Source organism: Toxorhynchites rutilus, chromosome 3, assembly GCF_029784135.1.
Source record: "Toxorhynchites rutilus septentrionalis strain SRP chromosome 3, ASM2978413v1, whole genome shotgun sequence".
Classification (NCBI taxonomy): Eukaryota; Metazoa; Arthropoda; class Insecta; order Diptera; family Culicidae; genus Toxorhynchites; species Toxorhynchites rutilus.
The window spans coordinates 236,906,779-236,978,867 of NC_073746.1; the positions used below are offsets into that span (position 1 = coordinate 236,906,779).

A 72,089-nucleotide genomic window follows, 5' to 3' on the forward strand; every position below is an offset into this window, starting at 1 on the left:
GCCATCAATTCCAGAGATGGTTTACCTCCATTGGAGGAGTATAACTTCCTTTCTCGTTTGATCCATGACAGCGCCGTTCGCGCTCAAACGAAACCCATCCCAGGTTCCACCATTCACCGAAGGCCTCCCAATCCATGGTGGGATAGCCAATGTTCAAAGCTTTATGTAGAAAAATCGAATGCATTTAAAGCTTTTCGGAAACGAGGAACCATTGACAATTTTCAAACGTATTTAGACCTTGAAAATCAATTTAAAAACTTGATCAAAGGTAAAAAACGTGCTTATTGGCGAAATTTCGTGGGAGGTTTGTCACGAGAAACGTCAATGAAAAAATTATGGAAAGTGGCTCGAAACATGAGAAATCGCTCTTCATCGAATGAAAGCGAGGAACATTCACATCGATGGATTTTTAATTTTGCGCGAAAGGTTTGTCCCGATTTCGCTCCCGTGCAAAGAATTGTTCGAGATATACCACAAGATAGGTGCGATCTTGATTCCGAGTTTTCGATGGTAGAATTCTCTCTTGCTCTCCTTTCAAGTAACAATTCGGCTCCAGGATCGGATAGAATTAAGTTCAACTTGTTGAAAAACCTCCCCGATGTGGCCAAACATCGCTTGTTGAATTTATTCAATAAGTTTCTGGAGCATAATGTTGTTCCGGATGATTGGAGACAAGTACGAGTTATAGCTATTTAAAAACCCGGAAAACCCGCGTCCGACTTCAATTCGTACCGCCCAATAGCAATGCTGTCTTGTATACGGAAATTGTTGGAGAAAATGATCTTGTTTCGCCTTGATCGTTGGGTTGAAACGAATGCCTTACTCTCAGATACACAATATGGGTTCCGCAGGGGCAAGGGGACGAATGATTGTCTTGCGTTGCTTTCTTCAGAAATTCAAATGGCTTACGCCGAAAAAAAACAAATGGCTTCAGTATTCTTGGACATAAAGGGGGCCTTTGATTCTGTTTCAATAGAGGTTTTGTCAGACAAATTACACTCTCGGGGTCTGCCGCCTCTATTGAATAATATGTTATATAACTTGCTTTGTGAGAAACATTTGAACTTTTCTCACGGAGATTCGGCAGTAAGTCGGTTCTCTTACATGGGCCTCCCCCAGGGCTCATGTTTAAGCCCCCTTTTGTACAACTTCTATGTAAGCGACATCGACAATTGCCTTACACAAAATTGCAGCCTAAGACAACTTGCAGATGATGGAGTGGTGTCTGTCGTAGGATCAAACGAATCCGACCTGCAAGGACCCTTACAAGATACTTTGAACAATTTTTCAACCTGGGCCATTGGGCTAGGGATCGAATTCTCCACGGAGAAAACAGAGATGGTGGTTTTTTCTAGGAAGCATAGACCAGCAAAACCAAAGCTTCAACTTTTGGGTAAACCGATCACTCATGCTATGTCATTCAAGTATCTTGGGGTCTGGTTCGACTCCAAATGTACTTGGGGGGTCCATATTAGGTATCTGAGTAAAAAATGTCAACAAAGAATAAACTTTCTCCGTACAATTACCGGCACCTGGTGGGGAGCCCATCCCGAAGATCTTATAATGTTGTATCGAACAACTATTCTCTCAGTGATGGAGTATGGCAGTTTCTGTTTTCAATCAGCTGCCAAAACACACCTCATTAAACTCGAGCGAATTCAGTATCTTTGTCTCCGTATTGCGTTGGGATGTATGCCCTCAACGCATACCATGAGTCTCGAGGTTTTGGCAGGCCTACTCCCACTAAAAGATCGCTTCAATTTATTATCTCTTCGGTTCCTCATCCGGTGTAAGGTTATGAACCCATTGGTGATCGGGAATTTTGAGCAGCTGATCGAGCTAAATTTTCACTCCGGATTCATGAGTTCATATCATGAATTCATCTCCATGCAGGTTGATCCTTCTTCGTATATTCCCAACCGTGTTTGTTTTCCTGACTACATCAATTCCTCTGTGCATTTTGATCTGTCCATGAAACAGGATATCCATGGATATTCAGATTATCAACGATCGAGGATCGCTCCAACGATCTTCGATTCAAAGTATGGGGGTATCAATTGTGATAATATGTACTTTACTGATGGGTCCTCTATGAATGAGTCCACAGGATTTGGAGTGTTCAACGAAATTTTTAGCACCTCCCACAGTCTTCAGAATCCTTGCTCAGTGTATATTGCTGAATTGGCAGCGATATACTGGGCGCTGGACAGCGTCGCCTCACGACCTGTTGAACACTATTACATTGTAACGGATAGTTTTAGCTCTGTCGAAGCTATCCGTTCAGTGAGGCCGGAAAAGCACTCGCCGTACTTCCTTGAGAGAATACGAGAAATTTTGAGTGCTTTATCCAGACGCTGTTATGTCATTACCTTTGTCTGGGTCCCTTCACATTGCTCAATTCCGGGTAATGAGAGGGCTGACTCATTAGCAAAGGTAGGTGCGATTGAAGGCGACATTTACCAGCGTCAAATCGCCTTCAATGAATTTTTTTCTTTAGTCCGTAAAAATACCATCGCTAACTGGCAACGCAAATGGAACGAAGATGAATTGGGCCGGTGGTTTCACTCGATTATCCCTAAGGTTAGCCTCAAACCGTGGTTCAAAAGTCTGGACTTGAGTCGGGACTTTATTCGCACCTTCTCCCGACTCATGTCCAATCACTGTTCGTTAGATGCGCTTCTCTTTCGTTTCAATCTTTCCAGCAACAATCTCTGCGTCTGTGGTCAAGGTTATCACGACATCGAGCATGTTGTTTGGTCGTGCGAGATGTATCTTGTCGCCAGATCGAATTTAGAAAACTCCCTTCGGGCCCGAGGAAGACAGCCCAATGTGCCGGTGAGAGATGTGTTGGCTCGGTTAGACCTTGATTACATGACCCAAATATATGTTTTCCTTAAAGCTATCGATCTTCGTGTGTGATTGTACCTATGTCCTTATACCCTCCTTTTCATCCATTGCGAGCGATTGGCCCCCTTGGTATAAACAGTAAAATAAGTTGAAATGTAAATATACAATAGATTTAAGAATCGAGTGTGATCATCAACATTGTAACAATTCCCTTATATCCCATCCCTTTCCTGAAAGATGTCACCCTCTAAACTCGAGTAAACCGCGAGTAATCGGTTTTCCACCTTACTAACCATAGTGTTAGGAAAATTATTTATGTATAGTTTTAAAACATATACTTAAGAATTCGGCTCCTTTAAACTAATGTAACTGAGCCTGTAAAAATAAACGATTTATATAAAAAAAAAAAAAATAAACACAGAAATTTAAAAAATCCGAAATTTTATAATATTTGACAACGCTGGCATCTCTATGTCATGGCTTCGTTTTTGTACGATGAAGAAGAGTAAAGGTGGCCTTACACTGTTTGCCCGGAGGTCAAATATTTGATATTTTTTGACAAATAAGGTTTGATTTGATATTTGTATAAACACTATTTTGTTTGCCACTCTTCAATTTTCAACAGTGGTAAACAATTTCAAACACCGAACATGGAAAAAATCCGCTGGAATATTCAAGGTAACCTAACCATGTACCGACAGGTTCGAAGAACAAACTGAAAAAATATTTTAGACATCCAATAATTGAATATTTGCTTGTCGTGTTTTGTGTAGAATATATTTGATCAGTACACGTTGACCAAATTTTATCTGTCAAAAAGAGTCAAATATTTGGCTTCGGTCAAACAGTGTATGAGCACCCTAAGGGTACACTGTCTACACAAAACACGACAAGCAAATATTCAATTATTGGATGCCTAAAATATTTTTTCAGTTTGTTCTTCGAACCTGTCGGTACATGGTTAGGTTACCTTGAATATTCCAGCGGATTTTTTCCATGTTCGGTGTTTGATATTGTTTACTACTGTTGAAAATTGAAGAGTGGCAAACAAAATAGTGTTTGTACAAATATCAAATCAAACCTTATCTGTCAAAAAATGTCAAATATTTGCCCTCCGGGCAAACAGTGTACGGCCACCTTAAGAAGCCAGTTGTCTAATCTTGTCTTAGGGTGCTCATACACTGTTTCACCGAAGTCAAATATTTGACTCTTTTTGACAGATAAAATTTGGTCAACGTGTACTGATCAAATATATTCTACACAAAACACGACAAGCAAATATTCAATTATTGGATGCCTAAAATATTTTTTCAGTCTGTTCTTCGAACCTGTCGGTACATGGTTAGGTTACCTTGGATATTTCAGTTGATTTTTTTCCATGTTCGGTGTTTGATACTGTTTACTACTTTTTAAAATTGAAGAGTGGCAAACAAAATAGTGTTTGTACAAATATCAAATCAAACCTTATCTGTCAAAAAATATCAAATATTTGACCTCCGGGCAAACAGTGTACGGCCACCTTTAGACTATAAGCGGTTGGTTCAACGTTGGTTTGACATATGCCCTAAACATATATGTAATTTGTTCAACACAGGGTCATTTTTCAGTCCAACGTCGGTTCAATGGTATTTTGATCAGGCATAGAATCGTAATATTTTCTTTTCAATTGTAAAGAAAATAAACTTTTTTTTATTTGTTGTAATCAATAAAAATGATAAATATTTTTTTCTATACAAATAAAATTGGAACTCGAGGATGGAATCGGTCGATTTTATTCGGCAGATCAGCTGGTGTGTTTGCAATGCACAGCATATGAGTAGTGATCCCCGATTTTTGAAATTAATCGTTCATGAATACTTTTTAGCAGTTTGTTATTCGATACGATTAATCGCCCCAAATATTCGATTAATTGATTAATCGTCATACTGAGAGGAATAATTAGTTAGACTAATAATTCTCATTTGTTAAAAAAATCATCTGGAATCAAAAAAGTGTTCATTCCGCCTGAAATTCAATTATTATCGTTTACGCTCCCCTGAACTTGTAAACGAAACTCAATTCGCATTGACGGCATTGAGTTTCGTTTGTGAGTTTAAGGGAGCGTCAAAGATAATGATTGAATTTCAGGATAAAACTGCAGCGGCCGTACGTTTTTTTCTCTGGGTTTGAATCGATTAAACGACGTAAATTATTCGTTCGCTTCGATTATTGGTTGCGCAGTATTCGTTCGATTATTAATCGGTTTTTGTGGAAGTATTCGATTAATCGATTAATCGAACGATTATCGGGGATCACTACATACGAGCAGTTGATGATGCATACTTTGCATCATGAACTCCTCGTATCAACGCTATCCCCCGACATTCAGCAGCCAGTGTTCTATTACTACTATTCATACCGGCACCACAATCAAGGGCGCTTGTATCACAGCTGCCGGGGATGTAATCGCAGGCTTTTTGAAGCTGCCTATGCTGCTGGTAAAACAGTGGATGAACCGGGTATTTGTTGTTGCTGCTGCTGCTGTAACACAGCCGTACTTCGGGTGATTTTCCGTGGTGGTACCGCATGAGCAGACAGAAATTCTGGTAGTTTTTCGTTCCAGTCCAGCTTATACACTGAGAGGAATAGTTAGTAAATACGACGAATTTTTTGGTACATGTTACCAATTCTCTAGTCATTTTCTACCCTACTAATCATTGGTACATATTACGAAAGAAAAATGGTAGGCACAAACGTCAAACAAACTACGATTTGTTGGTCCAACATTGGTGCAATATCAGTGAAAATTTTGCTTCTCATTTGTGAGAGATGATCATCAGGGATAATAAAAATGTTTTTTAATAATTATTTTTAATTGAAAAAATTCTATTTGATTACATTTAACTCCACATACTTAGAATACATTATAATAATAATATATAACTTATTCTATGAGCAGCGTACACGAGGAAAGTTCCCGTTCCTCTTCCTGCTGCATCGCTCTAGTTTGCATTATTTAGGGAGTGTCGGTAGCATGAGCACGTTTCATCCGCATTTTGTTCTCTCGTGTCTCTATGAAGAAAAGAAATACATATGTTAATAATATCAAATATGTATATATGTAATGAAACGTAACATCAACAAAATGCTTACCTCCGAATCGCTTCATCTCCAAAATAGAAATGGCGATTGCAAAGCGTGCACATCACAGATGTTAGGTATGACAAAAAAAACAAAGTTACTAATGGTATGAAGTAAAATCTACGAATCGAGTTAATAGATGCACACTATTAGTTATCAATCATTTAATGCATTGAGAAAACAATCGTTCAAGTATCTATCCTTTTCGCCTTTTTATCGCCGATACAAAAAATGACCAATGTACAGATTCGAATTTTATGCACTCGACTGTTACTTCGGACATCACTTTCCTCTGACGCTCGATACGTCCGAAGTAACAAAGCAACCAATACAACACGAAATCGCACTTCGGTAATTTTGAGTTTTTGTCATTTTCGGGTGTTGATATCGTTTTTAGTTCAATTCAACGAGTTATAAAACTAATGATCTGCTTTTAGCACGAAGTGCAAGTATTTGGATGGTTTTTTTTTTTTTTATCCAAAATATATATTTTTATTAAGGCTCATATGGCGTCGACCTGACGGGGCCGGGAGTTCAATATTTCGACAATGTTTGCCTTATAACTATGTTAGTAATATGTAACCGATTACTCGCGGTTGGCTCGAGGTTAGTATTACAAGTGTTTTCGTAATTGTGATGTTGCTGTCTTCAATGATCTGTACCTGTGCCCGACACGGGATACTTCCTATTGGGATGCAGCTGACCATTAATCAGCAACGCCCCCCTAGTCTGTACCCCATAGCTAGCGTGGTGCGTCTTCTCGAGGAATCCAGGATAGAATGGTCACTAGCCGGCGCAATCATCAGCTCGTGTAGAGTTGTCATGAGCGGTACAACCTTTGGCTTTTGTTGAATCATCAGTGGACTGCACAACCTTTGGCCCGTGTATCTGTAAAGAGTGTGTGTATGTATTGCCGCGACTAAGTAAAAGTTTATAGATCGAATAGGAGGGATACGAAACAGGGACACAACGAAGGAAAAATCATTAAACGTTGACATCGGCGTTCCTGAGGAACAGGTATAGATGAAGCAGAAGATCAGGATCACGGCTACCTAAGATATCCCGGACGGGGATATCCGATTGTCTGCCTTTTGCTCTCAGTGCTCTAGAGAGCTGAGAGCGAGCAGCATGGAACCGGATACACGACCAGACAATATGCTCGATGTCGTGGTAGCCATCGCCACAATCACAAAGATTGTTTGCTGCGAGCCCAATTCGATAGCCAACTGCCAACTAACGAGTGTGTCCTGACGAGGAATGTGAAAAAATTCGTTATAAGTAATTTGCCTTTCAAAAAGTGTGCCTTCTGAAGCGCCCACCTTAGCTAGCGAGTCCGCTTTCTCATTCCCCGGAATCGAGCAATGAGAGGGAACCCATGCTAAGGTAATCTTGAATAATTTTTCGACCAAAACACTCAATAGATGTCTTATTCTTGTTAGGAAATAAGATGAGCGTTTATCAACTTTCATTGAGCGGATTGCCTCTATTGAGCTGAGACTGTCTGAAAAAATAAAATAGTGGTCGATGGGCAATGTTTCAATGATCCCTAATGCGTAATATATCGCACCCAGTTCAGCGACATACACGGAACAAGGATCTTTGAGTTTGAAAGAGGCACTGGAATTTTCATTGAAGATGCCGAAGCCAGTGGACCCGTTTATGCATGAACCGTCAGTAAAGAACATTTTATCAAATCTAACTTTCCCATATTCTGCCGAAAATATCTCCGGAATGTAATCGGAGCGTAGATGATCTGGGATTCCATGGATCTTTTGTCGCATGGACAGATCAAAATTGACAGAGGAATTGCAAAAGTATGGGAAGCAAACTTGGTTGGAGATGCCCGGTGAAGGGTGCACTTCATGGGTAAGGTACTCATGGTATAGAGACATAAAACTTGACTGAGGAGTCAGTTGGAGTAGATTTTCGAAGTTATCAATCACCAATGGATTCATGATCTTGCAACGGATGAGAAATCTGTAGGATAATTCTGTGAACCGAAGAGTAAGCGGGGGTACTCCTGCCAAAACTTCGAGACTCATCGTATGTGTCGAATGCAAACACCCCATGGCTATACGCAAGCAACGATATAGTTCAGGGTATCTTGCAAGGAATTTTGCAGAACGGCGGGATTAGTACCCGTGATGGAAATAACTCCATCGTCTGCAAGTTGTCTCAACGTGCAATCTCTAGTTAGACAATCATCTATATCATTGACGTAAAAACTGTACAAGAGGGGGCTTAGGCAGGAGCCTTGTGGGAGACCCATAAAACTGTAACGAGAAGATTTCAAGCTGCCATGATTGAAAAACATGTGCTTTTCTGAGAGTAAATTGTACAGGAAATTATTCAGAATTGGTGAAAGTCCACGATTATGAAGTTTCTCTGAGAGAATTTCCATGGAAACTGAATCAAATGCCCCTTTGATATCGAGAAAAACGGAAGCCATTTGTTCTTTGCGAGCAAATGCGATTTGGATTTCAGAAGATAGCAGCGCGAGACAATCGTTCGTCCCTTTACCTCGGCGGAAGCCAAACTGCGTATTTGACAGCAAATTGTTCGTTTCAACCCACTTGTCCAAACGAAGTAGAATCATTTTCTCTAACAATTTACGAATACAGGATAACATTGCAATCGGCCTATACGAATTGTGATCGCAAGCCGGCTTGTTGGGTTTTCGTATGGCTATCACTCTCACTTGTCTCCAGTCATGCGGGACTATATTCAGCTCCAGAAACTTGTTGAACAAGTTCAGCAAACGATGTTTTGCCAAGTCGGGAAGATTCTTCAATAAGTTGAATTTAATCTTGTCCGACCCCGGAGCTGAATTGTTACATGAGAGAAGTGCAATTGAGAATTCTACCATCGAAAAATTCTCATAATCGCCTTGGAGCGGAATGTCGCGTACGACGTTTTGTGCAGGAACGGAATCGGGACAAACCTTTCTTGCAAATTTGAAAATCCAACGGTCAGAGTATTCCTCACTTTCATTTGTATGGTTCCGGCCACGCATTCTCCTAGCCGTATTCCAAAGAGTGCTCATAGCTGTCTCCCTTGACAAACCATTGACGAACTTCCGCCAATATCCACGCTTTTTTGCTTTAATCAGACCTTTTAGTTTGGCTTCTAGAGCTTGGTACTTTCGAAACCATTCCACTAATCCAGTTTTCCTGAATTTTTTGAAAGCGGATGATTTTTCAAGGTAGACCTTTGAGCACTCCTTGTCCCACCAAAGTGATGGTGGACGTTGTCGGAAAGTGGTAGCTGGAACACGTTTCTTTTGAGCTTGAAGTGCGCTTTCGTAAATCAAACTCGATATAAAGTTATACTCTTCGAGTGGAGGAAGTTCATGCATTGAAACAAGTGCTTCAGATATTATTTCTGCAAATTTTCTCCAGTCAATATTTTTCGTGAGGTCATACGCAATATCGACTGACTCACGAGAACCTGATTCATTGGCGATCGATAAAATTATTGGCAGGTGATCACTACCGTGGGGATCTTGGATTACCTTCCACGTGCAATCCAGGGATAATGAAGAAGAGCAAAGTGATATGTCTAGCATACTTGCCCGTGCAGGAGGGTTGGCTATCCTAGTTGCTTCCCCTGTATTTAAAACTGTCATGTTGAAGTTGTCGCACAGATCATAAATCAACGTGGCACGGCTGTCATCATAGTGTGACCCCCATGCTGTTCCATGGGAGTTGAGGTCACCTAAGATTAGCCGCGGCTCCGGCAATGCCGCGATGATATCAAAAAACTGATGGCGGCCGACCATGGTTCTTGGAGGAATATATATCGAGGCAATGCAGAAGTCTTTGCCATTGATTTATGTCTGGCAAGCGACAACTTCAATGCCTATCATCGATGGGAGAGTGACTCTATAGAAGGAGTGACATTTTTTGATCCCCAATAGGACGCCACCAAACGAGTCATTTCGATCGAGGCGAATAATGTTGAAATCGTGGAAATTCAGCTCGTCGGCTGAAGAAAGCCATGTTTCACAGAGGGAAAATACACCACAGTTAGAACTATGAACTAAAAATTTAAATTGATCTAGTTTAGGGATGATGCTTCTGCAATTCCACTGTATTACAGTGGTCAAATCCTTGACCTCTTGCACTGAATCAGGCATCGAGGGAAATGAACGCTGCTAAAAAACCACTTTCAAAAATGTTCTTTCAAAACCATTCTTTCAAAAATGTTCTCACAATCGGAAGCAAACATAATACTATGCTTTTAAGAGGGTCATTTATATTTAGAGCATTTAAAATGTTGTCCACCAGGTCAGAAAGCGCAAGCAAACCAGATTGTGGCTGTTGCCTCGACCGCGAAAATGGAACAGACCGGGTGGGTGCTGCTCCGGGAAGTGTTGAGGACCCCTGGTGCGTGGAAGAACAGCTTAAACCAGGAGGTACTTGATTCGGTCTATTCTCAGCACGTTCAATTCGAGTTTTCATTCCAACTTGGGAAGTTTCGGTCGTCTTTCTGGGGAGTGAAGGAAAAAAAGTAATTTTTCTTTTCCTGACGGCACCCTGCGATGTACCGGAACTTCCTGCATTGGGAGCGTCAGCAACAGGCTCGTCGTTCTGCAGAATGGAGTAGGGATTGTCCTGAGTCGTTGGAACGGAACTCTCAAGCATTTCTGCATAAGTCCGCTTGGAACGTTCCTTTAAGGAACGCTTGATTTTTTCCCCTCGTTGTTTGTACACCGGGCATTGAATAATATCATGAGGAGTCCCGCCGCAATGAAGACACTTGTGCTCTTTCGCGCAAGGATTCTCATCATGGCTCTCTCCACAATCTGCGCAACGTTCTTTATTGCAACAATAGGCGGCCGTGTGACCGAGTTGCATACATTTGTTGCATTTCATTACCCGGGGTACAAACAACCGAACAGGTAAACGAAGTGCACCTATTGCAACGTAGTTTGGAAGGGCGGAACCCTCAAAAGTCACACGAAAAGAGTTTGTCCGATTGAGAACCCTTTTGTCATTTTTTTGTGACACAGATTTCAGTCGATCGCATGCAAGAATCTTCACAGTTTTTAGTGAAGAGTTCTTGAAGCGACCGACACCATCGATAATCTCTTTTCGAGTCAAATAATTGGATCGTTGTTCTGTAGTTATTTTCAAATTCTCATCGTGCAATGTTATTTTTCCAATGTACAAAGCGGTCAGTCAAAACACCCAATGTAACATTTTTCGCTCGAAGGCTTCAATTTCAAACCAAAATCACATGACAATTCAGAGTTTTCAGAGTTTTTTTCAGAGTTATTATTGACTGTTAGTGTTAAAAGTAGTGATAAAGATTGATTCCTTTTGAAACAATTCGCGGAACAATATTCCGATCTTCAACTCCGTTTTTCTCGAGATGATGTGAATGGTACATAGGACTTTTTCAAAAGTTACGCGAGAGTTCCATTATTCGCAAAAGTTTTTCCGTATTATACACGATTTGGCTGGAAAAAAATAAACAAACTCATTAAAATGCGACAGTCAGACAAGACTGGCAGGCATACTTACACAATTTTCTCCCTAGAAGGTAGCGTTATAATATGGCACCACACTTGTATCAGTATTGTCGGTTACTCTTTCAGTTCCAGTTGGTACTGCATTTGGCATATTCGTATCAGATGGATCACAATATACTTGGCGTCATGTTATGGTAAATTGGCAAATCCTGGATATGCAATCGAATTACTACGCATCACTGGTAATTTCTGTGTGGACAGATACATGGATAGTTAGTAAAAAGTTATACAAAACAAGTATCGGATTTCCTTCTTGAGACTTATGACGAATTTGTCGTAAAACATAACCGAAATTATCGGATCGGGTAGCTCTCGTAAGAACTTCTTTAGCACCTTGGCTATACACTCCGGTGAGTAGCTGCTCAGATCGGTGTTGATTAGATTTTCGTTGAGTGAGTTACGCAGTTTGTTAACCTCGTCGTAGTTCGGTGACGTTGTCCGATACAGCTTGTACAGATGCAGGTTCAAGTTACACATCGCTTTCTGTTCGAGCTCGTTGCAAAGTATTATGACAATCTGCGGCGCCCGCAGCTCGGCCACGCTAAACTGCTAGCAAAGACCAAGTTCTACGGCCATTTTCGCTCCCCCACGTTCATAGAAACAAACGAAGTTTCATTATTTCAACGTTACGCAGTTGCTGTTTCGAAGGCTCTCAGTGTCGGTGTGTATATTGTGAGAGAATAATCGCCAATTAATCAGCATTTCACCGAAAATGTTACTGCTTTCTAGAAGTAAGCATACGTCTGCTCTCTGGACCTTTTTACCACATAAATAATCTAAATAAGCCACAATACAGTTGTTATCTGTTAAAAAATAAACAGTTGAATGATTTCATGAAAATTTTGGCTCAAATTATCATGCAACCGTGAGTACTTCGGACATTGTTTTGTTTCTTCCATATACATTCCATATTGAATGCACATAATTACGACACGATATTTTGCTTGCCAATACAGATATACATGGCTTACTGCTCCACCTCGATATGTATCTCAATGGTAGGGATGTGTATTGCATCTCAGGGTGAGTATATGGAAAGGTAGTCTGGACTCGAGATGGAAAATGAAAGGTGGGAAGATTTTTTAAATCTGTGACGTCACAGATTTTGTTTATGTATGTTACTTTTCTTATAATAGTCCACTACATAGGAAAAGTGTTGTTATTAAAAGTAAAAATAAACAAATGAAATGAACTACTTTTTTCCTAAATCAATGCTAGCGTTCAAAATCACAAGGGCCCGACATTTCAACAGAAACTGAAATTTCAGTGTTTTTGAAGTGTTCTAAACATAATTTCAATTCAATTTTACTTTTCGTTACGTCGACCAAAAACGTAAACGAACAAAGTCAGAGTCATACAATCTTTTGTTCCTTTGACGGATAAACATTTGAGACGAAAAACTTTCCGCTTGCGTCGTAGTTTTAGACGACTGAAATTTTTAGCACCTTAATTGTGAAAAAGTAATTACAATTGCTGATAAATGTCAAACTTCCATGAAGTTGCTCTAGAATCCAAACATAGTAGACATTAGAATACTATATCTGAAATCAAAGAAATAATTAAACATTTTAGTTCGTGATATGTTTCGTTTTTTTTCATGATGCGAAAAATATGATTTGGAAATCTGTAATTAGCTTCTGTATATCCTCTTTCAACGTTATTCGTTGACACATTCAATTTTGTACCATTTGAGAACTGGTATGTGAACTTCCTATCTTCCTGGCTACTAACACAATCAAAGTTCAACACAACCAAAACCCGTGAATCTTCCCACCTTCTATTCTTCATCTCGGTCTGGACTGACTAGTGCATCAATAGTAGTGAGCTTGTGACGTGTTAGCTTTGCAAGTATCATGGACCCGAGATGGAAAATGAAAGGTGGGAAGATTTTTAAATCTGTGACGTCACAGATTTTGTTTACATGTGTTACTTTTCTTATAAAAGTCCACAACATAAGAAAAGTGTTGTTATTAGAAGTAAGAATAAGCAGATGAAATAAACGAACTAGTTTTTTTTTCTTGAATCAATGCTAGAGTTCAAAATCATAAGGGCCCAACTTACATTTTAACAGAAACTGAAATTTCAGTATTTTTGAGATGTTCTAAACTTAATTTCAATTTAATTTTACTTCTCGTTACGTCGACCAAAAACGTTAATGAAAAAAGTCAGAGTCACAGAATTTTTTGTTCCTTTACGGATAAACATTTAACAGTGCATGCACTTGAAAACTAAATTTAATTGACTCCGTTTGACCTAGATTGAGAGGAAAAGTTTTCCGCTTGCATCTTAGTTTTAGACGAATGAAGTTTTCAGCACCCTAATTGTGAAAAAAGTGTTTACAATTGCTGACAAGAGATAAACTTCCATGAAGTTGCTCTTAAATCCGAACGTAGCAGACATCAAGGCGCCTAGAATTATATCCTAAGGTGAGGCCGTTTCGTCACTAAGTTGGTTAGGGGAGCGGTATATGAAAACAGTACGGAAGAAAGCAGAAGGGGAATTATTTGCTTGAAGCGTGAAAGAGACAGACTGATCACGAGCGAGCTTCGGCACTAGCGTATTGTATTTTGTTTACAAACACAACACAGTAGACTTCCAAGATGGCTGAAGAGTGGTTTTAGTAAGTTGGCCCACATTAGGATATACTTTTAGACGCCTTGGTAGACATTAGAATACTACTACTGATGTAAGAAGAAATCAAAAAAAAAATTAAACATTTTAGTTCGTGATATGTTTTTGCATAATGCGAAAAAAGTGTATTGGAAACATGTAATTAGTTTCTGTATATCGTATTTCAGCGTTATTCGTCGACAAATTCAATTTTGTACAATTTAAGTAACTGCCTGGTATGCCTGGTATGTGAACTTCCTATCTTCCTGGCTACTAATACAATCCAAGTTTAATACCAGGGACAGACATACAGCTGTACTTGCGTTGTACGTGTACAGCGTTGTACAGGTACCATCGTACCATGACAGACATACTTTGGTTGTACATTGTACCGTATGTCAAACTGGCAATCAGATATTTTTCCAATTTCCACCGCATATTTCAATGAAAAAGGTTTTTATTTAGTGTCTAAACTATCAAACACAACAAACAAGTTTCCAATCTGAGTTATTAACTTAAGAGAAAGTCAATGAAAAGAACGTTTATCAAGTGATTTGATTCTGCTTGTTCATGCTACCCACCACTAACCGTCTATGGCGCTGCGCACAGTACAACTGTAGCCATGTACAGCGGTAAAACAGGTCGGTACAGGTACAGCGATTGTACCGAGTTGCTTGCATGGTTCTAGCGCTGTACATGGTGACAGACATACAATTTTCGAAGTACAACGCAAGTACAGCTGTATGTCTGTCATAAGTATAACACAACCAAAACCCGTGAGTCTTCCCACCTTTCATTTTCCATCTCGTCATGGACCGGTACCCTTATGGGCACCTTACACGATCAAACTGATTGACAATAAGTGTCTTCAATATCTTGACAGCTAGGCTTTCGACATCCGATCTAACCTCAATCAATATTTTGCCACCTTACACGGTCAATATCGCCCTCAACCCGAGACAACGAAAATATCCGCGATGGCTAGTGGCGACATTCGTGTTTGGGATCCAAACTATTCTCCATCAGATTAGAAGGCTAAAAGGCAATTTTCAATTGGTAAAATTTGAATGAAAATATCTACTTGGTATTATTTAATTAGTTGAAGCGCGTAGTCCTAACTCTGACTTAACCTATTTTCTATGAATTTTCAGATATTCCTACTAAAATTTATTATTATTATATAACGTCAGTTTCAGATACAATTTTTGTATGGGATTTTCTCACCACTTGCAGAAAAAAAGTGATTTGCATTCACATAGAATACTAATTTGATTTGGAAAAGTTAATTTTCATTAATAATTTACACTTTAAAACTCGTTTTTCCTTCTCAAAAACACATCATAATACTCGCTTCACAAATACAGACTGATCCTTTCAGTTTCAGGGATGCCAGATTATTTTAGATTGCGAAAATATAAAATATATTATCTGCAAGCAAATGTTTTTATTCGATAAATAACACTATGACAGTAGAACCCTGATTATCTGTATCTGTATCTGTACCTCGATTATCTGTATCTGTATCTATTTCTGTATTGATAAAATATAGTTTCTATGTTTAAACATCATCCCGACTATTCGTGGATAATCGGGATTCTACTGTAACTTCAATTAACACGTGATTTTTTTTCACCTGTTATTTTCCCAGATCTTCTCATTCTCCAAATTTTATAGCGGAGTGTGAAGAAACACACAACTTAGACCCCGCTCGCTAGCGCAAAAAATGACATTCACTCTCTCACCATCACATTGTCAGTTTACTTTGAGGTTTCGATTTGTATCGCGAAAAGTACTGTATTTTGCTATTTTAGGTACAGTAATTTACATTCAATGCGACATTTTTCTAATTGTATGCGACACGTTTAGTAAGACATTTTTGTAAACATCGAGTTCGGGCCCAAATTATGGCCCCACATTGAAATTCGCCGCCAGACGTCGACGCTGTACCACTCTCATCTTCAATGTCCAATTACAGGTCAAATCGCCTCCAATGCGACACTGAGTGGTTCCTCGGCATGTCGCATTAAATGTAAATTACTGTATCAGTTTTCCAAACCGAAAGCTTTCATTTATGATTCCTACAATTTCAGAAGTTTATTAATTTTAATTGCAATCGCAAAAAAGACTAACAAACATTAAATGTCCGCTTGCAAATCTGGCAACTCAGTCTGGAAGTCCGTGAGGTAAAACGTCATCATCATGCATCCATATGAAATGTCACGATATTGATGCCCGAAAATCGCGAAAATCAGAAAATCCGGATTTCTGCGTTGTCGGCCATGTTCAGCTGTCATTATGCTCTCAAATGTCATCATATTGTCAATAAATTTGACCGTGTAAGGTCCGCTTTAGAAAAATCCTCGGTCGAAAACTACTAAATACATTTGGTAATGCAAAATTAGTAGAATGTACAAATTTTTTGTACATATTGTCAACAAACCCGCATCCCTACCAGAGATTAGTATATTTTACTCGATAACATTAGTAAGCTAGGATATTGTCATATCTGAAAATTGGTGAGAAAAGTGCGTATTAACCATTTTCATTGTTCCCATAAGGCAATACGGAGGTATAATAAGGATATAATTCTGATACGTGCATTTTCGGCGAGAAAATGTAGCCGATATTGGGCTTCCGAATCATTGTTCTGCTTGACATATGTGTTTATTAGTACGGTCGAAAATGACTATAGATTGGTAGTATTTACCAAAAAATTCGTTATATTTACTAATTATTTCTATCAGTGTATAATTTTTTTTTCTAAATAAGTTTATATCTATTGTATTTTAGCTTAATATATATATTTATTCATTGTAGCGTAAAGATAATCTATTTATATTCAAAACCTAATTAAAACATAGGGTAAATTGTGGTTCGGTAATTCGGAATTTAGCTTCCTGAAGCTCTCTGTAGCTATTCGATATCTCCTACCGCAGTGCTTGAATTAAGCCATCAGAACCGGCCGAGCCGGTCGCTAGGTTTTTCATTAGAGATGTTGATGATGCAGCTCCCGATTTCCTTTCACGGAATACCCTACGGAATGTCCTACATACTTCGAGTATGAGAGGGGTTTGTTTTTGAAATAAGACGGGAGAGGGATTGCTGATGTATATGTATGTACATGCAAGCTGTTAAAAGGTAGAGATTGCGTATTTGCTTTTTTCGTCTAAACTGCAGCTCAATTATAATGATACGCGAAGCCGTGTAGCCGTTGATGCTTTAAAATCTTCTCTAGTGTTCACGGTTGGAATTGGTTTTACGGTTAAAACATTACTCCTGCATCCAACACTTAATTTATAGACTCAACAGGACACTGTTGGACAGCAAACGATGTCGCATAATTACAACTGCATAACTCGTATGTATGGCATTACAAACGAGGAAAGCTTTCACCCTATTCAGAATTGATAATATTGATATTCACTATGAACATTAATATATTGCGGTAAGAATTAATGCACTATCAAAATATTTCCCAACAGAATAACGCAGATAAAGAGCTATTCATAGGATAATTCTCCACTCTTTCTAGTGGAATGTTAAGTACACTAATGTACCAAATATGAGAAGTTAGTGTGGAATGAAATACGAGCGTGAAGCATTTCTTGAACGTGGCAAACAGTTAGAGAACGTATACGTGGAGGTATGGTTGAGGTGCTACGATTTTATACGAAATTCATTGCCATTCATTTCAGACTGGTCGATACAATTTGCGACAAAATGTCTTAAGACTTATATTCAGATCTGGCGTTGATAGTGAGTGAACCAATGGAGCAGAGACAATATATCAACCGCAAGGACCACTAGACACTAATTGCAATTACTGATTATCTCTAGCCAATTATGAAGCATTTTTCCAATCCAATTTTATTGCTTATTCGATTCCTCTATTCTCATGATAAAATAATAATTATTATCATTATTTTTTGCTTAAATTCAGTCATTTCGAGTTGTAGATAATTTAAAACATTTGTCATAATCGGAAACTTCAGGAATATGATTTTATTTTTTTCGCCTCGAATGTACTTGTTTAAAATCACCAATACTAGTACTTATTGGTATTCAGAAATCTTCCAATTTAAATACAAAATTGTATTAGTGGAATTGATTTTTACATTTCAAGGGTGAATACAGCAATAAAAAGTTCTCTGGACCTTTTTACCACATAAATAATCTAAATAAGCCACAATACAGTTGTTATCTGTTAAAAAATAAACAGTTGAATGATTTCATGAAAATTTTGGCTCAAATTATCATGCAACCGTGAGTACTTCGGACATTGTTTTGTTTCTTCCATATACATTCCATATTGAATGCACATAATTACGACACGATATTTTGCTTGCCAATACAGATATACATGGCTTACTGCTCCACCTCGATATGTATCTCAATGGTAGGGATGTGTATTGCATCTCAGGGTGAGTATATGGAAAGGTAGTCTGGACTCGAGATGGAAAATGAAAGGTGGGAAGATTTTTTAAATCTGTGACGTCACAGATTTTGTTTATGTATGTTACTTTTCTTATAATAGTCCACTACATAGGAAAAGTGTTGTTATTAAAAGTAAAAATAAACAAATGAAATGAACTACTTTTTTCCTAAATCAATGCTAGCGTTCAAAATCACAAGGGCCCGACATTTCAACAGAAACTGAAATTTCAGTGTTTTTGAAGTGTTCTAAACATAATTTCAATTCAATTTTACTTTTCGTTACGTCGACCAAAAACGTAAACGAACAAAGTCAGAGTCATACAATCTTTTGTTCCTTTGACGGATAAACATTTGAGACGAAAAACTTTCCGCTTGCGTCGTAGTTTTAGACGACTGAAATTTTTAGCACCTTAATTGTGAAAAAGTAATTACAATTGCGTATAAATGTCAAACTTCCATGAAGTTGCTCTAGAATCCAAACATAGTAGACATTAGAATACTATATCTGAAATCAAAGAAATAATTAAACATTTTAGTTCGTGATATGTTTCGTTTTTTTTCATGATGCGAAAAATATGATTTGGAAATCTGTAATTAGCTTCTGTATATCCTCTTTCAACGTTATTCGTTGACACATTCAATTTTGTACCATTTGAGAACTGGTATGTGAACTTCCTATCTTCCTGGCTACTAACACAATCAAAGTTCAACACAACCAAAACCCGTGAATCTTCCCACCTTCTATTCTTCATCTCGGTCTGGACTGACTAGTGCATCAATAGTAGTGAGCTTGTGACGTGTTAGCTTTGCAAGTATCATGGACCCGAGATGGAAAATGAAAGGTGGGAAGATTTTTAAATCTGTGACGTCACAGATTTTGTTTACATGTGTTACTTTTCTTATAAAAGTCCACAACATAAGAAAAGTGTTGTTATTAGAAGTAAGAATAAGCAGATGAAATAAACGAACTAGTTTTTTTTTCTTGAATCAATGCTAGAGTTCAAAATCATAAGGGCCCAACTTACATTTTAACAGAAACTGAAATTTCAGTATTTTTGAGATGTTCTAAACTTAATTTCAATTTAATTTTACTTCTCGTTACGTCGACCAAAAACGTTAATGAAAAAAGTCAGAGTCACAGAATTTTTTGTTCCTTTACGGATAAACATTTAACAGTGCATGCACTTGAAAATTAAATTTAATTGACTCCGTTTGACCTAGATTGAGAGGAAAAGTTTTCCGCTTGCATCTTAGTTTTAGACGAATGAAGTTTTCAGCACCCTAATTGTGAAAAAAGTGTTTACAATTGCTGACAAGAGATAAACTTCCATGAAGTTGCTCTTAAATCCGAACGTAGCAGACATCAAGGCGCCTAGAATTATATCCTAAGGTGAGGCCGTTTCGTCACTAAGTTGGTTAGGGGAGCGGTATATGAAAACAGTACGGAAGAAAGCAGAAGGGGAATTATTTGCTTGAAGCGTGAAAGAGACAGACTGATCACGAGCGAGCTTCGGCACTAGCGTATTGTATTTTGTTTACAAACACAACACAGTAGACTTCCAAGATGGCTGAAGAGTGGTTTTAGTAAGTTGGCCCACATTAGGATATACTTTTAGACGCCTTGGTAGACATTAGAATACTACTACTGATGTAAGAAGAAATCAAAAAAAAAATTAAACATTTTAGTTCGTGATATGTTTTTGCATAATGCGAAAAAAGTGTATTGGAAACATGTAATTAGTTTCTGTATATCGTATTTCAGCGTTATTCGTCGACAAATTCAATTTTGTACAATTTAAGTAACTGCCTGGTATGCCTGGTATGTGAACTTCCTATCTTCCTGGCTACTAATACAATCCAAGTTTAATACCAGGGACAGACATACAGCTGTACTTGCGTTGTACGTGTACAGCGTTGTACAGGTACCATCGTACCATGACAGACATACTTTGGTTGTACATTGTACCGTATGTCAAACTGGCAATCAGATATTTTTCCAATTTCCACCGCATATTTCAATGAAAAAGGTTTTTATTTAGTGTCTAAACTATCAAACACAACAAACAAGTTTCCAATCTGAGTTATTAACTTAAGAGAAAGTCAATGAAAAGAACGTTTATCAAGTGATTTGATTCTGCTTGTTCATGCTACCCACCACTAACCGTCTATGGCGCTGCGCACAGTACAACTGTAGCCATGTACAGCGGTAAAACAGGTCGGTACAGGTACAGCGATTGTACCGAGTTGCTTGCATGGTTCTAGCGCTGTACATGGTGACAGACATACAATTTTCGAAGTACAACGCAAGTACAGCTGTATGTCTGTCATAAGTATAACACAACCAAAACCCGTGAGTCTTCCCACCTTTCATTTTCCATCTCGTCATGGACCGGTACCCTTATGGGCACCTTACACGATCAAACTGATTGACAATAAGTGTCTTCAATATCGTGACAGCTAGGCTTTCGACATCCGATCTAACCTCAATCAATATTTTGCCACCTTACACGGTCAATATCGCCCTCAACCCGAGACAACGAAAATATCCGCGATGGCTAGTGGCGACATTCGTGTTTGGGATCCAAACTATTCTCCATCAGATTAGAAGGCTAAAAGGCAATTTTCAATTGGTAAAATTTGAATGAAAATATCTACTTGGTATTATTTAATTAGTTGAAGCGCGTAGTCCTAACTCTGACTTAACCTATTTTCTATGAATTTTCAGATATTCCTACTAAAATTTATTATTATTATATAACGTCAGTTTCAGATACAATTTTTGTATGGGATTTTCTCACCACTTGCAGAAAAAAAGTGATTTGCATTCACATAGAATACTAATTTGATTTGGAAAAGTTAATTTTCATTAATAATTTACACTTTAAAACTCGTTTTTCCTTCTCAAAAACACATCATAATACTCGCTTCACAAATACAGACTGATCCTTTCAGTTTCAGGGATGCCAGATTATTTTAGATTGCGAAAATATAAAATATATTATCTGCAAGCAAATGTTTTTATTCGATAAATAACACTATGACAGTAGAACCCTGATTATCTGTATCTGTATCTGTACCTCGATTATCTGTATCTGTATCTATTTCTGTATTGATAAAATATAGTTTCTATGTTTAAACATCATCCCGACTATTCGTGGATAATCGGGATTCTACTGTAACTTCAATTAACACGTGATTTTTTTTCACCTGTTATTTTCCCAGATCTTCTCATTCTCCAAATTTTATAGCGGAGTGTGAAGAAACACACAACTTAGACCCCGCTCGCTAGCGCAAAAAATGACATTCACTCTCTCACCATCACATTGTCAGTTTACTTTGAGGTTTCGATTTGTATCGCGAAAAGTACTGTATTTTGCTATTTTAGGTACAGTAATTTACATTCAATGCGACATTTTTCTAATTGTATGCGACACGTTTAGTAAGACATTTTTGTAAACATCGAGTTCGGGCCCAAATTATGGCCCCACATTGAAATTCGCCGCCAGACGTCGACGCTGTACCACTCTCATCTTCAATGTCCAATTACAGGTCAAATCGCCTCCAATGCGACACTGAGTGGTTCCTCGGCATGTCGCATTAAATGTAAATTACTGTATCAGTTTTCCAAACCGAAAGCTTTCATTTATGATTCCTACAATTTCAGAAGTTTATTAATTTTAATTGCAATCGCAAAAAAGACTAACAAACATTAAATGTCCGCTTGCAAATCTGGCAACTCAGTCTGGAAGTCCGTGAGGTAAAACGTCATCATCATGCGTCCATATGAAATGTCACGATATTGATGCCCGAAAATCGCGAAAATCAGAAAATCCGGATTTCTGCGTTGTCGGCCATGTTCAGCTGTCATTATGCTCTCAAATGTCATCATATTGTCAATAAATTTGACCGTGTAAGGTCCGCTTTAGAAAAATCCTCGGTCGAAAACTACTAAATACATTTGGTAATGCAAAATTAGTAGAATGTACAAATTTTTTGTACATATTGTCAACAAACCCGCATCCCTACCAGAGATTAGTATATTTTACTCGATAACATTAGTAAGCTAGGATATTGTCATATCTGAAAATTGGTGAGAAAAGTGCGTATTAACCATTTTCATTGTTCCCATAAGGCAATACGGAGGTATAATAAGGATATAAGGATATAAATAAGGATAAGGATGAATTCTGATATTCTGATTCTGTAGCCGATATTGGGCTTCCGAATCATTGTTCTGCTTGACATATGTGTTTATTAGTACGGTCGAAAATGACTATAGATTGGTAGTATTTACCAAAAAATTCGTTATATTTACTAATTATTTCTCTCAGTGTATAATTTTTTTTTCTAAATAAGTTTATATCTATTGTATTTTAGCTTAATATATATATTTATTCATTGTAGCGTAAAGATAATCTATTTATATTCAAAACCTAATTAAAACATAGGGTAAATTGTGGTTCGGTAATTCGGAATTTAGCTTCCTGAAGCTCTCTGTAGCTATTCGATATCTCCTACCGCAGTGCTTGAATTAAGCCATCAGAACCGGCCGAGCCGGTCGCTAGGTTTTTCATTAGAGATGTTGATGATGCAGCTCCCGATTTCCTTTCACGGAATACCCTACGGAATGTCCTACATACTTCGAGTATGAGAGGGGTTTGTTTTTGAAATAAGACGGGAGAGGGATTGCTGATGTATATGTATGTACATGCAAGCTGTTAAAAGGTAGAGATTGCGTATTTGCTTTTTTCGTCTAAACTGCAGCTCAATTATAATGATACGCGAAGCCGTGTAGCCGTTGATGCTTTAAAATCTTCTCTAGTGTTCACGGTTGGAATTGGTTTTACGGTTAAAACATTACTCCTGCATCCAACACTTAATTTATAGACTCAACAGGACACTGTTGGACAGCAAACGATGTCGCATAATTACAACTGCATAACTCGTATGTATGGCATTACAAACGAGGAAAGCTTTCACCCTATTCAGAATTGATAATATTGATATTCACTATGAACATTAATATATTGCATTCCTCGCTAACAACTTGATGGAGCTGGATGTGCTATTCATCACTCCTCAAGCATTGTTCTCGAAGTTTTTTTTTTCTCTTCTCCCCAACGAGTTGGTTTTTTTTTTCTCGTGTGTTCTGTGGTGAATTAGTGCCCAAAGTGCCCAAAGCAGCCAGAACCGAGGAAGCAGCGCCTCTGCAGTGGTCTGGATCGGCGTCTGTAGTGGATCAATAACCATAACGGCATCGTCAACACGTGGTTGACAACAATAACAACAATCAGTTGAGTACAACAATAACTTCTGCTATTGTGTTGTCTCCGTAGCGCGTGACTTTTGTGTCTCCCTTAATAGGGTAACAGAGCGCATATCGGAACAACAAATTTATGTGATTATTTTTATTTTATTTAAGTTTTTTTTTTTTACAAGTGAGATAAAAAAATTGTAAAGATAATAATCGTTCGTTCTAAGAATGGAGGAGGGTGGGGGTCTAGACATGGACATTTCAGACTCCCCCTCGCTTGCTCAAGCAGGGTGTAGTAAGTCCCTTAAACGGACTCCTATGCCCGAAGATTCTTCTTCTGGGGACGAGTCAACTCACACTACCAAGCCCCCCTCCAAAAAAAAGATTGCAAACCTTTCCCCTGATTCCTCCAATACTTCCACCCAATCATCGACATCCCTTCCCCCCTCTGATGTTACTGTCCCCACTCAAACCTTGTCCTCGAATTCCTCTCCTATTGTTTCCGCTCCCCGTGTCAGGGTTTATCCGGACGATGCGCCTGACGCTGGTCCTTGGGTTGTTTTTTTCCGGCCCAAACCTAATGGTAAAGCCTTGAGGGTCGTACAGATTATGACAGATCTGAAAAGATACACCTCTGTTTCGGAAATTTGCAAAGTAAGACCGAACAAACTGCGAGTTGTCGTGACTAACCGAAAGGACGCGAACGATATTGTTGCTGATAAGCATTTCATCCTCGAATATCGAGTTTTTATTCCCTCCCATAACGTAGAAATTGGGGGCGTTATATCTGAAACGGGTCTGACGTGCAAAACTATAGAAAGTATGGGAGTTGGCAGGTTCAAGAGGCTTCCTTCGATGGAAGTCAAAATCTTGGAATGTCGCCAACTTGGAAAAGTTACCCAGGAAGGAGTAGAAAAGAAATTTACGCCGTACGACTCGTTTCGAGTCACTTTTGCTGGTGCCGCCCTCCCTGACTACGTTATGGTGGACAAATTGAGGCTGCCGGTGCGACTCTTCGTGCCAAAGCCCATGACTTGCAACAAATGCAAGTCAGTTGGTCATACAGCAGCTTATTGCGCCAACAAGGAGCGCTGTGCCACATGCGGAGAGCAACATGAGGGGAAATCCTGCAGTGCGACTGAGCATAAGTGTCCATATTGCGGGGGATCCCCACACGTGCTCTCAGCTTGTGAAACTTACAAGAGTCGCTGGGATAAACAAAAGCGCTCTTTGAAGGAACGCTCGAAACGCACTTTCGCGGATATCTTAAAGGGCGCTTCCCCACTGGCTCAACAACAACCATTACCAACAAACAATGTCTTTGCTTCACTGCCAGTTGACGAATTGGAAGCGGATACAGCTAACGAGGGCACACCGTTTATTTTCAAAGGGAATTCCCGGCGCAAAAATGTGTCCACTCCCAAAGTTCAACGACAAGTCCCATCGGTGGTACCCCATGTTAGCTTGCCTAAAATATCGAGTGCAGCGGACAAGCAAAATCAGGTTCCTCCAGGCTTCCGTGGGAATAGTTCACCTTCGAACGACCCAGCACTCGAGGGGACATCAAAAACCCCAACTGTCCCTTTTTTTGCGTCCAGCTCAACTTCCCAATCGGGATTTATAAAGTTGACTGACCTTGTGGATCAAATCTTCACGTGTTTTAATGTTTCCGATTCCATCAGAACCATTGTCATCTCAATGCTTCCAGTACTAAAGACAATTTTGCAACAATTGATGCAAACATGGCCCCTCCTTGCAATGATTATCTCTCTTGATGTCTAATTTGAATAGAGAGGTCGGAGATATCACTGTTTTACAATGGAATTGTCGTAGTCTTATCCCTAAATTGGATGCATTCAAATTTTTAATTCATAAGTTCAATTGTGATGTTTTTGCTCTGTCCGAAACTTGGCTTTCTTCGCGAGATGATCTCTCTTTCCACGATTTTAATATTATACGCTTGGACCGTGATGACAGATACGGAGGGGTGCTATTGGGGATCAATAAGTGCCACTCATTTTTCCGAATTGACCTTCCACCTATTGGAGGGATCGAAGCTGTTGCTTGTCATGCAAACATTAAAGGCAAAGACCTCTGTATTGTCAGCTTGTATTGGCCTCCGAGAGCTGCGGTTAGCCGCAAACAACTTGTTGACATGTGCTCACTCCTTCCTGAGCCACGATTGATCTTGGGAGACTTCAACTCTCACGGAACTGCCTGGGGGGAACAGTACGACGACAATCGTTCATTGTTGATATATGACCTTTGTAACAGCTTCAATATGACCGTTTTGAACACTGGGGAAACAACACGTGTGCCTAAACCTCCTGCTAACCCAAGTGCTCTTGACCTCTCGCTTTGCTCGAATTCACTATCGTTAGATTGCAAGTGGAATGTAATCCAGGATCCCAACGGTAGTGATCACTTGCCAATCAAAATTTCCATCACCATTGGGTCGAATTCTTCTGAATCTATAAACATGGCATATGACCTCACAAGACACATTGACTGGAAAAAATATGCGGACGCGATTACTCTAGCCATCAATTCCAGAGATGGTTTACCTCCATTGGAGGAGTATAACTTCCTTTCTCGTTTGATCCATGACAGCGCGGTTCGCGCTCAAACGAAACCCATCCCAGGTTCCACCATTCACCGAAGGCCTCCCAATCCATGGTGGGATAGCCAATGTTCAAAGCTTTATGTAGAAAAATCGAATGCATTTAAAGCTTTTCGGAAACGAGGAACCATTGACAATTTTCAAACGTATTTAGACCTTGAAAATCAATTTAAAAACTTGATCAAAGGTAAAAAACGTGCTTATTGGCGAAATTTCGTGGGAGGTTTGTCACGAGAAACGTCAATGAAAAAATTATGGAAAGTGGCTCGAAACATGAGAAATCGCTCTTCATCGAATGAAAGCGAGGAACATTCACATCGATGGATTTTTAATTTTGCGCGAAAGGTTTGTCCCGATTTCGCTCCCGTGCAAAGAATTGTTCGAGATATACCACAAGATAGGTGCGATCTTGATTCCGAGTTTTCGATGGTAGAATTCTCTCTTGCTCTCCTTTCAAGTAACAATTCGGCTCCAGGATCGGATAGAATTAAGTTCAACTTGTTAAAAAACCTCCCCGATGTGGCCAAACATCGCTTGTTGAATTTATTCAATAAGTTTCTGGAGCATAATGTTGTTCCGGATGATTGGAGACAAGTACGAGTTATAGCTATTCAAAAACCCGGAAAACCCGCGTCCGACTTCAATTCGTACCGCCCAATAGCAATGCTGTCTTGTATACGGAAATTGTTGGAGAAAATGATCTTGTTTCGCCTTGATCGTTGGGTTGAAACGAATGCCTTACTCTCAGATACACAATATGGGTTCCGCAGGGGCAAGGGGACGAATGATTGTCTTGCGTTGCTTTCTTCAGAAATTCAAATGGCTTACGCCGAAAAAAAACAAATGGCTTCAGTATTCTTGGACATAAAGGGGGCCTTTGATTCTGTTTCAATAGAGGTTTTGTCAGACAAATTACACTCTCGGGGTCTGCCGCCTCTATTGAATAATATGTTATATAACTTGCTTTGTGAGAAACATTTGAACTTTTCTCACGGAGATTCGGCAGTAAGTCGGTTCTCTTACATGGGCCTCCCCCAGGGCTCATGTTTAAGCCCCCTTTTGTACAACTTCTATGTAAGCGACATCGACAATTGCCTTACACAAAATTGCAGCCTAAGACAACTTGCAGATGATGGAGTGGTGTCTGTCGTAGGATCAAACGAATCCGACCTGCAAGGACCCTTACAAGATACTTTGAACAATTTTTCAACCTGGGCCATTGGGCTAGGGATCGAATTCTCCACGGAGAAAACAGAGATGGTGGTTTTTTCTAGGAAGCATAGACCAGCAAAACCAAAGCTTCAACTTTTGGGTAAACCGATCACTCATGCTATGTCATTCAAGTATCTTGGGGTCTGGTTCGACTCCAAATGTACTTGGGGGGTCCATATTAGGTATCTGAGTAAAAAATGTCAACAAAGAATAAACTTTCTCCGTACAATTACCGGCACCTGGTGGGGAGCCCATCCCGAAGATCTTATAATGTTGTATCGAACAACTATTCTCTCAGTGATGGAGTATGGCAGTTTCTGTTTTCAATCAGCTGCCAAAACACACCTCATTAAACTCGAGCGAATTCAGTATCTTTGTCTCCGTATTGCGTTGGGATGTATGCCCTCAACGCATACCATGAGTCTCGAGGTTTTGGCAGGCCTACTCCCACTAAAAGATCGCTTCAATTTATTATCTCTTCGGTTCCTCATCCGGTGTAAGGTTATGAACCCATTGGTGATCGGGAATTTTGAGCAGCTGATCGAGCTAAATTTTCACTCCGGATTCATGAGTTCATATCATGAATTCATCTCCATGCAGGTTGATCCTTCTTCGTATATTCCCAACCGTGTTTGTTTCCCTGACTACATCAATTCCTCTGTGCATTTTGATCTGTCCATGAAGCAAGATATCCATGGATATTCAGATTACCAACGATCGAGGATCGCTCCAACGATCGAGGATCGCTCCAACGATCTTCGATGAAAAATATAGGGGTATCAATTGTGATAATATGTACTTTACTGATGGGTCCACTATAAATGAGTCCACAGGATTTGGAGTGTTCAACGAAATTTTTAGCACCTCCCACAGTCTTCAGAATCCTTGCTCAGTGTATATTGCTGAATTGGCAGCGATATACTGGGCGCTGGACAGCGTCGCCTCACGACCTGTTGAACACTATTACATTGTAACGGATAGTCTTAGCTCTGTCGAAGCTATCCGTTCAGTGAGGCCGGAAAAGCACTCGCCGTACTTCCTTGAGAGAATACGAGAAATTTTGAGTGCTTTATCCAGACGCTGTTATGTCATTACCTTTGTCTGGGTCCCTTCACATTGCTCAATTCCGGGTAATGAGAGGGCTGACTCATTAGCAAAGGTAGGTGCGATTGAAGGCGACATTTACCAGCGTCAAATCGCCTTCAATGAATTTTTTTCTTTAGTCCGTAAAAATACCATCGCTAACTGGCAACGCAAATGGAACGAAGATGAATTGGGCCGGTGGTTTCACTCGATTATCCCTAAGGTTAGCCTCAAACCGTGGTTCAAAAGTCTGGACTTGAGTCGGGACTTTATTCGCACCTTCTCCCGACTCATGTCCAATCACTGTTCGTTAGATGCGCTTCTCTTTCGTTTCAATCTTTCCAGCAACAATCTCTGCGTCTGTGGTCAAGGTTATCACGACATCGAGCATGTTGTTTGGTCGTGCGAGATGTATCTTGTCGCCAGATCGAATTTAGAAAACTCCCTTCGGGCCCGAGGAAGACAGCCCAATGTGCCGGTGAGAGATGTGTTGGCTCGGTTAGACCTTGATTACATGACCCAAATATATGTTTTCCTTAAAGCTATCGATCTTCGTGTGTGATTGTACCTATGTCCTTATACCCTCCTTTTCATCCATTGCGAGCGATTGGCCCCCATGGTATAAACAGTAAAATAAGTTGAAATGTAAATATACAATAGATTTAAGAATCGAGTGTGATCATCAACATTGTAACAATTCCCTTATATCCCATCCCTTTCCTGAAAGATGTCACCCTCTAAACTCGAGTAAACCGCGAGTAATCGGTTTTCCACCTTACTAACCATAGTGTTAGGAAAATTATTTATGTATAGTTTTAAAACATATACTTAAGAATTCGGCTCCTTTAAACTAATGTAACTGAGCCTGTAAAAATAAACGATTTATATAAAAAAAAAAAAAAATTAATATATTGCGGTAAGAATTAATGCACTATCAAAATATTTCCCAACAGAATAACGCAGATAAAGAGCTATTCATAGGATAATTCTCCACTCTTTCTAGTGGAATGTTAAGTACACTAATGTACCAAATATGAGAAGTTAGTGTGGAATGAAATACGAGCGTGAAGCATTTCTTGAACGTGGCAAACAGTTAGAGAACGTATACGTGGAGGTATGGTTGAGGTGCTACGATTTTATACGAAATTCATTGCCATTCATTTCAGACTGGTCGATACAATTTGCGACAAAATGTCTTAAGACTTATATTCAGATCTGGCGTTGATAGTGAGTGAACCAATGGAGTAGAGACAATATATCAACCGCAAGGACCACTAGACACTAATTGCAATTACTGATTATCTCTAGCCAATTATGAAGCATTTTTCCAATCCAATTTTATTGCTTATTCGATTCCTCTATTCTCATGATAAAATAATAATTATTATCATTATTTTTTGCTTAAATTCAGTCATTTCGAGTTGTAGATAATTTAAAACATTTGTCATAATCGGAAACTTCAGGAATATGATTTTATTTTTTTCGCCTCGAATGTACTTGTTTAAAATCACCAATACTAGTACTTATTGGTATTCAGAAATCTTCCAATTTAAATACAAAATTGTATTAGTGGAATTGATTTTTACATTTCAAGGGTGAATACAGCAATAAAAAGTTCGATTGAAACGCTGCTTTGGTCCAATCAATTTTCTTCCATTGTCTATTCCTTTTATCTTTCGCATTTGGCGTGAAAATCGATGATCCAATCTGTACGAGAATGTAATTTATATATTATTCCAGCTAAAAATGTAAATTACACGAATAGATGTGATAATAATTTTATAATATAATTATATGATTTGAATACAATTTCAACCGTTTGTATAGTAGAAAAAAAAATACAATCAGAAAAATGGTGCCACGGGATAATGAAAAACTGGGTCATTATTGCATATTGGTGAACAAAACCTCTTGAAGATACGTCGCTCATACTTAGATATGTCAGACTGGCGTAGACAATAAATGAAGTAAGGATTGCAAAAGCCGTGGAATAAATGGATCACAATTTGTTGGATAACAGTTCTTAAAAATAGAAGTGGTCAATATTACAATAATTCAAGTATACTAGAAGATATAATCAATTAGAAGAGTTTTTTTTTTGTAATATTATGGATTTTTAATTATACGAGGTATAAAAAAGACTGATTTGTTTCTTGAAAACATGGAACTTACATAACGTTTTAGACATACGAATCATTTGAGTCACTCTTCTTGTCTATAGATATTTATCCTCAGAATCATCTTCGCTTCAAATCGAACAGCTCACTCCGATTTTGTATTGGAATCGTTTGCCGATTAACAGTTCTCATCGGGATGTTCATACAAATCAGCATATTTGATGTAATATAAGAGCTTACCCAGCAAACATTAAATCGCATAACAAGCGTATATATAACATCATATGCCCTAAAATTTGGTTGGCATATAACGCGCCTAACTGGCATATGCATGCAAAAGTGGAGGCCATATACATACATGGCAAATGCTTACCGAATTTGTTTGGATGAATATGCAACTTTGACCGGCTATAATAGCGATTATGTTGGAATTGAATTGCGATCTAATATGAATATATTCATGAATTGTCAAAGCACCAAATACGACTTTTGCCATACTCATATACGATTTATTACAGACATAGAAAAAAAAACAAATGGCGCAAAATATTTTCGTAAAATGTTTATTATAACCTCACGAATCGCCATTTTTATATATGAGTATTTATGTTCGTAGAAATAATAATTGATTGATTGACTTATGTTGGGAGTGGAATATAAATGTTTAAAATGACACAGATCGATGTTTGGTGGAAACTGCTCCGATGTGGGTTCGAACTCCGGTCGTCTGGATTATCATCCACCAGCTATATCGCGCGGCTATCTGAAATTTAATTCAACAGCGGTTAAAACTTTCGAGTGCATCGGCTTTTTATTGACATTTCAATAAGATGTAATATGTTCTTTATTAGGATCTAAAATGATTACTGTTTCATGATTTTCTTCAGCATGCAACACGATTTACTACAGTACTGAATCGATTTAAATTATACGCTTATACGACACATAAACTGCATCAGCGTAATATACGCACATTATGCGGATTAATTATATTTTACGACAATATACATCATAAAATTGATGTTTATTATACCGAACTGCGACTTAATTTGATAATGGTATATAAAATCGAGTTTTTACATTTTATGCGATTTCAAATATACACGATACATACTTTGATTGATATTATATGCGATTCTGATTTATTCGGATTTCTTGTAAGGGCGATTACACATTATCCGGTTTCCGCCGGACCGGTTAGAATCCTAAATGGCAAATTTCGACCGTACCAACCTCTTCACGGCGCCGTGATGCAGCCGTCCACTTCGACTGCAATGTCCGGTGACCGGAGAAGCATTATACGCGATGACAGTAGTATTGTGTCGACGTCTGGTACAGACACCGGTTTGGGAAAGTAAATCATTCTCTATGAGAATATCAGACCGTAAGACAGTTAAATTGTTCAAACTTTTAATGAAAATTTTTACTTTATATTATGTGATCACTTAAAACTCGTAATACTGATTCTTACTTAACCATTTTTGTATAATTTTCTTGATATTGTCACTAAAACTCATCATTGTAATATGAAATTATTATGAAACACAATTCTTGTTCAGGGGGTTTTCATCACTTGCAAAAGAACGTGTAACTCTATTGCATTAAGAACATATTTTATAAGAAAATGTTTAATTTCATTCTTAATTTTTATTTTTAAATATGTGTTAACTGCACCCGAAAATCAATTATCACTATCAATTCCCAAAACCGGAGCAGGAACCTCCACGCGAATTGACAGTTGTTTTCATGTCTGTTAGTATTAGTACAATTCAGGCAATTTTTCGCCCCATATATTAGTATGTGTGTGCCATTTGACGTTTGTTTGTTGATTTTGAAATCAAACAGAATTTGCAAGTGGTATGGACACTGAATTTTTTATTTCGCTTCTTTATTTAGCTGCAGTGAAAAATTTCAGTGATGAAAGTTTCTGCTCAAAGCGAAGCAATGATCACAGGCACACGAGGTCGTCATGGAGTGTTTTGCCATGGATTGTGTTCAACGGTGTGTAGTGTCTTCTGACAAATTAATCGAGCTATTAAATTAACTTCTGTTTATGTTTAGCTCACAGCAACTACGAATTCTTAAATTATCTTCCGTTTTTGTATTGTTCACAGATTCGCTACTGAACAAGTTCGATGATGTCAAACAAATCTCCAACTGGTTCTTCAAAGGGCATATTTTGAGCGACTTTATCGAGATTTTATGAGGAGGTCAGTCTTTGTTTATTTGAGCACATCAAAAATAGCTCTCCTAATATTCTTATTGGGTATTTCAGACAGTTTGACCTGATTTGGGACGCGATCGACGAAGAGGAGTAGGTGCTCGACGAATTGTGGCATATGCTGAGCCCGTTTCTGGACGAGGATCTGCGGATGCAGCAATGGGATAGCATTTGAATGAATCATTATGTTATTTTTAGGAAGGAATTATGATGTTATTTTAATCGTACAGATTTCTACTGCAATGGTGAAATAAAAAACACTCTAGAATGAATGGAAGGGCACATATTATCTCGTAGACAAATTCCAAGACAATCACAGGAAATGAACACATTACACATATAAATAAATAGTGCCGTTATTATTTTTTCGGTCTTAAAATTGTACACTTGTTTCTGAGACTGTTGAACCAATATGTGGCAACAGAACGTGTGAAAAAATCATGCTATTTGTGTATGTTTAGAAACAAAATAACTGAGCGTATGAATGACTACACCGCAACTGGACTAAATTTAGTTATTCTAAAGTGGGGCGGAAGTATTTACGATAGGTGCTGCAAGAACACCGTTATGATCCAGGATGCGCTAATGCCGTGAGGGCTGCTCTTACTTTGACCATGCTCCTGATGTGCCACACAATATGAAAATGCTCGTGGTTGCCGCAGCAGCTGTGGTTTTAAAATTTTCGGTCTGCAAACAGCTGCATGTAGCCGGAATATTTGCAGCCAGCCGGGTGCTATGATTGATGCTAGGATCGTTAGCAAAATCTCAAGCAGAACTGTCAGTGGGATACCCAATTCATAAGAAAACAAAGGGAAAATGTCAGTGGGATACCCGATATGTTGGCTCCTGTCAGTTCAATGGGGGTTCTCTAAAGACGTCACCCGGCTGTTTGCAGCAATGTGTACCTGTCAATCCACTATATAAATAAATGCATGCATGTCTATGTGAGAGATGTACAGTTTTGTGTAGTGTATTTGTATGTAAGAGATGTACGGTTTTGTGTAGCGCGAGGTCTCTTTCACATTGTTATCCGGTTTTCCGTCCACACCCAGCGGCGTTTTTTGAAACCGGTCCGGCAGAAACCGGATAATGTGTAATCGGCCTAAGACTTGGCACGTACAAAATTATACGATTTAATGTTTGCTGGGTAGCTTATCGTTATTTCGGTTCTTTTACGGTTCGGTTCTTTTACTTTCGATTTTTCTGCTGCCTTTACCGAGTCCACCGAAATTAGTTGACAGGTATCATGATCCACACTGAAATGTAGCAATCATTATAACGAAAAAATATAATTAAAAAAAATAAAAATTATAATTCTTATTGTATTCGGGAACCTCCATACAACTTGGCGTAGTTTCACCTATGCTCATGATCATAAAAGCAGGGGCTAGACATCAATTGAATATAGGCTACCCAAAATCAAAATCAATATGGCGTCATTTGTTTACCAACATATCATTTGCGAGGATTGAAATCGTTGAAATCACGGAGATAATAAAAATGAAGAAATATGCGCTGCTTTATTTCTAACTGCATGAGCGATTTTCATATTTCGGTTTCACATGGAGGTGTTCACATTCAACATGGAGTTTAAAGTTAGCCACTATTCGACTATATAACCGGACCGAGTTGTAAACAACAGTAATTGACAGAACCAAAATGTCAGTGAACCGCAGCAAGATTGGGTACACTGGCAATATGAGGGATTTGACGTTTTAGTCATACCCGTGCATAAAAGCTAACATACAGCTCAAAAACAAAATCCAGATGTCTCACTGATCGTTTACGTTTTGCGTTAGATTGCCAATTGCCAGAGCCAAATGTATAAGACTTTTTTTTTATCCCATTTATTTATTTAAGGCTCATTAGCAATCTAGCTGTAACAGAGCCGAATTTTAATCGTGTACATGTCACATGGTTATCATATCTATAATTAGCACATTACACAGTTGCCATTCGCCAGTATTCCTTCTATACCATTACATATGGTACATTCACACAGTAGCCATTTAGGCGTAAGAGTATTCTTTCTGTTCTTCCATTATCCAGTTGGACCACCGGACAGCGGAGACAGTTGCTTGATCATTGTTGAGTTATTTATAGAACAGTAGCCCGATGTGTCTGGCAGAGCAGAGCAGTTGTATGGATGAATCGATCTTATTTCGACCGTGGATCGATCTCCATCGCTGATGATTGTTGCGTGGACGTAGCTATTCTGTAACAACACAAAGATGGTCAATGAGGGTCTTGAAAGACTTTTTGATAGATAAAATTTGATCAACTGTACTTATCAAATATATTTGACATAAAACACGACATGTAAATATTCAGTTATTGAGTGCCTAAAATTTTCTTTTCGACCTGTTCATCAATTCTGTCAGTACATGGTTACGTTACAGAAAGTATTCCAATCGATTTTTTCCATGTTCGATCTTTGGAATTGTTTACCACTGTTGATAATTGAAGAGTGACATACAAAAAAGTGTTTGCACAAAATTTTATGTGCCAAAAAGGGTCAAATATTTGCCCTCCGGAAACATAATATACAGCCACCTTGAACAAGCCGAACAAACGGATCCATCTCCTATTAATAAACATCGTAAGTGAAATAAGCTCATTGTCAAACTGGTGGCTTGAACATCCCTAATGGTTTAAGGGCGAAATGACAATTCCATTTATATACATACCAACCAATGCTTTGGAAAGCCAATAAGTTACATCACGCATGTTGTTGAAAAGAAAAGTGCATCAGCAGATATTTCGCATCAGTTTCAGTTTGTTGTGGGATTTTTCAGCCGAAAAAAAGCATATTTAATGTACATCAATTTATCGATGGTGCAGACATGCATTAATCCACACTGTTGAAGTTAATGATTGGCTAGATTTACAGGCGCTTGTTAATATGTCAGAGTCGAAACAGGTTCGTGGATGAGCATTTTTTTTTATCATTTCCCGTCATCTAAACATAGCTTTTGTTCGTATTTGTAAATGCATATTCAATTGCTTCTTAAGTACGTAATTTTCGTTTTGCGTTCTTTAAAAAGAAATGCACCCCTTCTCCATTTTCCGGTCTACAGAAAAATGATGGTAGTCATTTATTTCACCTCAGCAATCCACGTGAAGCTGCTTCGTTTCTCTTTGGAATAATCATTTTTATCTTTCATTTATTTTCAGTTATATACTTGAGTTGCGTTAAATAAAGTACCGCAATCGAAGAAAATTCCGGAGAAATAACGAGATACATATCTCACGGTGCACATATACTTTTTTCGTCGTAGTACATTTAGTTTTGTTTGATGTAATCATTAGTTGTCACAAATCTCGAAAAAACAGTCAATTCCCTTCTCTTTTTTTTTTCTAAAATGTGTGTTATAGGAGAATATTCGAAAAAAAGCCGAAATACACAAGTACTTTTCTAATTCGCTTCTTTTTGCTACCAAAACTGTTATACCCATCGACGTCGTCACTGTTGTATGATAAAATATTAATTTAAAAATTCGCGTTGTCGCGAAAATCGCAATCTACTTGTTCGGGCGTTTGTTCGATTAACAAAAAACTTTTACGGCAATTACAACTCGAAATCTCCGGACAAAACGGTATCGGTATCCGGCAACGATAACGAAAAATCAAACGAAACAATTTCCATAATGGCCGCCTATCTCAACCGCACCATCTCACTGATGACCGGTACGAATGGGGTGGCATCCACATACGATACGGCGGCGCTTATCGACGCAAACACATCGCCGCGGGGACTTCATGTTGTCGGCACCGTTGGACACAACGATGTGTCTCCACTTCAGATCTTTGTGCGGGCCAAGAAAAAGATCAATGACATATTCGGAGAGATAGAAGACTATGTCGTGGAAACAACGGGATTCATCAATGGTGAGTACAACAGTTAAGCTTACGTTACTGAGGTCATCTTCGAAGGCCGTCAGCACAACCAAAATTTATAACACAAACAGCAGGTATTCTAAGGTTTCAAAATGCTTCAGCGTATAGGAAGTGATGGGAAAGTTATATTGGTATAAATAAATGGAACATCAGAACAATTATTATAACCATTTGTAGGGACGCCTGAAACTGCCTCAGGCTTGTTGAAGCGATGCAGATCAGGCCAATCCTACGGAACTGAGAATTGAAGAATTAAGTAGTGCGGGTTCAACGGAGGGAGCTCGATCGTCGATTGAACACGTATGGAACGTGTGTGGGCTGACTCTTGTTAACGAAGGGAAGAGAGCCGCTGCAACCGGCAGCTTTCGCCTCCTCTACGATCTATCACGACTGAATGGAGCAAGGATGAATACCAAGATGTCTGTGAAAGACGCGACTGATTAGTTGATAACCGACCCCAATCAGCTGGAATGCTGGTTCGAACACTACAAGTAGCTTCCAGTGAGACGCATTTACCGCGTCAATACAGAAGCGCTGTCATTGCGTCATTGCGAGAGATAGAAGCAGCAATCAAAAGTATAAAATTCAGCAAAGTTCTGGAGGTCGATCGCCTATATGCCGACATGTTTACCCCTTCCGCTACGAGCGTCGTCTATAGACGACATCAGGGTGTGCAGTATCTTCGATCACACCAGCGCGATATGCATACTTTCTTTCTTTCTTTGTTTTTAACCCTCCTGTACTCGCGTGCAAAATCATAACACGTATACTCGCGCACGGTGTCACAGACCTAAAATTGAACTTCTCTGTAATGTTGCTATTGTGTATTTGGCATTTATTTGAAGAAGAGGGTATGATTGAATGAAAAACTTCAAAAAATATGTTTTTGTCGTCTTTATTAAGTTTTAATAGTCATCTAAATCAGCCTCCAGACAGAGTAATTTTTGACACTCCAACACAAATAACGAAATTCGAATTTTTCACTCTTATTAATAAAAAGTAAGCAACTGAATATAATTCATGGAAGTATAAAGAGCTATAAAATAACATAAAAGTGTATTAATAGATTGTGGCTTCATTGGAGTAAGAATCAGAACATTGCATAACTGCATGCTCGAAACAAACATATTTTTTACATTTCATGCAGTTGTTGCGTGTTTTTCGGGTCTTTTATCGAAGAGAAGAATGTATAACGACCTTTTAGATAATTATCAGATGATAAAGATTTTGGAATATAAAGTTTGCATATTTCTAATATTCTTATATGCTGTATTCTTGGTAAATTAAGAATTAATGCTTTTTTTTAGATGGGGCGTAAAAAGATGATATAAAAGGATTTCTAGGAACTTCCTTTTCTTTTTCTTGTTTTCTTGTCGATATTGTTCATTATAAAAACAAAATCCCCGAAACTGTAACTGTTAAAAATTATTATAAGCCACCGATTAGTTTATAGTTTACTGTTTACAATTATTCCACAAGTGAAATTCTTTCACAAGTGTGTATATGTATGACCATTATATTTAGCGAATAACTATACGAAAGTCAAACATTTATATTTTGCTTTTGAACATATGAATCTAACGACGAATAGTAAAATCCGTTCAATCCTGTTACAAAAGGGACTAAAGGGACCGAAATCAAATAAGAATAGTCCGATAATGACCTTATGCATAATATTCAATAAATATTCCACGCCACTAACATTAATTTATACATTTCATTCAACAATATTCTAGAATATGAAAAAAGGCACTTGTCCAAAAAAGTTACTCCTATACTCGCGTCGGTGTGTCAGACCGAAAGTGTTAAAAAGTGGCACACGTTCCCTTTGTACCAACACATGCGATACGCCAAACGATGACGAACGACTAATAACAAAGCTAGATAGAATCGCAAAGTCGTAGTGTTGATATTTTCTGAGAAATGAACGAATTATTGATTTCTCGGTCTGACAGACCAATGCGCGAGTATAGGAGTGTTAAGAGGCTTTAAACTTTGAAGTTCATTCGCCTCTATATATGCATACTTATCCAGGTCCCAAAGAAAGAGGCAAGGCGGCGTGATGCTGTGCGTAGTTATTAAAGTCCTGTGCAAGGTAATCCTCAACCAAGTCAAGGAGAAGATAGATGCGACGCTATGACAGCTGATGGCCCTGAGACGCAAGGGAGTTCCGGATGAACTAATCAGTGCAGTACGAGGCCGGTGTTTCGTCTGACCCAAACCGGATCGCGGCTGGTGTTAGGCAAGGCTGTTTATTTTCACCATTACTGTTCTCTATCGTCATCGACGAGATCATGGTGCGCACTATCGATCGTGATCCTTCATCTGTTATTTTCGAACCAACATGATCAGCTGAAAGCTAAGAGAAGCGCTCTAAAGTAGCTGCAATAATGAAATGTATAAATGTCTGACTCAAGAGAAATTATAGACATGCCAATATTTGCATCTTCTTGACAGTCAAGCGGCACTTGAAGCCCTTGATGCTTTCAAGTGCTATTCAAAAATTGTCTGGGAATGCATTTGCCTTTTACGGCAACTAAGTCAGATAAGTTCGGTACAACTGTACTGGATTCCTGACCATTGCGGTATAGAGGGGAACGAACAAGCAGATGAACTCGCAAGACGCGGCTCAAGCTCACCCTTCGCTGATCCAGAACCATTCTGTGGAATTTCTGATTGTGTGTTTAAGAGTGAGCTGATGAAATGGGAAGACCGGGAAGTGACGGTCAACTGGATGGCTGTACAACTTAACCAGTCAAAAAAAATGATCACGCCCAGTATTAAAATAACACAACAATTGCTGAGTCTTAATAAGAAATACTTCAGCACATTTACTGGTCTTATAACAGGATACTGTCAGAGTAAATAGCATCTGAAAAACATTGGTTTAGTACAAGATGATATTTGTCGCTTTTGTAATGCCTAAAGCGAAACCTTGGAACATTTGCTCTGCAATTGCGGAGCTCTAACTAACCCACCTCTGTAGTGACGACAGTGAACCTTGCCGCAAGGTAGAAGCAACTTACAGTAAATGTACATCAAACGTTAAACATAAAATGACTGCATAAATTTGACCTTGAAATATCAACGAGAAAAAAGACACAATAAAACATTTTCAAAATAACTAAACAAAAATACTGGATTTTCTACAATTGCTGCTTGCTTGCCAGATGGTAGGGATGTCCTCGGACCATGGCTCCAGGCCAGTTTAGAGGAAGCCGTACCGTTGAGGATGCTGAGGTGTTCTTTTTCCTTTTCCTCGTGGAGGGGAAGGAACAAGGATCTTAGTGGCTGATCCATTGTGCATGCGTTATGGCGGGTTTACACTAGGGAGATCTATAGCTATAGATGGATTTAATCACCTGAAAATAGGTGTAAACGGGTGAAAATGAATATTGTACACTTATTCTAGGTATATATAACTTGAATAAATTCAGCATATGTAAACGCTTGTGAAATCTCACTGGTGAGAAATCATTAAAGTTGGATGCAGTTCTACTTCAGGTGAATAAATTCACCGAAAATATGAATATATTTATTATAGAAGTTCACGCTAGTGTAAACAGTTGATGCGATTTCTATAACTCTCATCATATTTCTTCACATGAATATATCACTAGTCTAAACCCACCCTTAGACCCTGAAAAATAGTTCGGCATATTTTAAGTAGCAAAAAAGTGATGCTACTCTCCCTGGGTCATCGCTTGAGATATCGTACGCTCCCGCTGATTCCGTAAAGATTTCGAAGATCGTCATATTTGAGGTAACCACAAAAAAAAAGTTCGATGGAATAGTGGATATGGCAGTGGTCGCAGAGTAATCGGAAAGGTCCTCCGTTGAAGCCGTGCGAGGCCGAACAATGACCGGTCCTCAGTCTGGACAGGATTCGTTGTTCTGGCATCGTTTTTACAACCTCGAACCTTGCAATGGAGCCCTTAACCTTTCTGAGGAACAGTCCTCTCTCTGTGAGCCACCTTTCAGACCAAAAGGTGCGAAAAGAGTTGGTGATCCACAATTTCATGTCGTCAAGCGGCACCTCCCGAGTGAAAAACGGTCCTTTATTCTTTTCGATGCTACTGTGTCCGGAACCCACATGAGCACAGTGTCGGGCAATAGGTACTTCCTGACGGCCTGTGCCCATGAGTGTCAGGACCTAGCCGCACCGATGGCATCAATGGCACTTGCCGAATCGGTGACGACCAGCAGTGGCTTGGAGGACACGATTGTGGTTGCCTCTAAAATGCCGGCCACTTCTGCCGAGAAGACTTGGCAGATGTCCCCCACTTTTTTACTGGAAATCAGTGTGTTATTACCGTCGATTACCGCAAATCCAACTCCTGATGGCTCATGTACCTGATTTGTGGAGACGGTATTTTTTTTTAGCTAAAATGGCTTTAAAATGTTTTGGCAGTCCGGCTGAGCTCCCCCTGGCTCGGAAGTTATTCCTGATACCGTTCTCCACGAGAATGAACCTCCAATCGTTCGTTCCAAACCAGGATTGTTTTGCCACCGGGGGAAGGTTGGAATGCTCCACCCGCTGCAGGATCGTGTTGCTAAGGGCGATCAGGTGGGTTTCGACAAAGAACTGTCAGTCCTAAATACGATGTCCAAGTCGATGATTAGGTCGAAAGGAGATCCCCAATTTCAACGCAGACAGAGGTAGCTGGTGTTGATGGCAAAAAGCCGAAAACAGTCCATAATGCCTTGTTATAAATCGGTGCCAGAGGTTTTGGGAGCTTGTCTCCAGCCATACAGTCAGCTCGAGGCCATAGGTGAGGCGGCTGCTGACGATAGCTTTGGCCACCCGTAACCGGATTTTCCTGTTGTTGCTCCGGTGCGGTTTGGAGATAATTTTCAGAAGGTTCAATCGGGTGGCACAGCTCTTCTTAACTTCCTCGAGATGGCGGCGGAAGCAAAGTTTTCGCCATTCTTTCCAGGATCTTGGATGAATAGGAGGTTAGGGAAATTGGACGGTAGCCTTTGATGTCGTTGCTGCTTTGGCCGACCTTAGGTATGGGTATTACTGGACTATGTCACCAACCCTCGGGATATTCGTATGTACTCCACAGATCGTTGAAGATGTTGAGAAGAACGAACTGTCCAAGCAGAGACAGTTGTTTCTGCAGCTTATAGCCGATACCATCAGGGCCGGTTGACCCATCTTTAGCGGAACGTAGGGTGACGGAAAGTTCCTCGATGGTGAAATTCCGACTGTTCATCGCAGCTTCCTTCATAGGGTCTCCCAGTGGTAGTCGTTTAGCCGCACCGAGGAACTTCCTCCGCTTCCTGTTCTTCCATTTGATGTCCTCGGACAACCAAAGCAGCGATTTTTTGCCCGGAGCGGCTTTCGTTATTGGGATGCAGGCTACGGCCGCCTCCATGATGATTTTGTTGAAAGTTGGTGGTCGGTTTGTTCCTAGTTAGCAGAAAGTCGGAGGTTTTTTGATAAGCGGTCCAGTCAGCTCTTTCGAAGATCCATCTGGTTTTTCGAGTCGTTAGCGTTAGCGACAGCGATGCATATTCGGCAGCAACTAAGCCCATTAAAACACGTGCTTTATCACCTTGGCTCAAGAAACACACCTCATTCGGTCTAGCTATCGAAGCTAGCTGCTCAAGCATATAGGGGCGCGTGAATTTATTTGAGAATAAAAATGGAAATATGTTACGTAACGATCACGTCCACTTCCTCCCTCCTTCTCGAGTTACGTAATTTATGCACGACGCCTTGCTTATGAGATTTAAACTCAGGATTAACAATAAACGGGTGCTTCGTATTTTCTCAGCTCTCCCAACGATCGTGGAAATTGTCGACAAGGCTGAGGCGGAACAATTCAAAAGCTACGTGCTCAAGGTGTCCGGTATCCGGGAAGTACTCGCCCGAGATCACATGAAGGTGGCTTTCTTCGGACGCACATCGAACGGCAAAAGTTCCGTCATTAACGCTATGTTGAAGGACAAAATCCTTCCGAGCGGAATCGGACACACCACCAACTGTTTCTGTCAGGTTGAGGGTGTCGATGGGGATGAAGCGTATCTGGTGAAGGAGGGATGTGACGAGAAACTGAGTGTTACGGTTTGTATTAATAATTATATTACGGGGGAAAATAATCCCATTTCAATTATTACAGTCCGTCAAACAATTGGCCAACGCATTATGTCAGGAGAAGCTATCGGAAAGCTCAATGGTTCGGATATTTTGGCCACGTAAGCATTGCAGTTTGCTGCGAGACGATGTCGTGTTTGTTGATTCACCAGGTGTAGATGTTTCACCAAATCTCGATGACTGGATCGATAACCATTGTCTCAATGCAGATGTTTTCGTGTTGGTGTTGAACGCGGAATCAACTATGACACTAGCGGTAAATGAGGTTTATTTTTGGTAGTTGAGAGTTTTCTAATTCTACGTTCTTCCAGGAAAAATCTTTCTTTCACGAGGTTTCAACCCGACTTTCGAAACCCAATATATTTGTACTGAACAATCGTTGGGATGCTTCGGCATCAGAACCAGAATTCCAGGAATCGGTGAGTGTTTTTACTAGTGACTCAACCAATATTCATTTGTAAAGATTTTTCACCAAAACTCTTTCCTACAATTTTCCTCACCTACATTTCATAGAAGGACCTGGAAAAGGTAATGAAGCGAGTTTCATAGACTTCTGCTTCTGTTGCCAGTATTTCTGTCCTCGCTGCTTTCTGCGTATGATAGCATTCACACAAGAATTCCAAGTTGCACTTTTTCTTCATTTTATATGCATAAAAAAATCCATTGTGACTATTACAGGTCGGACTCGATTTTTTTTTCACTCCGGATAATCGAATTCTCCGGATAATCGAGTCAAAAAATTTTTTTTTATTCGCTTGTATTTTTTGTTTTTTGATTATAAAAGAGGAATTTGATTTTTGATTCATCCCCTTAAAGTCAGAAAACACCTTTCTCACATGAAAAAAATAAATTTATACAGATTCTCTCAGGAGGTGATAGGCGATCATATTTGATGAAAAAAATCCTTCTACGCATATGTTCGAATTTCAACAATGACAGAGTTATAGAATTTTTTTTCTGTTTCGAACTCTGTTGCCTCAAACTGGCTCTACATTAATAAGTACGCTACGAAAGACAACTCTGTTGCCTTCATTTGAAAGATGAGATAATTTAGTATAGGATATAGTAGTGGAACATCTAAATTAGTGTATTTTAATAACATTTTGGAAGTGAAAAACTTAAAAGTTAATAATCTTGAATGTGTTATTATTTCTTTTATCCTTTAAATTGTACTAACTGGATTGTTCCTATCAATTAAATTAAAGCTCTTAAACCGCTTTACAATTTGTTCTTTGACACTCAAATCCTATCTTTCTTAATTTGGCTGCAATATCGTTGAAAGTTTACATTTCTTCTTGAAATAAGTCATATTTTAAATATAAAAAAAATATTTTTTCCCAAACTGTATATAATCCAGTCCAAAATTGTATATAATCGAATCACATATAATCGAGTCTGTATATAATCGAGTCTGACCTGTATCAAATGAAAGGGATTGACTAGTAGAATACAGTTATTTATTAAGAATGCAAATCCAAAATGGCCGCCACCACAAAGTGGCGCCAAATATATATTTTTTTTCAAAACCACATCAATATGGGTATCAAATGAAAGTGCTCGACTAGTAGAACGTAGCAAATCATGGAAAATTCAAATCCAAGATGGCCGCTGTCCCCAAATAACTGATTACTTTTTGATGATTTCATTCAGCTTGCCCTGTTTGTATGTATGTTTGAGTGTTTGTAGGATTGCCCACATTAAATCTGAAATTTGGAACATACCTTTAATTATACTGCCATTATAAAACTGCTTGAAAATTCAATTTGGCCGCCGCTAAAAATGGCTGAATGGCTTGACTTGGATAATACAACAACATAAATTCGAAAAGGTCACCGCCACTACATAGTCGACTACGTATTTGTTGCATTTCCCTCAATACAGGGAAACTTCAATATAGCGTACCCTCGTTATAACGTACACATTTTCAAAGTCCAAAGAAATTATTTTTTGAATAGTATTTTTCTGAAAGAACAATGAATTATCTGTATTTTGATACTAAAGCTTGGTTTGTACTTTTAACTAATCCCGAAGTACAACTGTTTTGTGATTCCGGATTCTAAATAAACCAAGTTTTAATCAACAGTACGAAGAGAAACGTCATGAGAAAGGTTGGCTTCGTCTTCTAGTTGAATTTATCCATTAACCTTACTCAAACAGCAACACAATAAATAACATAAACGTTTCTGAGTTCTTTATTATGTTTCGATATAACGTACAATTCGATACAACGTAAAATGTACGTTATATCGAAGTTACCCTGTATTGTTATCAAATAAAATGATTTGACTAATAGAATACAGTAAATAATTAAAATATTCTAAAGAAAGTTAGGTAAGAAATAAAAATTAGGTAAGAAATAAAAAATAACGCCATCTTGGATTTGCATTTGTCATAAAAAAAACTGTTTTTTACTAGACAAGCACTTTCATTTGATACCCATATTGATGGGGTTGTGAATAAATTATATGGCGCCCTCTTGTGGTGGCGGCCATCTTGGATTTGCATTTTTCATAAGTAACTGTATTCTACTAGTCAAGCCCTTTCATTTGATACCCATATTGATGGGGTTCTGAGAAAATATGTAATCCACCATTTTGAAGAATCAAAAATAAAATACTCCGGATAATCGAGTCTTAAATTCCGGATAATCGAATCCCGGATAATCGAGTCTCCGGATAATCGAGTCCGACCTGTACTGGTTATCCATACCTCACGAATTTTATACACCAGCATTATATTTCGTTGCTTGCAGGTGAAAGCACAACATCAAGAGCGCTGCATTGATTTCCTCGTGAAGGAATTGAAGGTTGCAACCCAGAAGGAAGCGGAGGAGCGCGTATTTTTCGTTTCGGCTCGTGAAACACTGCAGGCTCGGTTGAAGGAGGCGGAAGGTTTACCGGCGATCGCTGGTGCGATTGCCGACGGTTTCCAGAATCGCTACTTTGAGTTTCAAGATTTTGAGAGAAAGTTTGAGGAATGTATCTCAAAGAGTGCCGTCAAGACGAAATTCGAACAGCACAGTTTGCGGGGCAAAAGTATTTCCAGCGAGATGCGTTTGATGCTGGATAACATATACGACCGAGCGAACACATTGCGCAACCAAAAGCTAGAACAAAAGCAGAAGCTCACGGATCGAATTGCGACCACGGAGACACAGCTCATGCAGGTGACCCGGGAGATGAAGATGAAAATTCACAACATGGTTGAGGAAGTTGAACAAAAGGTAGCCAAAGCGCTAAACGAGGAGATCTGGCGATTGAATGTGCTCATCGACGAGTTTAACCTCCCTTTCCACACTGACCCGCTGGTGCTCAACGTTTACAAAAAGGAGATTAACGCCCACGTTGAAAATGGGTTGGGATCAAATCTAAGATCGCGCTTGAGCACAGCTCTGGCGATGAATGTCGAAACGGCGCAGCGTGAAATGACTGACAGGATGACGGCGTTGATTCCTTCCGAGAAAATGGTAACTCATACACACCATGTAGTAGCGAGGAATCAGCCTTTCGAGATGTTGTACACACTGAATTGTCAGAACTTGTGCGCTGATTTCCAAGAGGATTTGACTTTTCGATTCTCCTGGGGTATAACGGCGTTTATCGCACGCTTCAACGGGAAAATGCGCGCTGGTAACAGAAAAGCGATTACCCATACCAGACAAAATAGTAACATGAACGTAAGCACTAACATTTGGCAAACTTTACATTGATATCTGAATCTTCTGTTGTGTTTTTTTTTAGGTTTCGCAAATAGTGTCCCCGACCTCACCAATGTGTCTTATGCCAGAAAACGAACTGCTGACACAAGAGCAACTATCGGTAATATCAAAGGTGGCTGTTGCGTCGATTGGTTCCCAGGGAACGATAGGATTACTGGTTGCGGGAGTGGTAATAGGAATTGCATTTACTTCTTTTGCAACTCGTCTGATAGCTGTTACTTAAAATTATTTTTCCAGCTCCTGAAAACCATTGGCTGGAGGGTGATAGTTGGCGCCGGCATCCTGTATGGCAGTGTATATTTATACGAGCGACTTTCGTGGACAAATGCAGCTAAACAAAAGTGCTTCAAAAATCAGTATGTGCAGCACGCAACTAGGAAGCTGAAGTTAATTGTCGATCTTACTTCGGCCAACTGCAGTCATCAAGTGCAGCAGTAAGTGGCAGCTCATAAACGAGCATGAAAATCTACGTTTAATTGTAATTACAAAATGCATTTTCTTCTGCACAACAGGGAATTATCCAGCACCTTCGCCCGGCTGTGCCGGGTGGTGGACACCGCCACCACCGATATGAACAGTGAGCTGAAGGATATCGAAAATTCGCTGGCCGTGATCGAATCTAACCAGAAGCAGATTAAAGTTTTGAGTAATAAGGCAAACTTTATTCAGCGAGAGTTGGAAATTTTTGACAGTAACTACATCAAAGAAAACTAGAATTTACCCCATAAAAGATGATAATATATTGCTATAGAAGAGCCCGAACGTATATAGACCTGATCGTCTGTAGATGGAAAATTTAGTTTCTTCCTATCTGTTAAATTATACAATTTTACAACATGTGCAAAAAAAATTATTTAATCGTTACCAGTTTTGATGTGTAATTGAAATACCGATAATTTAATAATTACAAAAGATTTATTTGAATACTACATTCGATTACCCATAACAAGTAAAAAAAAACCTAGGAAATTGAATTAAAAATTGAGCTACTATATTTAACCTGTAAGAGTGTATACAATCTGGAAAAGCGAGGTAACAAAACCTTTTCCCTGTGCTGTAGATTAGCGCTGTTATTCATTGAATATGGCAACTGTTGTAAAATAAATATTATCCCAATTATCAATTAACATTTGTCTTTTGATTCAAATCAGAGTTGTTATTTCTTGGCAAAGATGTTCCTTAGTTTGATAACGGAAACCTTTCCTCGTCTCGGATATCGTTCTTACCGAAAAACAGTAACATTTTGCCGTGTGATTTTTTTATGTGCAAAATGCGTACAATGCATTTTTGATTACTATGCTCTAGAGGTTCTGTCATAAGATCTCGTTGTAACGCTCTCTGCTTTTTTGTAATCTCTGAAACTGGAATACTTGTGCCGTTATGAAGTGCACAATGCTTTGCTGATTTTGGGTTGAATTTTTACGGAACGGTTGTATAAATTTGGACCAAGGTTCTCGAAATGTCCAACAACACACATTCCATAATCAGATCAGCAGCTTAGTGTAAGAATCAGTTCCTCTTAATCCATTGGATCATTTTGATGCTGGTACCAAATTCCTTGGCCAAGTCATGAATAGAGGCAGATTGATGCTTACGGATATAATTCACGACTTTCTGGTTCAATCCGAGTTCAGTAGAACCGGGTTTATGTCCACTTCTTGGCAGATCCTCCAGGAAACTCTAATTGCCAAACTTTTCGCTTATTCGTTTCACACCCTCCGGGCAAATTTGGGTCATTTTCGCGATTTGATTGTATGTTGGACACTTCTCGGTGCTGAAGCGAGTTCTTTAATTTTGTTCAATGGCCATAGTGGGTAACAGAGGGGGAAATTCACGTGTATTTGATACTTGATTCGACATACACATTCTATGTTTGAATAACAGAACTCCAAGTTTACTCATTGTTTTCTATTTATGAGTAAACGTTCACTATTTTAACTGTTTTTTCATACTTATTATCACCAGTATACTCACTAGTGAATACCTAGTATAAAGAAAATTGTAGCGGACCGGGTTTCAAAAGACAACCCGGAACCTACGGCCAGCTCGAAGAAGGCTAAGAAGTTAGCTTTCCCACCCGACCTCTCTTAAGCGATTTGCTTAAGCGCCACCTCTTTCGAGGACCAATCGCCGCGTTCGTTGCCCAGCTAGAGGCCTGACACGCAGGCCTAATTTGTGTCCTTTTATAAGGATCGGGGGACGATTGAGCTGTACGAACTCCAGTCAGCGAAGGCTGACAGAAGACACCCACAGGAAACTCCAAGAAAATCACCAACAACCCAGAATTACTCCGAATACGACGGAAAACCACTACAGGGTTTTCTCATCACAGGCAACGTTACTCTAACAAATTACCAGACTGGCACGGCCATCTGGGAAACAAAGGCGGAACACAAACAACTCCAGACATCAACTACGAAACACGGATAACGTGAAACCTTAATAAAAATAAATTGAATGTTCACAGGATCACATGTATTATAGCGACTTTTACTCCTAGACAACACTACAAAACTTTCTGCATTTGGGTAGACTATGATTTTACATTTCTACAATTTATTTGTACATTTACTTTTGCTTAAATCTAAGGGACATCACATGTGCACATGGACAAAACTATACAATACAGGGTACCTGGGGAGTGCGGTGAGGACACAAATTTCCTCACCGACTCCTTCTGCTTCTTTGCGGTGGATTCTCCGCCGGTTGGTAGCTTCCAGCGGGTCCGTTGAAGGCGCGAGGGTACGGCGCAGCCTTTTCTCCGACGTGTTGGGTTCGCCGGGTTTCGCCAAGAAAGGAAAAATACCGTAGGAACATTGCGGGATCAATGGGCCGATTTGACGAATGGGCATGTTTCAATTTTTTTGTACTCCCTTGGCCGAGTGGTTAGTGTCATAACTAACATGCCGGGTGTTCGGGTTCGATTCCCGTTCTGGTCGTGGGAATTTTTCGTCAAAGAAATTTCCTCCGACTTGCACTGTGATCACGCGTATTCTAGAACTTGCCACTCAGAATGCATTCAAGACGTGTTATTTGGCATAGAATTCTCAACTAAGTACTAATAAAAATGACGCAAGTAATACTACGTTGAGACGGCGAAGTTCCTCTAGGAACGTTAGTGCCATTGAAGAAGAAGAAGCATGTTTCAATCATACGGATCTCTTCTCATTGCATCCCTTGAAACGATCGACGAGTCGATGATTAGGTCGAAAGCGAGATCTCCAATTTCAGTGCAGACAGAAGCAGCTGGTGCTGATGAAAGGAGGCCGGAGACAGTCCGTAGGGCCTTTTTATAGATCGATGCCAGAGTTTTTGGGAACTTATTTCCAGCCAAATACGTCAGCTCGAGGCCATAGGTGAGGCGGCTGCTGATGATAGCTTTGGCCATCGTTCTGTTGTTGCTCCGGTACTGTTTGGAAATAGTTTTCAACAGATTCAACCGGGTGTCACAGCTCTTCTTAACTTCCTCGAAATGACAGAGGAAGCTAATTTTATGGTCGACCAACACTCCAAGGATCTTTTGCGTTTTGCGGCGAGGGATGTAGTTTTTGTATAGGATCCTGCAGTTGGGACCCTGATATCTGTCACTGCATATCACCATTAGGCCTCTCTTCTGCGCTGAAAGTCTAAATCCTTTCTCGGCCGCCCACCGGCTGATGACATTGGTAAGCTGCCTGTATCCTGATGCGTGGAATCCTATGGGTGTCACCCACTGCCATCAGAAGAATGTCGTCCGCGTAGACGAAGTCGACGACTCCCCTAAGCATGACCTGGAACATGCTATTCATTGCGATTTGACGTTTGACATGCCAGCCCAGTTAGCAAACGGAAAAAAAGGTGATAACTGGGTCCTTCTCGACAGTCACCTCGATTTTGTATTTTGATCGACTTGGCAAATCCCATTCCGTTCCGTTCGAGTTGTTTTCGAATTCGAATATCTTTTTTTCGAGCTATTTTGTTTTCGAACATCCTACGAGCAAAACGATCGAAACAAGGAATGGTTTTTAAGTCCTTATTTTTGAGACTTTCAGCATTCTGGGCTGGTTTGTCTTAGCAAAAACAGGTGAAACAGTGTCGCGATGTGCGCTTACAATGAACTTATTACGAAATTGAAATTGATTTATTTCGTATGCACATACGGACAAGCAATTAACAATAATAAAATAAATAAAAAACAAATTTAACTCTTTGTGGTCGTTTGTCTGCTCTCAGCCACCATACCTTTTTTACCGTTCTGGTGGTTTGTCTGCTCTCAGCCACCACAGCAAGAAACCATGCTAATCTTATATTAGGCTGTCAAAAAAGTCCTGCGGTATTTTTTTTGAATTTTCATTTGTTCATAAAATTAGTTACAATCATCTGTTTTAAGTCAAATATGCGCCGTTTTAATCGATGACTTGTTCCCAACGAGATGCCAACTTCATAATACCCCTGTTATAGAAGCTCGCTTCCTTATTGGCAAAAAACTCGGATAGCCAATTTTCACAGGCCTCTTTTGTGGCTAACTTCTGACTACCTAGCTCGTTCGCCATGGACAAAAACAGGTGGTAGTCACTTGGTGCAAGGTCCGGACTATACGGCGGGTGCAAAAGAACCTTCTATCCGAGCTCCCGGAGCTTCTGGCGCGTCACCAAAGAAGTGTGTGGCCTGGCGTTGTCCTGATGGAAGACAATGCGTCTGGCCATAGGGAAGCAGCTCATAATAGATTATTCCTTGACAATCCCACCAAACACACAGCAGAACCTTCCTGGCCGTTAATGAGGGCTTGGCCACCGTCTGATTCAGCAGCGAGTCACATGCGTCGCCGGTCTTCCTCGGCTAATTCAGCGATTTTGTCGCAATTTTCGACGACAGGCCTTCCGGAGCGTGGCGCATCTTCGACGACCTCTACACCAGAACGAAAATGTTGAAACCATCGTTGTGCGGTGGAAATGGAAACTGTATCGGGTCCATAAACTGCACAAATTTTATTGGCAGCTTGAGATGCATTTTTGCCTTTGTCATAGTAGTACTGTAAAATATGTCGGATTTTCTCTTTATTTTGCTCCATATTTGCGACACTATAACTCACGAACGACTTAACCAAACAAAACACTGTCAAGGACTATATTATAGGGACTATATTAATACCTTTCCAACAAGCTATAGTATGACTCGATACAATGAATACAACTAGAACTACGATCTTACAACGACACCTCGCGGAAATACCGCAGGACTTTTTTGACAGCCTAATATTTTACTCAACCAAGTATTAGTTTATGCTTTTTCTTAACGAGACTTAATGTCTAGTGAACCTGTTCAAGAATCAATACGGTGCTCCTATGAGTAATAGATAACGGTACTCAGTAACAAACAAAGTAGCCACCCACACAAAACAACGCACAGTGCGTTGAATGCATAGGAATGTGGAACAGAAATCAGCAGAATTTAGCCATTGTAACAATTGTGGTGTTATGGAAAAGATTATTCATAAGTATCAGAACTACTATTTGCATAAATGTCTCATGTTATTTGAATAATCGCATGAGTGTCTCAAACGAAAAAATCTTTTTTATATCAAAACATCACATTGAAATACATTGTAAGGTTAATACATATAAACTGGAGTCGCTTTTTACCCGGGGGGGGGGGGGGGGGGGGATTTGTACTTACCGCAAAACAAAAACTGCGTAAAAGAAAACCGCGTAAACTCCAAAATTTTATGCGGGTAAATTCCAGAACCACGTAAAAAGCAACTTCAGTGTATATAGTTCATAACAAAATAAAAAAATGTTTATTTTTCATAATCTTGCAAGTATCACAGCTTTTTCATGGAATAATAATTCCGACCAGTACGACACCAATGTCCAAATTTAATACCACCGCAAAGGGTTAATCACGGAAGTTTCCACACTTTTAAACTTTTGATTTCTCATCCCTGGTCGTTTGATGAGGATGTCACTGCTCAAAAGAGCATTGTCAATATTGCGCGCACTTATCTGTAAGCGCGCTACGCTTGCCTTCGAAATAGGAGATAACATTTTTCCGAATGAGCGTAGTAAGGCCAAGTAGAACAAGACCTACAACCCTTAATTGATAAATCATGCTAAATTTTGTCCTGAAAAATTCGTGCCGATTCTAAGGAAAAAAACAAAAGCATATTTTTGAAGACTTTTCGATCATAGATGCACCGTTTCTTCTTGAATATTTCAGCATCCTCTCAGAACTTATGCTGTGTAGTAAGTTGAAGTTCTTACTAGAAATTTAACAGTTAATAATCTGAAGATGCAATTTCATGTGAGTAAGGCGGGTGGAGTTTTAAAAGTGCCCAAGAAGTGTTCTGGATAGTTGATTTTAATACGTTCAGCTGCTAGCAGTACTTTTTGGAATTCATCGAAACTAGTTGCTTGGTAGAAGCTCATGATACAGACTTTCTTCCAGTCCTACCAGACCCAGCCATAACTTTCTTCAAGCGAAAACCTGCTTCGAGGCTCCATTCACTTGGTAAAAGTTTTTTTAACTCAACATTCTTGTGAATGATTTGCCCTTTACAATTCGCTACAAATATGTATTTTCGTTGCATTTATGAAACGAATCTCAGATTGAGATGAAACCCTTCAAGTGTTTTTCGGTAAAATAAACCCTTATTCCGGAATCCGGTCGGATTTGAAATAAGCACAATGTTGCGTTCCTTAAGAGGGTATTTTAGTCTAGAAATTTGAAAGAAAAATCTTTTTTTTTTCTTCATACTTCTTTAATTCAAACATTTAAGAATATACCATAGAAGAGACTTTTCGAAAATCTCATTAGTTACCAAGTTATAGCCATTTTAATGATGCGATATCTTATCTATTACGGCCATATCAATTCAAACGCGTTTTTTCTTGGAACATGTTTTTTCAAACTGGCTTACACGATATTTCAAGTTCTACTTATCCGTTTATATGAGTACAATCTGCATGCATCTCTCTATCCCATGAACCTATAAAAAATCATAATTTCGTAACTTTACTATTTTTAAAAAATCAAGAAACTTGAAAAAATGTTTTAAACAGCATTTTTTCCTTCAAATTTCGGCCATTTTGTCGGAAACACGTTTTTGACTTGTCCGAGGTTCATGCGATAGCGGCATATTTACTGATTCAGGATCTGTTCGATTTGTTTGTTTCAGATAATCAGAAAGGCTGTACACCATGGCATAATTTTTTTTTGAGTCCCCTTACTTGACCAGCTTCTAATTATGAATATATTTTTTTCCGTTCAATTTTTGTTTTATTGTTGAAAGATAGATAAACAAATAGTGATATAATGGATGGTAAACATATTCTTTGTTTTACTTTTTCGGAGCTCGAAGAAACGTCCGAAATTCGTGTCTCTATCCCCCTTAATCTGATCGAGTCAAATCCTATCGGGTTGTGCAAATGTTGCAACCTTGAAATGCAGAATGCAAAAGTTTATTTCGTTCGGATTGCGATACGTCAAATCCGATCGGGTTCCGTAATATGGGTTAATATGTAGTCCATGCACTGTAGCGTTTTTCGTTATGTTTCGTTTCTCATGAACGGTGATTTCCGACATCTGTAGCGAATCTACTAATTCATGTGCATCAAGGATAAATCTTGATAGTTGTCTCGATTTGATTGCCAGCAGTAGCAGCATGAACTTTCCAGACAACTCAAAAGAAGCGTATTGCAAAAATTACCAGACATCAATGAAGAACAACATCATTGCAAGAAATAGATCTGCAGAGATAAGACCCGTACACTCATGGAAGAATTTGTTGTTCGTTTCAATGTTCAGAAATCCTTTAGAGTTCTCAAAAAAAAAACCAAATAGTTTTGTCATCAAGGGCAAAAGCTGAATTCAACCCGCACATAAGTCGTGATTTTTAATACTACCAAAAATCCAACATTCTTTGTGTTTTTGGGTGTCTTTATCCTGACAGATTTAATGGCCCTCTATTACCGATTGGAATAAATTGATATATCCTAGTTCATGTACGTTACCTTCAGAATATACATTTCAGGAAAAAGGTTTAGTCATATGAAAAAATATCGATGTTTGACCGAGCAGCACTCTCAGGCAGTTCAGTCTTTTTATTGATTAATACTGAGTACTCAGGGCGGGCGTGAAGTTAAAAAAATCGTGTAAATACAAAACAGATCTCATTAAATTTTGACTATCAACTTGAATGTTTTACTTTAAAAAATACTTAACGTGTCCACGTGGACATTATCAAAACCCCCTCCCCCCACACCGTGGACAAGCGTGGACACTTAGGGAACGTTAACGCCATTCAATAATAATAAACTGCATCGATGACGCTAGCCGAGTCAGTAATTATCAGGATCGGTTTGCTTACGGGATAGTCACAGCTTCGAAGATTCCGGCAGCTTCGGCTGATAATACCTTGCAAATGTCGACTAATTTCTTGCTGAAAATAAGAGTTATTATGACCGCTTGCAAAGAAACCAATTCCTTGCATCCCTTTGGTACCGTCCGTGTAGCGAATTTCGTAGTTGTGGTTTTTTTTGACACAAGTTCGACAAAGGTTTGCTTATCCCAGATCGAAAGTGGTTCCTGAATTACACACTCGGACCACCGACAACCTCTAGTCGTTAATCCCAAACCAAAGCCGTTTAGCTATCGGAGGAAGGTTGGAGTGTGTCATCTGCTGCAAGATTTCGTTAGTTAAAACAGTCAGGTGCGTCTCCTTACCTCCGCTGGTTTTAGCGCGGAAGCTCGCCGTTCTGTAGACTATCCCCGCGTCCACGAAAATGTCAAACGGTGGTTCCCCAATTACAGCGCTTACCGAGGCTGCTGTTGATTTTTAGCACATGTTATGGCATCCCGATTTATTACATTAAATGAGCTGAAAAATATCAGAAAATGTTCTACTCTCCAATACATGTATATCATGTGTATAATATATGTGATAGAGCCAATATGAGCGAGCGAAACAGGAGACACATTTAAACGAAAGTATATGAAAGCTTTTCGTATAGTTTGCCAAATACACGGCCCAGACAGAGAAAGATATATCTCGTTCATGTTCCTCTTTATTCTCTTAGAAAACACTTTCCAACTTCATTTTATGATGAGGTGTAATATTATCACGTTTCTATATACCAGCACTGGCAGCTATATGGATAGCGTGGTCGTGTGAAATATCTTTGCATTCCAGCCGGTCTTGGTTCGATCGATCCCCATTGACGTCGCATGGATTTTTTTTTTGCACAATCCCAAATGAAATGAGAAAAGAAAACAGAGAGAGATGTCTGCTCGCATACATACAAACCATTTTGAAGCTTTTAAAACAGCTCATTATTTGCGCATTTGACTCTCCACCATACGAAATGGCATCATTTCTGCCAAAGATGAAATGTTTTCAGCCAACGCTAATTTGGGTGTAGTAGGCCAGAGATAATCCGTAGTGCATTGTTGTATATCGATGATAGAGTTTTTAAGAGTTTATCTCTGGCCAAGCATGTCATTTCGAGATCGTAGGTGAGGTGTTGATGATGATTTTGACCACCTGTTTCGACCTGTCCTGTCTACAGCGCCAAAAATGTCTCCGCCCAGAGAGGTATCTGAGCAGAGTTCCAGACTAGTAGAGATGAAGATAGACTGGCTACCCGATGATTAAGATGAGATAAGATCGAATATAGTCAAGACGCTTGATCTATACTGATCTAGAGTTTATTCGCAACTGACCTCTCTTAACATTCCGTGCCCTATTTATACGATTGGCCCATAGTCATTTGAAAAGCGTTTGTTTGGATTGCGTCTAGAATATTCGCTATAATTGCGCTTTGAACAGCGAGTTCGTTTCCAACTGTTCCTGTTCTTTGACGAATCCCTTGTTACTGTTCGTTTGTTGTGATTGTTGTTTTTGTGTTGTGTTGTGTATTCATCACTTGTGTGTGACACAAATAATTAATGTACTTCAAGTAATTGTTTCTGGTAACAGAGGTAAGTGGAAATGAATGCTTTGCGCTATTAAAATACTCATAGATATTGTTTTTCAGGTGCGGATCCTGGCCTATTGCTACTTCTGCTGTTGCTGTTGATTATGTGTAGTGTTTTTAGTGCTAAGTGTTTTTTGTAGTAATATTTTGTTATGTGAATAAAGTGTTTTTTTGTATGAGTGGATTTTGTGTTTCTTTTTAATACCTTCCGTAACACCACCCGTAAACGGATCGTTCAGTTGTTACTCCGGTAAGGTTTAGAGATGGTTTCCAAGAGGGTTAACCGGGTGGCACAGCTCTTCTTCACCTCGTCGAAATGGTGTGGGAAGTTCAGGTTGCAGTCGACCACCACTCCTAGGACTCTCAACTATCTACGGTGGGGAATGCGGTCGTTGTAAATTTTGATTACCGAATTGCTATCTTGGTGTTTGTGACTGCAGACCACTATGTGACCACTTTTGTGCGCCGAAAGTCGAATACCTCGTTCGACAGCCCATTTGTAGCTACATGGATCTTGATGTATGGTGCCCTGCGCGTGCTCTCCATCACTACCAAAAGGATGTCGTCCGCATAATACGAATACTTCCTTCGGTATTACTCGAAACATGCTGTTCATCGTTATCAGGAGGAGGGTGACGGCTAAGACGGAACCTTGAGGTACACCAGTTTTTTTCATGGAAGCGTCTGGAACTGGTGTTCCCAACTTTTATCTCGAAGGTCCGGATTGCCGTCTTGCCCCTGCTGCAATCGGGACCGGTGGAGTTCCGCGCGGCGATGAGTTCTTCGACGGAAAAGGGTTTGGTGACTGGTTTTTCGACCTGGTCATTCGGATTCACAAATCGGATGAACTCAGAATCGTATTCAGAAATTGAGGACAGTCCAGCGAAGTATTGCCCTAGCATGTTCGCATGATCGCTGTAGGTTGTTTTGGCTTCTTCTTTTCCCATTCAGAGCGTTCACACGTTTCCATAGTGTCGTAACCGTAGCCGAAGACTCTACGTGTTGCACGTCTGTTCGCCGAGAAAGTAGCCAAGAGAATCTCGAACGTTTCATTCCCACTCATGCTTCTCATCGATATTCGTTCGCATCCGAATACGAACGAGGGGCTCTCAAATATGATAATTTCATTGATGTATTCTACAACTTTTCTGTACATACATATTTCAAACTCGTGACATTCCGTTTATTTTATTCATATATATTTTTTTTGTTTATATTTTTTTCAATTTATATTGTTTATGTGATCAATTCCAATCCCCTACACATAGGTCCGCAGAGGATTGGCTGCGTTGATGGATTCCAGGAAGCCAGTCACACTGTCCATTTTGGCCCGTCTCACCCTTATGTGCTGCGCTCGGTATCCATTTCTTTCTCCGGGCCATCGTGCCGGATTCGAACTTCCTCCGTTTCTCGATTTCTTTTCTAATGTCCTCTGATCACCAGTCCAGCGCTTTTTTGCCAGGATTGGTCTTTGTTTTTAGCGATGTGATGATTTCGTTAAGCTTCTGCATGGTGGTCGGGTTGTCTCGGGCGATCAGGTGGCTGGAGGAAGCCCTGTAGAAATCCCAGCCAGCTTTATCGAAAATCCACTTTGATCTTCGGGTGGATTGAAGCGGTGGTGCGTTGAGGATAATTGAAATCGGATAATGGTTGCTTCCGTGTAAGTCGTCTGCTTTTTTCTACCCCAGTTTACCTACCAAATCAATGCTGCGGAAATGCGGAAATGCCAATGGCTGGACTGCTGCGACTTTTTTTTTTTATTTAAATCGTTTATTTTTACAGGCTCAGTTACATAGGTTTAAAGGAGCCGAACTCCTTACTGTATTGTTACTAGTATATATATACATTTTTCCTTAATTCTAATGTTAATAATATAAGAAACCGATTACTCGCGGTCAACTCGAGTTTAGAAGGGTGACATATTTTCTTCAGGAAAAGGAGGGGATATGAGGATATGTTGACAATGATCACACTCACACTCTCAATCACACTCATCACACTCAATTCTTAAACCTATCTTATTTCTAATATGTATTTACAGTTCATCTTATTCTTAAGAAGGGATCCGATCGTGGAGGCGATCTGGCGTAGTGGTAACATCCATGCCTCTCACGCTAAAGGTCACGAGTTCAATTCTCACTCCCGACATTCTTCCAAAAATGGAAGTAAAAGTGACGAACCAGCCAAATGAGTTGAAAGTCACTATAATACAGATAAAAAAAAAAAAAAAAAAAAAAAAAGGGATCCGATCTCTCACAAAGGAAAAGGAAAAAACTAAGGGTATAAGGACAATCACACACTGTAACCGTTGGTTCCAAGCATTAATTTGGGCTCTACCCAAATAATAGATCCCAACCTAATGTTTCAATAAAATCGCCATAAATACCCACCGCCTGTTGCTTGTGAACAGTTGGCCCAATAGTGAACGGTGTGAGCCCTGAGTAAAGATGCCCACCGCGAAATACGCTCCATGGGACCATCTGTCATTCAACAGAGCTGCCAACTAGGTAAAACATAAATGAACTCACACAAAAGAAAAAAAGAAAAGAAAAGCTCGGTAAAGAGTAGTGCCGGCTAACGACTTTCCACCATCAAGGAAGTAGGAAGTGCGCGCCGGAACAAGTGAATTTTAATAGTGCCAGAGTGCATCGAGAGCAAATAGAGAAGATAGAAAAAGATTGTTATAAGAATTAAAAGGTTAGTAGGAAATTGAAAAGGAATGAATTATTAGTAATTTAATTTATAGAAATTATAAGAGAAAATATAAGAGCTAAAAAGAAGAAGAGAACCGGAAGAGAGAAAAAAAGGTAAAGTAGTGTATTGGCGAGAATCAAGACTAAGAAATAATGCGCTGGACAGGTCCTTTCAGCGGACCTTTTTTTTTATATTTCATCTTTTTCTCCGCCGAGACGTGTGGTACCCGCCATTGAGATAAAGGACGTTCGACTGCAATCTCCGCCATTGATAGTCGACGTCGAGTAAGGATACCGGAACCAGAAGAGCCCTATTCACGCTTGGAGGTTACAGCGGGGACTTTATCTGGTTAAACGACGGAGAAAGAAGAGAAAAAAATACACGAAAAGTACTGCAAGTATAAAAGCATAAAATTTTGTGACGTCACAAATAGGACAGAAGAAAAAGGGAGGGAAAATAGGATAGGGTCAGAAGAAAATTAAAGAGTAGATTTAAAAGGAAGGAATTAAAAAAGAAAATTGTAAGAAAATTACATTTATCTCCTCTATTGCGGTTTTGGAAATTCCCGTTTTTTTCGGACTCGAAAGGAGTCGCCAGCCCTCGTCCTCGATTGGTCCGCGGAGTTGGCTAGCATTGCTCAACCTTTGAGAGATAGTTGATTGTGGGAGTAGTTGGTGGCTTCAAAGGAATGCGTAGGTCTTGTGGAGAAAGATAAAACCGACACTGCTCCTTTTTGCCGGAGGAACAGCTGTTTGCGAGTGACCGGAAGCAGGTTAAACGACCCTGAGAAAGGAAATCCCTAATTAGAAAGTTTCAACACGAAGATCGATAGCTTTAAGGAATACATATATTTGGGACATGTAATCAAGGTCTAACCGAGCCAACACGTCTCTCACCGGCATCATGGGCTGCCTTCCTCGGGCCCGAAGGGTGACTACTAAATTCGATCTGGCGACAAGATACAGCTCGCACGACCAAACAACGTGCTCGATGTCGTGGTAACCTTGGCCACAAACACAAAGATTGTTGTCGGCAAGATTAATACGAAAGAGTAGCGCATCTAACGAACAGTGATTGGACATGAGTCGGGAGAAGGTGCGAATAAAGTCCCGACTCAAGTCCAGACTTTTGAACCATGGTTTGAGGCTAACCTTAGGGATAATCGAGTGGAACCACCGGCCCAATTCATCTTCGTTCCATTTGCGTTGCCAGTTAACTATGGTATTTTTGCGGACTAAAGAATAAAATTAATTGAAGGCGATTTGACGCTGATAAATATCGCCTTCAATTGCACCTACCTTTGCTAATGAGTCAGCCCTCTCATTACCCAGAATTGAGCAATGTGAAGGGACCCAGACAAAGGTAATGACATAACAGCGTCTGGATAAAGCACTCAAAATTTCTCGTATTCTCTCAAGGAAGTACGGCGAGTGCTTTTCCGGCCTCACTGAACGGATAGCTTCGACACAGCTAAGACTATCCGTTACAATGTAATAGTGTTCAACAGGTCGTGAGGCGACGCTGTCCAGCGCCCAGTGTATCGCTGCCAATTCAGCAATATACACTGAGCAAGGATTCTGAAGACTGTGTGAGGTGCTAAAAAATTCGTTGAACACTCCAAATCCTGTGGACTCATTCATAGAGGACCCATCAGTAAAGTACATATTATCACAATTGATATCCCCATACTTTGCATCGAAGATCGTTTGAACGATCCTCGATCGAAGATAATCTGATGTTCCATGGATATCCTGCTTCATGGACAGATCAAAATGCACAGAGGAATTGATGTAGTCAGGAAAACAAACACGGTTGGGAATATACGAAGAAGGATTAACCTGCATGGAGACGAATTCATGATATGAGCTCATGAATCCAGAATGAAAATTTAGCTCGATCAGCTGCTCAAAATTTCCGATCACCAATGGGTTCATAACCTTACACCGGATGAGGAACCGAAGAGATAATAAATTGAAGCGATCTTTTAGTGGGAGTAGGCCTGCCAAAACCTCGAGATTCATGGTATGCGTTAAGGGCATACATCCCAACGCGATACGGAGACAAAGATACTGCATTCGCTCGAGTTTAATGAGGTGTGTTTTGGCAGCTGATTGAAAACAGAAACTGCCATACTCCATCACTGAGAGAATAGTTGTTCGATACAACATTATAAGATCTTCGGGATGGGCTCCCCACCAGGTGCCGGTAATTGTACGGAGAAAGTTTATTCTTTGTTGACATCTTTTACTCAGATACCTAATATGAGCCCCCCAAGTACATTTAGAGTCGAACCAGACCCCAAGATACTTGAATGACATAGCATGAGTGATCGGTTTACCCAAAAGTTGAAGCTTTGGTTTTGCTGGTTTATGCTTCCTAGAAAAAACCACCATCTCTGTTTTCTCCGTGGAGAATTCGATCCCTAGCCCAATGGCCCAGGTTGAAAAATTGTTCAAAGTATCTTGTAAGGATTCTTGCAGGTCGGATTCGTTTGATCCTACGACAGACACCACTCCATCATCTGCAAGTTGTCTTAGGTTGCAATTTTGTGTAAGGCAATTGTCAATGTCGCTTACATAGAAGTTGTACAAAAGGGGGCTTAAACATGAGCCCTGGGGGAGTCCCATGTAAGAGACCCGACTTACTGCCGAATCTCCGTGAGAAAAGTTCAAATGTTTCTCACAAAGCAAGTTATATAACATATTATTCAATAGAGGCGGCAGACCCCGAGATTGTAATTTGTCTGACAAAACCTCTATTGAAACAGAATCAAAGGCCCCCTTTATGTCCAAGAATACTGAAGCCATTTGTTGACGTGGGACTACGTCTAACCGGAATATATGGAGGGTAAAATGAAAACCTAAACACAGAACATGCAGGAAAAAATGAAAGATTTCGAATGCTTATAGCTCGAACATTTCGTACTGGATAGGAGAGATGTTTGCATCACTTGATAGGGAATATTTCTACGCATCTATCGCAACTAACAAAATGTTGTTGACGTAGGACTACGTCTAACCGGAAGATATAGGGGGTGAAATGAAAATCTAGGCACTGAACAAGTAGGTAAAAATGCAAGATTTGGAACGCTTATAACTCGAACATTTCTCAATAGATCGCAAAGGTTTTTGCATCAATTGATAGGAAATATATCTACGCATCTATCATAACGAATAACATTTCATTTTTCTTGAGATAAATAATTGAATAATTGTGAAATATCAAGCATTGTCCAAATGCACTATGTGCCCATTTTTGATTGGTGCATTTTGTGCTCCTCATATCGTACCGACCAAAACGGGCAACCAGAGCAGCAGCGAAATACAATGAATCCGATTGGAAAGGAAAAAGAAAAAATATGAACGAAACATTGGTCGCAGTCTCACACATGCGTAATTCTCGAGCCAGCCAGTCAGCTTAAAAATCCCCGCTCCGCTGCCGTAACGATCATTCTCATCCAAATCATACACCACATCGTTTCGCATCACAACATATCAACAAACCAACACAAGCAGCCATGTCTGGACATGACAAAGGAGGAAAAGTGAAGGGAAAGGCAAAATCCCTATGCCGAGCGCGTTAGTACCAGTGCTCCAGTCCACCTAGTCGGCGTTATATATTTTCGGCCGCCGAAGTGATCGAGTTGGCTGGCAAAGCTGTTCGCGACGATAAGAAAATCCGCATTCAGAACAGACCACAGTCGGTTCGGTGGACATCTAGACAAGAATAGGCAGTTTCAGCGAGTGACGAGCAGAAGATAAAAGTTTGTTCTTCATACATAGCGGTTATAGAATTTCGGCCGCCGGAGTGCTCGAGTTGGCTTGCAAAGCTGCTCACGACAATAAGAAAACCCGCCTACAGAACAGAGCACATTCGGTTCGGTGGCAACAATCAGTTTCAGCGAGTGGCAAACGCAATCTCAAAACGGCAGCAGGTAGAAGAAGGAAAATGTTTGTTTATACAGACTGCTTTGGTGGCAAAACCAGCCACCGTAAAACACGGCGCCTTTCATGGCCATTAAGCCATTCAAAGAAAAGTTATTAAAAGTTATTCACAATACCAATGCATTCTAAAGTGACATAATATGACATATAATATGAACTGAATTATTTTGTTTATGCTTGTTTTTGAACTTATTGGTGGTTGAGGTCTTTTAAATTGATCATTCAGTTTTCACAAACCCATACATGGTCTCCGAATTAAAAGTGGCTCCAAATTACAACACATTGTATGCAGGATGGCATTAACGAATTTTCTCGGTAGCAAGAACTGCTTTCTTTAGTTGATAACTGATGTTGAAAATTGACTGACGTTACATCTGCATTGTATAGAAACATAACTAAGGAGCAATATGATGAGCTATGCATTTCCTGCTACTCTGTTCTTATTTTAAAGGACTTTAATTCGAAGGTCATCCGTCCCTGTATTCACATTGATTTTTCAGAACGTTTATAGCTCGTCTATTCCTCGACAGATTGTAGAGTTCGTCTCCAAAACCTCAGTTCTTTTCATTTTTATTTATTTTGTTTGCGGAGACTACAAATATTACAATGCTCAATGAACTGACGACCACCTATGCATTCCTTATCACAGCCATCATTTTGATTGTACGATATGTGCATACGCCGAAAAATGCCCGGCGTTGAACATTTAATGAGTACAAAGCCTTCGGAAAAAAAATCAAGAATCAAATATAAGACAGTGAGAAAAAAATGAGAAATTTTTTACAAAAAAAACGCAAAAACACAACCAAAAGGTTCATTTCAGAACTCCCAACATGTTCATAAAGAGTAAACAGTAAGCTAATCCATATTTCAGGTAGAGAGGTAGGTATTCACGTAGGAGAAGACAATAAAACAACATATTTAAAATATATATTTAGAATAAGCTGTCTGCGTTGTATAGTCCTACGTCACTCCGGTTATGTCCCCGACATTACCCACCCGTCTTTTTTTTCATTAGATACACAATTGAATAACTGTAAAATATTAGGCGTTATCTAAACGCCCTAACTGCATCGTTTTGATTGGCCCGATTTACGGTTTCCCTAACACAGCCATCAAAACCAAGCAGCCTTGGGGAAATCGGCATTGCAAATACATGAAAGTAGGGGGACTTTTGTTCTCATCGAAAAATGTTCCCTAACACAGACTTTAAAACCAAGCAGCGAAATCGGCATTGCAAACCCACGAAAGAGCCTAGAGGCGAGTGAACTGAAAAGTTTAAACCCTCTTAAAGCCAAAAAGAAGAAAAAGAACACACGAAAGTAGGGGGAGCTTTTGTTCCCACCGAAATGTGTTCCCTAATAGAGATTTCTAAACCAAGGTGCCTGGAGAAATCGGTATTTCAAATTCATGCAAGTCGGGGGTATTTTTGTTCCGACTGGAATGTGTTTCCCTAACACAGACTTCAAATCCATGAAGCGTGGGGAAATCGGCATTGCGAATTCATACAAATCGGGGGTATTTTTGTTCCGATTGAAATGTGTTTCCCTAACACAGACTTCAAAACCGAGGTGTCTGGGGAAATCTGCTCTGCAAATAAATGCAAACTGCGAGTACTTTTGTCCTCGCTTGCTTTTGTGCAGAGTGGAATATGTCTGTCCTAACATGATCTTCTAAACTTAGGAACCTGGGAAAATCGTGCAGCCACTAGAAGCGAATGAACTTCCCAGTTTCAAGCAAATTCGAGATTCGAGAAGTATGTACACTTTTGGGATGTAAACTTCAGAGGGAAATGTAAAATAAAATAATCGTTTGATAATTTTTTTTTTATCTTTATTGGAAAGATTTTCAGCCTTAGGCTGGTTCATCAAACGTTTGATAATTCTTCCGTACATATATTTTGTTCTAGTCATCATACCAAACGTAAAAGGTCCGTCATTAAATTTACTTGTAACGAAGAACAATCAATCACAATAAATGAATTGACTTTACACGGCATTTGTTAATTTTTTTCACTCACAGAGCAAATATATTAAACTCAATTGAATTTGGAAACTGTTTCACTCAATCAAGAATTTAATCAATACAAACGAATGATTGCTAAGCTAAGGTAGTTCCACGTGAACCTTGCGGTTATATCATAGATATAACCCACTCATTTTTTTTTTCGGCGTAAGCCATTTGAATTTCTGAAGAGAGCAACGCAAGACAATCATTCGTCCCCTTGCCCCTGCGGAACCCATATTGTGTATCTGAGAGTAGGCCATTTGTTTCAACCCATCGATCAAGGCGAAACAAGATCATTTTCTCCAACAATTTCCGTATACAAGACAGCATTGCTATTGGGCGGTACGAATTAAAGTCGGACGCGGGTTTTCCGGGTTTTTGAATAGCTATAACTCGTACTTGTCTCCAATCATCTGGAACAATATTATGCTCCAGAAACCGATTGAATAAGTTCAACAAGCGATGTTTCGCCACATCAGGGAGATTTTTCAGCAAGTTGAACTTAATTCTATCCGATCCCGGAGCAGAATTGTTACATGAAAGGAGAGCAAGAGAGAATTCTACCATCGAAAACTCGGAATCAAGATCGCACCTATCTTGTGGTATATCTCGAATAATTCTTTGCACTGGAGCGGAATCGGGACAAACCTTTCGTGCAAAATTAAAAATCCATCGATGTGAATATTCCTCGCTTTCATTGGATGAAGAGCGATTTCTCATGTTTCGAGCCACTTTCCATAATTTTTTCATTGACGTTTCTCGTGATAAACCTCCCACGAAATTTCGCCAATAAGCACGTTTTTTCCCTTTGAACAAGTTTTTAAATTGATTTTCAAGGTCCAAATACGTTTGAAAATTCTCAATGGTTCCACGTTTCCGAAAAGCTTTAAATGCATTCATTGGCTATCCCTCCCACCATGGATTGGGAGGCCTTCGACGAATAGTGGAACCTGGGATGGGTTTCGTTTGAGCGCGAACCGCGCTGTCATAGATCAAACGAGAAATGAAGTTATACTCCTCCAATGGAGGCAAACCATCTCTGGAATTGATGGCTAGAGCAATCGCGTCCGCATATTTTTTCCAGTCAATGTGTCTTGTCATAACTAACATGCCGGGTGTTCGGGTTCGATTCCCGTTCTGGTCGGGGGAATTTTTCGTCAAAGACATTTCCTCCGACTTGCACTGTGATCACGCGTATTCTAGAGCTTGCCATTCAGAATGCATTCAAGGCGTGTTATTTGGCATAGAAATCTCAACTAAGTACTAATAAAAAAAATGACGCAAGTAATACTACGCTGAGACGGCGAAGTTCCTCTAGGAACGTTAGTGCCATTGAAGAAGAAGAAGAGGTCGTATGCCATGTTTATTGATTCAGAAGAATTCAACCCATTGGTGATAGAAATTTTGATTGGCAAGTGGTCACTACCGTTGGGATCCTGGATTACATTCCACTTGCAATCTAACGATAGTGAATTCGAGCAAAGCGAGAGGTCAAGAGCACTTGGGTTAGCAGGAGGTTTAGGTACACGTGTTGTTTCTCCAGTGTTCAAAACGGTCATATTGAAGCTGTTACAAAGGTCATATATCAACGATGATCGATTATCGTCGTACGGTTCCCCCCAGGCAGTTCCGTGAGAGTTGAAGTCTCCCAAGATTAATCGTGGCTCAGGAAGGAGTGAGCACATGTCAACAAGTTGCTTGCGGCTAACCGCAGCTCTCGGAGGCCAATACAAGCTGACTATACAGAGGTCTTTGCCTCTGATGTTTGCATGACAAGCAACAGCTTCGATCCCTCCAATAGGTGGAAGGTCAATTCTAAAAAATGAGTGACACTTATTGATCCCCAATAGTACCCCTTCGTATCTGTCATCGCGGTCCAAGCGTATTATATTAAAATCGTGGAAAGAGAGATCATTTTGAGAAGAGAGCCAGGTTTCGGATAGAGCAAAAACATCACAATTGAGTTTATGAATTAGAAATTTGAATGTATCCAATTTAGGCATAAGACTACGACAATTCCACTGTAAAACAGTGATATCTCCGACCTCTCTATTTAAATTAGACATCAAGAGAGATAATCATTGCAAGGAGGGGCCATGTTTGCATCAATTGCTGCAAAATTGTCTTTAGTACTGGAAGCATTGCGGTGACAATGGTTCTGATGGAGTCGGAAACATTAAAACACGTGAAGATTTGATCCACAAGGTCAGACAACTTTATAAATCCCGATTGGGAAGTTGAACTTGACGGAAAAACAGGGACAGTTGGGGTTTTTGATGTCCCCTCGAATGCTGGGTCGTTCGAAGGTGAACTATTACCACGGAGGCCAGGAGGGACCTGATTTTGCTTATCCGCTGCACTCGATTTGCTGCTGCGACATCGATGGATATTATTTTATAATGCTGTGAATTTTAGAAATAACTGTTTAGTAGAATGGTTTGATCGCCCTGAAATGGTATTTTAAATTGTAGAATCAGTTGTTGATAATTCATTGATGATTCATTATCGCCCTCGCAGAACGATACCCTAATCCTATCGTATGTCACAATTTGTTTCATGTCATTGCATAGAAAATTTACCTCGAACGCTATTCCGGTGGCCTTTTTCGGCTGCAGTCGATTATATACTTGTTGCATCAGTACCTTTATTCCACATCATACAACTACATCCATATATCTTTGGCACCGTATGGAAACAACAACAAGAACAATATTCGCAAGTATCAAATATCATGCTACATGTTATTTAGTATTGCCTCAGTGGAATCGCACCTCTAGGAATCATTCGTACAACGTAAATCAAGCGCCAAACAAGCGTTTGTTATAGCATGCACACAGAGCCATACATTGGTGGCTGAAAGCTACTAGAAATAGAAACACTTCTCATTATTCTGTGCTATTCTAAAAAAAACGTTTTTTCGCGTCTAAGCTTGCCTCAGCGAGATCCACTCTTCATAGGCACTGTAGGCAAATATTCTCCTTCGTTCTTCTTCTTTTCCTTTGTTAACGGAGATAGTGATCCCCGATAATCGTTCGATTAATCGAATACTTCCTACAGAAATCGATTATTAATCGAACGAATACTGCACAACCAATAATCGAAGCGAACGAATAATTTACGTCGATTAATCGATCCAAACTCAGAGAGAAAAAAACGTACGGCCGCTGCAGTTTCATCCTGAAAACAAATCATTATCTCCCCTAAGTTCGTAAACAAAGCTCAATGCCGTCAACGTGAATTGAGCTTCGTTTACGACTTTAGGGGTGAGTAAAAGATAATAATTGATTTTCAGGCGGAATGAACACTTTTTTGATTCCATATGGCTTTCTAGCAAATGAGAAATAATAATCTAACTAATTATTTCTCTCAGTGTGGCGATTAATCGGCCCAAATAGGGCCGATTAATCGTATCGAATAACAAACTGCTGAAAACTATTCGATTAGCTGATGAACGATTAATTTCAAAAATCGGGGATCACTACACGGAGACTTTAAATCTTACGATTTCTCCTTCGTTGCTCGTTATTGACAGCTCTGTTTGGGAAATTACACAAATGGACAGAACAAATGTATGAGGAAATGAGATTGCTTCCAATTTTCGTCAATTTAAACCATATACAGACAATGGGTAGTAATGTATAGCATATAAAACAAATTTTAGAGAATTTCCGATTCGATTGGTATGTAAATCGTGAAAATCCGTTCACAGCAAAAATAGTTATTAACGTTAACTTTATTCATAAAAACGTGTTTTCTGATTTGGTACCCTTAATGTAAGACGTAGTTCTCCGTCAAAAATGTCATTGCAATAGTGCACAGGAAACAACTTGATTTCAACTATCTGCTTATATTTTACTGTCGCGATCGAGGCTCAATGATTGCTCTTTGAGTGAAAAACGAATGATTTTACAGAGACACTCGCTGGCTCAAGCAAATGAGGCAAATAGGGGAATGCAAAAATTTCTGATAATAGAAGAGCGAAATCTACAGTATTTTTCCGTTCTAATCGAGAATGAACTTTGCGAAGAGGATAGGTGAATGTTTTCTGTCTCAAATAAAGTGAGGTATAAACGGAGAATAGAAGGGTGAGTTTTATCAGTGAATGAGTGTTGTTGAACGAATTTCGATGCAATTTTGCCCATACCTGCACATGACCCGATGGAAGGAAAAACAGTTCGGCTTTTCCAGGGGAACCGACCTTGGGGTTAGTTTTTTGGCGAGGCCATGAAACGGCGAGATCTAGTAGTTCTCGACGTTCCATGCAATTTTAAGACATTTGGCATCGAAAAAGGTTTTGTGAATACACCATTTTCATGTTTGGATACGAAAATATTCTACTGATAGGTTAGAATAATTTTCTGAAGCTTTCCTGTCGATTGCACTTGAATGAAAAACCACAAAACAAAATGTATTTGGTCGCATTATTATATGAATAGAAAACATTAAAATAAACTTTTTAACTTGATCGGAATTTACTGCCCCAAGGGACAACTGGCAGATTATTGTTGGCGTAGGATTACGTCTTTCGGGAACATATTGAAAATCGAGCACATCGTGAAAGTTGTCCAATTTCAAACACTTATTGCTTAGTCATTTCATGATGGATTGATGAAATTCTTGCGTCATTCGATTTTGGCACTCCATAACAATTTTTTATATTGACTAAAAAAAATAACGAAACTAGCTATCGAACAATTTAAAAAAGACGGGTGGGTAATGTCGGGGACATAACCGGAGTGACGTAGGACTATACAAAGGGGACAGCTTTTGCTAAATATATATTTTAATTATATTGTTTTATTTTCTTCTACCTACCTATCTACCTGAAAAATGAATTACTTTACTGTTTACTTTTTATGAACATGTTGGGGGTTCTGAAAAGAACCTTTGGTGTTTAAACAAAACAAAACAGTTTATATTATATGTCATATTATGTCACTTTAGAATGCATTGGTATTGTGAAAAACTTTTAATAACTCTTTTTTGAATGGTTTAATGGCCCTGTAAAGCGCCGTGTTTTACGGTGGCTGGTTTTGCCACCAAAGCGGTCTGTATAAACAAACTTTTTCTTTCTTCTACCTGCTGCCGTTTTGCGATTGCGTTTGCCACTCGCTGAAACTAGTTGTTGCCTTGACGAGCGCCGAACCGAAGCTGCTCTGTTCTTGATGCGTGTTTTCTGATTGTCGTGAGCAGCTTTGCAAGCCAACTCGAGCACTCCGACGGTCGAAACTCTATAACCGCTGTTAGGTATACTGGTGCTCCGGCACCAATCCGTTCGGCCTAGTTACCCTTGCGGAGCAATCAATGAATGCGACCAACAGGGAACTGGAAACATGCACGGTTCGAGTGAGACTTTGCCTTTCCCTTAACTTGTCCTCCTTTGTTACGTCAACACGTCCACGTTGCTGCTTGTTTTCTTTTTATGATGTGATGCGATGCGATGCTAAACGATGCCGTACAACCACACTGGTTTACGGTTTGAAAGAAAATGAGATATTTTTTTGGATCCGCGCGCTTTATACTCTAGCGGTACACGCTCACAGGATAGAGACAAATCGGCAGACTCAGCCAAAGGGACGAGTCCAACGAGACGAACGAATGAGCGTTAAAAGGCAGCGATGGCAAAAAAATACATCAAGGTGCTACTGACATTCAACCGATTCGGTCGTGTTTTTAGCGCCCTTGCAAAAGAGTACGGAAAAATAGGAGTTTTCTCGCACAACTAATCAAATGCTTAGAGCAGCCTTTCTGAAGGCTTGATTAGTCCTAAATACAAATTGATTTTCAGCATCGCAACCCGAGGATAGCAGAAGAGGATATCAACAAACGTTCACTGCGGTGGCGGTGCTCACCGGTTCGCCGGAAAAAGCGCGCGCTTTTTCGGCGTCACTGACGCCACGCCCCCTTTTTTCTTTCGGGCAGTGTTGCCAGTTTTTTTCTGTAGTGCTAATAGTGAATCTTAATTATTAAATAAAATCTAAAAAGAAAAAAAAAAAAAACACGCATACAAACAGTGAAGTGACTGAAGCAATTATTAGATTAAGTGTAATTTGAAATTTTCTGCACCTGTTGGTGGCTTTTCAAAGTGCTTTATCGGAACAAAGTGTGATTTTCTGGGAAAATACCCCTTAGTGAATATCCCCCATAAGGAATTTTAGTGGTTTTATATCCGTACCTGCTGACTATAACCTAGGTATAGTCAAGCAGAAGCATGGCTTCAAGTAGCTCCGGGCCTCCGGGAGGCCGGGCTACAAATTTGTACGAGGGTAAACCTACCCAACGTACTGCTCCAAGGTGGGCCGACCCACTGAACGGCAACCTTCAGATCCTGTTACTTCGTGCCACAGGAGAGAACGCGATCCCGACTAACCCGTTCGTCGTGAGTAAGACGATCGCCAACGCTGTAGGGAAGAAATACTACACAGCGCGACCACAACGGGACGACAAAAAGAGGACGCAGTATATCCTTACGGCCAAGGACGAGGATATAATTGGTAAGCTCCTTTTAATCAACAAATTGATCGATGAAACCCCTATCGAAGTAATTTACCACCCTACTCTAAATCAACGTAAATGCGTTGTTACTTGCCGTGATGTAATTGACATCAAAGAATCCGAACTGGTGACAGAGCTTTCCGATCAAGGTGTGATCGATGTCAAGCGAATCACCAGGAAGGAGAATAACATTGTTATTCCAACCGCTACTCTCATTTTGACAATTCGTG

The 72,089-nt window shown here is 39.6% G+C and overlaps 1 protein-coding gene and 2 long non-coding RNA genes across 5 annotated transcripts; all 3 read left to right on the plus strand.

The window, feature by feature from the left end:
- The first annotated feature begins 11,782 nt into the window (after positions 1–11,782).
- LOC129779781 (uncharacterized) lies at positions 11,783–15,468 on the plus strand. The gene is made up of 3 exons (XR_008743768.1): positions 11,783–12,365; positions 12,457–12,523; positions 14,994–15,468. It is a non-coding gene; the product is annotated as an uncharacterized LOC129779781 (long non-coding RNA).
- A 17,200-nt stretch (positions 15,469–32,668) lies between these two features.
- LOC129774597 (uncharacterized) lies at positions 32,669–33,316 on the plus strand. The gene is made up of 3 exons (XR_008742733.1): positions 32,669–32,831; positions 32,945–33,040; positions 33,106–33,316. It is a non-coding gene; the product is annotated as an uncharacterized LOC129774597 (long non-coding RNA).
- Positions 33,317–35,739: 2,423 nt separating this feature from the next.
- On the plus strand, positions 35,740–47,896 carry LOC129777715 (transmembrane GTPase Marf). 3 transcript variants are annotated; one of them, XM_055784154.1, is made up of 10 exons: positions 35,740–35,971; positions 36,226–36,349; positions 36,427–36,939; positions 42,732–43,021; positions 43,077–43,307; positions 43,363–43,470; positions 45,804–46,727; positions 46,792–46,938; positions 47,007–47,203; positions 47,282–47,896. In XM_055784154.1, the coding sequence occupies exons 3-10, from the start codon at positions 36,699–36,701 to the stop codon at positions 47,481–47,483; spliced, it is 2,340 nt and encodes a 779-aa protein (XP_055640129.1). In that variant the 5' UTR covers positions 35,740–35,971; positions 36,226–36,349; positions 36,427–36,698; the 3' UTR covers positions 47,484–47,896. The 3 variants fall into 3 exon arrangements, with proteins under 3 accessions (XP_055640129.1, XP_055640130.1, XP_055640131.1); XM_055784155.1 differs by lacking the exon at positions 36,226–36,349; XM_055784156.1 differs by lacking the exon at positions 36,226–36,349 and having other exon boundaries at positions 36,855–36,939.
- Positions 47,897–72,089: the final 24,193 nt, after the last annotated feature.

What these genes read in the sequence shown, in the direction of transcription:
- LOC129777715 (XM_055784154.1), top strand. Translation starts at nt 36,699, where the DNA reads ATGGCCGCCTATCTCAACCGCACCATCTCACTGATGACCGGTACGAAT. An exon ending in AACAACGGGATTCATCAATG is followed by an intron (nt 36,940 to 42,731) that starts GTGAGTACAACA and finishes GTATTTTCTCAG; the next exon opens with CTCTCCCAACGATCGTGGAA. An exon ending in AACCAGAATTCCAGGAATCG is followed by an intron (nt 43,471 to 45,803) that starts GTGAGTGTTTTT and finishes CGTTGCTTGCAG; the next exon opens with GTGAAAGCACAACATCAAGA.